General features: G+C 38.2%; 7 protein-coding genes across 8 annotated transcripts; 4 read left to right on the forward strand and 3 right to left on the reverse strand.

Annotated features, from left to right (window-relative positions):
• Nucleotides 1-22,281: 22,281 nt before the first annotated feature.
• Nucleotides 22,282-23,213, reverse strand: LOC110849786. The gene is made up of 2 exons (XM_022097234.2): nucleotides 23,028-23,213; nucleotides 22,282-22,952 (listed from the first exon to the last, which is right to left on the reverse strand). Exons 1-2 carry the CDS (start codon nucleotides 23,076-23,078, stop codon nucleotides 22,548-22,550), a joined length of 456 nt encoding a protein of 151 aa, XP_021952926.1. The 5' UTR covers nucleotides 23,079-23,213; the 3' UTR covers nucleotides 22,282-22,547.
• Nucleotides 23,214-24,222: 1,009 nt separating this feature from the next.
• On the forward strand, nucleotides 24,223-25,131 carry LOC110850033. Its single transcript, XM_022097517.1, has 2 exons — nucleotides 24,223-24,350; nucleotides 24,650-25,131. Exons 1-2 carry the CDS (start codon nucleotides 24,300-24,302, stop codon nucleotides 25,067-25,069), a joined length of 471 nt encoding a protein of 156 aa, XP_021953209.1. The 5' UTR covers nucleotides 24,223-24,299; the 3' UTR covers nucleotides 25,070-25,131.
• A 17,781-nt stretch (nucleotides 25,132-42,912) lies between these two features.
• LOC110850256 lies at nucleotides 42,913-44,229 on the reverse strand. The gene is made up of 4 exons (XM_022097714.2): nucleotides 44,118-44,229; nucleotides 43,892-44,004; nucleotides 43,684-43,816; nucleotides 42,913-43,377 (listed from the first exon to the last, which is right to left on the reverse strand). The coding sequence occupies exons 1-4, from the start codon at nucleotides 44,161-44,163 to the stop codon at nucleotides 43,136-43,138; spliced, it is 534 nt and encodes a 177-aa protein (XP_021953406.1). The 5' UTR covers nucleotides 44,164-44,229; the 3' UTR covers nucleotides 42,913-43,135.
• Nucleotides 44,230-49,505: 5,276 nt separating this feature from the next.
• Nucleotides 49,506-50,739, forward strand: LOC118435919 (cytochrome P450 2U1-like). Its single transcript, XM_035852447.1, has 2 exons — nucleotides 49,506-49,564; nucleotides 50,027-50,739. Exons 1-2 carry the CDS (start codon nucleotides 49,506-49,508, stop codon nucleotides 50,709-50,711), a joined length of 744 nt encoding a protein of 247 aa, XP_035708340.1. The 3' UTR covers nucleotides 50,712-50,739.
• On the reverse strand, nucleotides 50,712-54,825 carry LOC110850258 (methyltransferase-like protein 7A). Its single transcript, XM_022097715.2, has 5 exons — nucleotides 54,600-54,825; nucleotides 54,185-54,236; nucleotides 53,994-54,127; nucleotides 53,678-53,934; nucleotides 50,712-53,304 (listed from the first exon to the last, which is right to left on the reverse strand). Exons 2-5 carry the CDS (start codon nucleotides 54,208-54,210, stop codon nucleotides 53,026-53,028), a joined length of 696 nt encoding a protein of 231 aa, XP_021953407.1. The 5' UTR covers nucleotides 54,211-54,236; nucleotides 54,600-54,825; the 3' UTR covers nucleotides 50,712-53,025.
• A 1,043-nt stretch (nucleotides 54,826-55,868) lies between these two features.
• LOC110850495 (putative diacyglycerol O-acyltransferase MT3172) lies at nucleotides 55,869-68,239 on the forward strand. 2 transcript variants are annotated; one of them, XM_035852373.1, is made up of 6 exons: nucleotides 55,869-56,050; nucleotides 56,819-57,107; nucleotides 57,804-58,135; nucleotides 58,199-58,455; nucleotides 59,053-59,348; nucleotides 68,038-68,239. In XM_035852373.1, exons 1-6 carry the CDS (start codon nucleotides 55,931-55,933, stop codon nucleotides 68,052-68,054), a joined length of 1,311 nt encoding a protein of 436 aa, XP_035708266.1. In that variant the 5' UTR covers nucleotides 55,869-55,930; the 3' UTR covers nucleotides 68,055-68,239. The 2 variants fall into 2 exon arrangements, with proteins under 2 accessions (XP_035708266.1, XP_021953623.2); XM_022097931.2 differs by lacking the exon at nucleotides 68,038-68,239 and adding an exon at nucleotides 59,406-59,732 and having other exon boundaries at nucleotides 55,871-56,050.
• On the forward strand, nucleotides 64,824-66,227 carry LOC118435880. The gene is made up of 2 exons (XM_035852374.1): nucleotides 64,824-65,415; nucleotides 65,500-66,227. Exons 1-2 carry the CDS (start codon nucleotides 64,910-64,912, stop codon nucleotides 65,711-65,713), a joined length of 720 nt encoding a protein of 239 aa, XP_035708267.1. The 5' UTR covers nucleotides 64,824-64,909; the 3' UTR covers nucleotides 65,714-66,227.
• Nucleotides 68,240-71,653: the final 3,414 nt, after the last annotated feature.

Genomic DNA, 71,653 nt, shown 5'->3' on the forward strand with positions numbered 1-71,653 from the left:
CCTTCAATGCAGTCATTTTTTATACATTGGAATTGAGATGAGAACTTTTTGGGGTGTAAAATTTTATCAATAAATTAAATTGAATGAATGCGTTCCAGACTCACACACAGACGGAGAGATAGACGCACAGAGCAGACAGACAGGCAGACGGACAGACTGGGACTACGCTATTATTATATAGAATAATGCCAAATTGTGATAACTTGATTCATTTATTTAGTTGCTGTTCATTTATTATTTCATTTATTATAAGTCTGAAACATAATCTCTATACAAATAATAGACAAGCAAAATGTCGTTTGAAAATAATGACTCTTACTTCTGAAAATATTTTTTTTGGATATACTTATCTAGAGTTTACATGTTAACTTTGGCAGTTGCTTTGCAATTAATAGCATTTGCAACATGGTCCAAGGCCACTACGATAACACTGCAAGAAATTGTGGATTCGGCCACGCAGGTATAAAAAATTTGTCGGCTTTATTGATCCAAATTTTTACCCGTACGATGCATGTTCCGGTATGCATATGTTGAACTTGTCGTTGCGGGTTTGATTGAAATGCTTGTTACTAAACAGTATGCTAGGGATGCCATCGCCCGTGACGAAGCGATAACTGCAGGAAAAATTGGTAGAACTACATAAAAGGAAACTCCTACGTCAAATTTAGCTAGCTTACGGAATATCTCGGGGAACAGAGCAATATTAATCTAATGACTTACGAACGGCTCTTAAGGTGGTTTAAATTACCCAGAATAATTACGGTCAGATCCTATTTCCAATAAATGATATGGTCAATTTCAATTTTCCATGGCCATGATACGGCCAATTTACGGCCTAGGGATGGTGTCGACTCTCAAACAGCTCTAACACAGTGCTGGGCATGACGCGACATGACTCTTGTGATGCTACTTTATAAAGTTATTCTCCTGGGGATAAACACCGTCGAATCAATGGAACCTGCAACAATATAGGAGACCCTACTTGGGGTGGGTCCTACACGGTTATGGCGAGACTCCTCCCACCATGATATAAGGATGGCAAGTTATTGGTTTCGTTTAAGGGGTACACACTGACTGTAGAAGGTAGTAAACCAAATTTGGTTACTCATTTTAGGGTACAATGGACAACGTGGAGGAGATGGTGATAAAGTACCCAGGACGCTGCTCTTGCGAGCACAACGATACATCCAGACCTAATAAAATCGGATACGATGATAACTACTATGTTGCCACAATTGGGCAATTCGTCGACTATGATATATCTCTTGTTCCTGAAGGCGGTTTGTTAATATGCATATACATACGTTTGTATGAAATGTTAATGTTATCACGTTTTAGATATTAATATCTTGGTAAATTGTTTCAGATAAGCGCTGATGCCATGGAGTATCGCATGCTCATTGCTGGCCAATTCAAATTTTTACGAATGATTCCTTGTATACAAAACTTATTGAGCCACAAAATTGTCTGGATTTCACGCGATCGTCAGCTTTCTGTTCTCCAAGTAAATATTTATCATAATTTCAAAAATTGTATTAACTAAATTGGGTGCATTGCTTCAGCTTCAACTTGGGTTCGTGAACAACCCAATATCTTAACGTCGACGCATCAAATGTGTATAGGGCAGAGGATGATCGAAGTTTTCTCATTCGTTCGTTTGAAAAGGTTAAACGTAGAATTTATACTTTTTAATACGCTGCTTAAATTGGAAACTCAAGTAATTGTTTTGTGGTAAACTTCGAGCAAATGCGGGGAACCCAAAATTCCCCATAACAAACGCCGAGATTGAAGCTTTGCTCGGGGTAAAACCCATGCGCATGGGGACATTCCTATGTCACCATCATCATCACCGGGGACCCTGATGGTGACGTCCAATCACAAAAAAACACACCCCCAAGTGGGTGTGCCTTAGGGAACTTTGGGTAATACCTTTATAAAGCATGTCACGCGACGCAAATAATTTATCTGAATCTAAAGGGAACCCCTATTATCACGTCCAATTACAATTATCCAGAACCACACCCCCAAGTGGGAGTGGTTCTCAACGACTTTTTGACGTTCACAAAGGCACATCATATGATGCACGTAGCGTATCCCGTCATACAGCGTATTACGTTGTAGGGTGAGGGTATGTATTCTATGAAGGTTGAGATATCGTCACCTAGCTAAAGATATATAAGCAAGGCAGAACTAATTTTAAATGGGAACACCTTTTACATATATGCGTCGTTTGTTCTACCCACGTTAAAACATGTGTATGCAAACTAAGACTAACAAATAAGTTTGTAAGGTTGTAAGTTTAAGTATTTGTAACCATGTGTATGCAACAAGTTATGTAAATTTGCAATGACCTGGTTTAAACTAAATCTTGAAAATCCTGTTATCCTCTGCACCAGACTTAAATAGTTGAGTTTGGCCCAATTTGTCGTCTGATACTGATCGTTTTTAGTTTTTTTTTGGTCGCTTAAGATTTTGGGGAATTGAAACCCTTTATTTCGCACAATGAGAAAATTATATTCGATACAATTGTTAAATAAAATAAGGTAGCATTTAAAAAGTTAGAAGTCATGTATGAATAAAATAAAAAAGTATTGTTAACCTGTACTATAGGTATAAAAAACCAGTATGCAAAGTGTCCTGCAAATATTTTTCTACTTGTACATATGTAGTTGTATGTGCAGGTCGGCAGACTTTTGATGAAACATACTCAGGAGGGAAACTTACGAGGTTGTCAGTGACCGATCTGCTTGAAATTTTTACCAAAGATAGTTTGACATGAATGAACCTTACCTCTGGAAGGTTTTGACTCCATGGCCACAAACGGCTGAGAAATAAATTTCGAAAGTTTCAAATTTTCTCCTCAAGGGATGCCATTCTATCTGAGCTCACTCTAGTTCTATGGGGAGGATTTGGTAATGCTTATAAGCATTGGAATTTTGAAATTGAGCCAGTCTTGCAAATCTTTACCGATCTTCAAAATTCGAAATGTTTTGGAAACTTGGGGTCATGGACTAGAATATATAATTTCAAATTTTTGAAATTTGACCTCATTCGCCTGTTATCAAGGTCACAAGGTCAAAAATAACCACATTTCCATGGTTCGCAAAAAATGATTGTCACCAAATTTTAATGAAAATTTCGAAATTAAAAAACTTGGGAAGCGTCAAAATATGACCAGTGGTGCTTGTAAAAAATTGTGGGTGGGGTTAGGGGTGTGGAAAAAATAAACCAGGTTTAAATTAGTGAATTTTACCGCATGAGAGTCTAAGAAATATCAAAATTCTACCAGGGACACACCCTCTGACGACGTTTACATTAGCGGATATGATTATTCAATCCCCACCCACAGGGGGTGTGCCCATCAGCGCTTTCGGCGTTAATAACTTCAATTACCTAGTGCGACACCAATAACTTATCGGGATGGAATGGGGACCCTGATGGTGACGTCCAATCACAAAAAAACACACCCCCAAGTGGGTGTGCCTTAGGGAACTTTGGGTAATACCTTTATAAAGCATGTCACGCGACGCAAATAATTTATCTGAATATAAAGGGAACCCCTATTATCACGTCCAATTACAATTATCCAGAACCACACCCCCAAGTGGGAGTGGTTCTCAACGACTTTTTGACGTTCACAAAGGCACATCATATGATGCACGTAGCGTATCCCGTCACAATGATAGGGTCTAGACGGCATTTCAAATATGTAAAGCCACACGCTCGGTGGGTGTGGTTCGCAGCGAATTTTCCCTCTTATCAGATCCATGTCATGTGACATGTCATTTTTCTCAGCTCGATTTGTCGATCTTAACTAAATAGCTTAAACTTACGAACTACGCCCCCCAGTGGGAGTGGTTCTCAAGATACGCAATCTGCCAGATTTCTCTGTAAATAGTCTCACATAGCTCCATGATAGGGGAATCGTTAGATAGGTCTTGGCAAGAGGATTAAGAATATAAATACGTGTTCAACGAGAAATTATTCATTCAATTATTCATTCATTAGCATCTAGTATGGACAACATTCATTCAAATATTCATTCATTTATTCAATCACACATTCATTCAATCACACATTCATTCATTCAAACATTCATTCAAGTATGCATTCGTTTATTCAATTGTTCAAATATTCGTTCATTTATTCGAAAATTACGAAATTGGCTTTTACCATACACACTATTTTCTTAAATCATTTGGTGATTTAGTAGCTTCAAATATATGTACAGGGTTTCGATTGGTAAAAACCAAATTGACCAGAGCAGTGGGAAAAAGTGGGAAGAAGGCACTTTTTACCACCATCTAAACTCAGTGGGAACTGGAAGAAATGGGAGAAACTGTGGTTTGGGGCGATCCGAAACAACTCTTTAAACCTCGACATTTTCAAAATCTAAGAATTCATATTCATATTCAAACGAATTCATATTCGTTTTCTCCATGAAATCCTGAGCAAATAAGTCGGTAATAAGGTTAAAATCGAACAATCTTTAATCGAACAATCTTTGGAATTTTTTTAAATTTTTTGAAATAAATTGAAAATTTTTTGATTGGAAAGGTTTTAAGAATCACCCTTAATTTCTGGTAAAATTTTCTACGCTTTCCTGGAAAGTTGTGATTTTTAAAATATTAATAAATTCAAGGGCATGCACGCAATGAAGTAAGGTTCAGGCTGTACATTTGGCTGTACCAAACAACCAAAAAATCTCCAAAAAGTAACAACTCAAAATTCGTCTGAACAAAAGTGAATAAAATTTCGTCATGCATACGCATAGTGAATGCATCAAAAAGAGAACAATAGACCATATAACGAAAAGTCTGGTTTCGAACAAAATATCGACTTTCCAAATTATGATTCGACCAAAATGTTAGTATTAAGGCAAAAATAAAATCGGCTCCGAACTTTTGTCGGCGGCGGCGTAGGGTCGGCGGCGTCGACCTCTGTTTCGGGAACCCTTTTAGTTGATTTCTTTATTCCCCTTTAAATTTATGTTCTAGTTGGCCCGCGTATGAATATATAGTACGAATATTTTAAGTTCGTACGTTTAAGCTATTTAGTTAAGATCGACAAATCGAGCTGAGAAAAATGACATGTCACATGACATGGATCTGATAAGAGGGAAAATTCGCTGCGAACCACACCCACCGAGCGTGTGGCTTTACATATTTGAAATGCCGTCTAGACCCTATCATTGTGACGGGATACGCTACGTGCATCATATGATGTGCCTTTGTGAACGTCAAAAAGTCGTTGAGAACCACTCCCACTTGGGGGTGTGGTTCTGGATAATTGTAATTGGACGTGATAATAGGGGTTCCCTTTATATTCAGATAAATTATTTGCGTCGCGTGACATGCTTTATAAAGGTATTACCCAAAGTTCCCTAAGGCACACCCACTTGGGGGTGTGTTTTTTTGTGATTGGACGTCACCATCAGGGTCCCCATTCCATCCCGATAAGTTATTGGTGTCGCACTAGGTAATTGAAGTTATTAACGCCGAAAGCGCTGATGGGCACACCCCCTGTGGGTGGGGATTGAATAATCATATCCGCTAATGTAAACGTCGTCAGAGGGTGTGTCCCTGGTAGAATTTTGATATTTCTTAGACTCTCATGCGGTAAAATTCACTAATTTAAACCTGGTTTATTTTTTCCACACCCCTAACCCCACCCACAATTTTTTACAAGCACCACTGGTCATATTTTGACGCTTCCCAAGTTTTTTAATTTCGAAATTTTCATTAAAATTTGGTGACAATCATTTTTTGCGAACCATGGAAATGTGGTTATTTTTGACCTTGTGACCTTGATAACAGGCGAATGAGGTCAAATTTCAAAAATTTGAAATTATATATTCTAGTCCATGACCCCAAGTTTCCAAAACATTTCGAATTTTGAAGATCGGTAAAGATTTGCAAGACTGGCTCAATTTCAAAATTCCAATGCTTATAAGCATTACCAAATCCTCCCCATAGAACTAGAGTGAGCTCAGATAGAATGGCATCCCTTGAGGAGAAAATTTGAAACTTTCGAAATTTATTTCTCAGCCGTTTGTGGCCATGGAGTCAAAACCTTCCAGAGGTAAGGTTCATTCATGTCAAACTATCTTTGGTAAAAATTTCAAGCAGATCGGTCACTGACAACCTCGTAAGTTTCCCTCCTGAGTATGTTTCATCAAAAGTCTGCCGACCTGCACATACAACTACATATGTACAAGTAGAAAAATATTTGCAGGACACTTTGCATACTGGTTTTTTATACCTATAGTACAGGTTAACAATACTTTTTTATTTTATTCATACATGACTTCTAACTTTTTAAATGCTACCTTATTTTATTTAACAATTGTATCGAATATAATTTTCTCATTGTGCGAAATAAAGGGTTTCAATTCCCCAAAATCTTAAGCGACCAAAAAAAAACTAAAAACGATCAGTATCAGACGACAAATTGGGCCAAACTCAACTATTTAAGTCTGGTGCAGAGGATAACAGGATTTTCAAGATTTAGTTTAAACCAGGTCATTGCAAATTTACATAACTTGTTGCATACACATGGTTACAAATACTTAAACTTACAACCTTACAAACTTATTTGTTAGTCTTAGTTTGCATACACATGTTTTAACGTGGGTAGAACAAACGACGCATATATGTAAAAGGTGTTCCCATTTAAAATTAGTTCTGCCTTGCTTATATATCTTTAGCTAGGTGACGATATCTCAACCTTCATAGAATACATACCCTCACCCTACAACGTAAAATTGATCTAAATACCAATGAACATCAGCCTCACCATGGTTGCAAGTGGTATATGGCACCTTGTGAGATTTACTTAATGATATACATCAATCATCTCAATAGGACATGCGATGAGAAATATGTACGAGATATATGAGAAATATTGAGATTTGATATGAAACGTATGGAGCATGCGTAAAAACGTGTAAAAGGTTTAACAATAACAAAAATAAACTTAATATCCTCGTGTGAATACAAAAGTTTTTTGTCGGAATAGTTTGGGAAAAAAGTTTATCAAAAGAACGCCAAACCACGATGTCCGTCCACGGTCTTCATCAATTTTAGCTTGTGATATTAAAATAGCCGAACTTCATACAATTGGATTTGTGCTGAAATTAATGTGGATTAATTTGCGATTATACTGAACTTGATTAATTTATTCCTTTAATAGTTCCGTAATTTATTCAAGAATTGATATGTGTTTCAAACTGTATTACAACCGAACGCCTGGACCGCAATGCGTAATTTAAAAACTGCATCCAAGGAATTTTGGAACCCCTATACCATAAGCTTCATTCCCAAGAAAAATACTTTTTGGGCTTAGCTAGTTCGCTCTCATTACGCCAAAATTTTCACAGAAGGCGAAAAGTCAAAAACATGAATTATGACAGCCAGGAGTAAAATGCTCCAAATCTTCCTAATTGCGGTCCGATTGAAACAAACTGAACAAATTTCAGAAAAATATATTGTAATTAATCAACATCCCCATAAGGTTTGTCTATATTGAAATTAAATTGGAAAGTAACTAGTTTTTAAGCAGTCGAAAACCTTGCAAAATCTGTTTTGTAGTTTTCGGAAAGAAAGTCAGGGCAGCGGCTTCACGTGGGGTCCAGCAACTTATGGTTGGTGGTGCATATAAATACGTCAGGGTCACTGCTTCATCGGAGAAAATTTTTGTTGAAATTGACCTACTGGCTTCTAGAACATGAGTATTTTCCTTATATTTACACTTACAGGAGATACTTTCGAGGTGCCGGTTGAGTCTAGGGTTGACACCTATACCAAAATGAGCACAATGGACGACTTCGACGGTGAACTGAAGGAATTTCCGTGCAAAACTAACTTTTCGTCAAGTTGTGACGACTTTTGTGAAAAGCTAATGACGAGTGGAGTCCATCGAGGGAGAAGCGCTGAACTCCTCCTCCGCACAAGTATATTCGATCATCTGCTGGGATCAAAGAGTAGAATTCTCGGAAGACATGGCTGTAGGTATAAAGCAAATTTATTACAAGCTTTCGAAGCCACACTTGTATCATCATCAGGTAACTTTGTTAGAAATAATATTTTGGAAATTAACAGGCAGAATTGAGATTACATACACTCACAGACAATAATAATGACTAGCTTCAGCTAAACCGGTACCTGGTCCTGACAGTGTTGTCGCGAAACCAAAAGCGCTCTTACACGTGTCTAATGAAATCAAAAATTAGTGTACACGTGTACGAGCATTTTTTCTCAAGATGCCCCAAACTTTTCATATTGCCCCAAACGCTAGGAACACTGATTGTGACGCTACTAGCATTCCGATTTTCTTCAAACTTGGCATGCAATCCCCATTAAAGGTCGGTCAGAGCGTTCCAGAGAATTGACCGTCTACGCTGAAATTTATAATGCCAAGTACCTGAAATTTTTGGTACTTTTTTTAGTTGTTTCAAAATATTTCCAAAATATATGAAACGGTATCGTTCTAGCGTCATATCTCTACAGAAACCCTATATTCTGCGTCGAACGCCGTTGGGTAGAACCTCCTAGCTCAATTATTAAGGGTACTTTGTAGGAACATTGGTTTAGACAAATATTCGTACAAAGTACCCTTAATGCTAAAATTATTCACTTGACCTCCCGACTTATCCTCTTGACCCCGGAAATTAGGTCACGCAGGTCAAATTCGACTTGAATTTAAATTTAAATATTGTTTTACAACTAAATATTTGCAACATATCAAAAATCCGGACTGATCCAAAAGATGGTAATGAATAATTTTAGCATTAAGGGTACTTTGTACGAATATTTGTCTAAACCAATGTTCCTACAAAGTACCCTTAATAATTGAGCTAGGATGTTCTACCCAACGGCGTTCGACGCAGAATATAGGGTTTCTGTAGAGATATGACGCTAGAACGATACCGTTTCATATATTTTGGAAATATTTTGAAAAAACTAAAAAAAAGTACCAAAAATTTCAGGTAGTTGGCCTTATAAATTTCAGCGTAGACGGTCAATTCTCTGGAACGCTCTGACCGACCTTAAATAAGGATTGCATGCCAAGTTTGAAGAAAATCGGAATGCTAGTAGCGTCAAAATCAGTGTTCCTAGCGATTGGGGCAATATGAAAAGTTTGGGGCATCTTGAGAAAAAATGCTCGTACATGTGTACACTAATTTTTGATTTCATTAGACACGCGTAAGAGCGTTTTCTGTTTCGTGACAACACTGTCAGGACCAGGTACCGGTTTAGCTGAAGCTAGTCTAATGTTTAGTTGTCATTGGTTATCGAGCAAGGGTAACATAGGTGATGACCAAATGGGATTTACATTCATACCCCTGTCTTGATTCAGATTATTCGTGGTTTTCTCTATGTAAAGACTTTCCAAGATCAAATTATTAGGGATCAAGGCTGCATGAAGGTGGCCCCATTTGTGTTTATGAAACTTGTTTTTGCAAATTATTTGGAACTTTTTTTCAAATTCATAAACTTGTGCGATACTTTTACAAATTTTTGCCAATTTTTGCCGCGAGCTTAAGGAACCGATTACCTCGCAAAAAATTTGACAGAAGTTCAGCAATCCGATTCATTTTTACATTTCAAATTTATTTCCGTCCAATGCACAATGGGCCAGGATCCATACATTTGGCCATTAAGGCACTATCTAGAATTGGTAACAGACGTATGCCATCGTGTTCTCCATAACCAACTAGTTATCCATGCAAAATATAATGGCCAGTGTTGAAACCATTATAAAGAAAACAAATTAACAAACTTTTCATAATACATTACGGATATAGGGCTTGGACATCTTCTAACTGATCCGCCCGTGTCGGGAGTATATTCTGCTGCGTCCATCAAGCAGAATTTGAACTAGGCCATCCCCAGTTGGATGACTTTAAAATAATTAGTTCGCAGCGCGAGGTGGAATTTCTTTGCTACGACTTTTCATTTCGTTATTGTTAGCACCTTGTGATGAACTGCTGGTTTATATTAACCCATATTTGATGAAATTGTCAAACAAAAGTTATTACATGCAAATATAAAGCCTCCATCAGGGTTTGATTTCCCAAACACTAAGTTTCCACAACGCATGGCAAAATGTTCGCCGGTTCGATTTGGCTGATTTTTTGATATGTTCTAGCCCTGATGGTCCTGAACAATGTTCAAGTTACCTTCAAACCGAAATTCGACCTGCATGACCTTGTTTTAACCCGTCAAAGGTCAGCAGGTCAAGTCCCCACATATGGGGTATCTTTGAAAAGGTCTAGGCAAGAGGATTGTGAATATATATACTTTGCGGGCCCTGGGACCACCCGCTGAGTATTTAGAGACCGACGAATATTTTTGAATTTTAGGTTTCCAGGTATATACAGGTTAACACAGGAGGAGATTGAGAGTTAACATTGCAGTAGATCGACGCAAACTCCATAATAGTCTTCGGTCTCTAAATACTCAGGGGGTGGTCCCAGACCCCACAAAGTATATATATTCTGAATCCTCCAGCCGAGACCTTTCCAATGGTACCCCATGTATGGGGCTACCTGAGACATTCAGGCTTAATTGTATTTTTGGCCAAAATTTATGATACCTGGCCCACTGTGCATGGCCCCATTTGCGCCCGCCACACCCACTCAAAGGGGCGCCAAATGCTAGACTAGCCGCACTAAAATCTTCGCCAAAAATCCAATTTTGCTTGGATTTTCAAAAAAGTTACATATTCTTGATCCCAGATATAGTAAGCATTATGGGAACCCGATCACTTGGGTTTTTGACCTTTAAAGGGTCAAAAAATGATTCTAAAAATCTCAAATTTTGCTAGGATATTACAAATATTACTGTTCACTATATGCGTAAACATAGAATACTTTAATCCATTATCCACTTCGTTTTTAATATTTTTCTTCACATCCTTCATTAGTTCTTTTTGGGAAGACTTTGCAAATTCATTGTTAATTTTCTCCAATCAGAACCCAAATTTTCTTAGAGTATCGACTGTTTCGCGAACCTAAAAGTATTTTTTCTTACATAGGGTCCACATTTTATTTTTTTGATAAAGATGAAGGATGTAGAGGAGGTTTTCATTTTTCAGCATCAAATTGATATTTTTCTCGATTTCTTCCTAGATGGATGTTGCATTGTAGATTTTAGCATAGTCGTGTCAAAAACTTATATGTCATATTTTTTTATACCTCATAATGTGGGGAATTAGATGACCTATCACACATTCACTGAAATCAATTGTTGCGTTCATAAAACCATCATAGACGCAAGGGTCATAAATATGACCAAACTAATCTAACGCCTACTAAACTGGAGATTTCTTCGGAAATTTTGAAAAGCATTTTAGTTTCTCGTTGATTTTCACTAGATTAGGATATTTGGGGTAAGAAAATGTCCTTCCCGGATTTTTGTTCCGGGTTTTAAACAAGTATGACTCGTCGTGAATGCTCAAACCTTTTGGAGAAATTTTGCTGCAAAGCTTGGGACGTGTTGCGTTCACCATTTTTTCTTGACCTTCCGGGTATTTTTCTGAACATTTTGTTAAATACGCTTTGACCTCAATTTATGAGCTTTCATATGATGCAACTACTTTGTATTGGTTTACAACATCTTCGCCACACCGGACACGGACGTTCATGGGAACTTTTCAAGAAACAAATTAATCGTTTTTAACTTTCATGGGGTCATTATGGTGTTTTATTTTCATTCTGCTTTTTTGAGGTTGACATTTTCGGATTCTACATACTTGTTTATGTATGTCTTAATTTTTGCCGGAATATACCACTCTTCCTTGAAAAGTAGTCATGCATTCTCCTTATGTTTGAGAAACGAATTATGATACTTACACAAAACCCATTTTGCGAATTCTTCGCTTTGAAAACGTGTAGGAAATTTGTTTGCCACTGAATATTTATGAAATTTTGAGGATTCGTAGTTCGATATATTTGTAATATTATACCAAAAATTTGGATTCCTAAAACTGTTTTTTGACTAGTCCGTTGCCAAATTTCAAAGTGCTCGGGTTCCCTTAATCTTTACCTTAGTTGCTTTATCATATCTGTATGTAATGTATGTATGTATGAACATCATAAATCACCTGTCACTCAAAATTGGTATATAGCTAAAGATTCCACACCTCATTCGGCGACCAGTATATGTAATTTTGTTGATGAGATCTTTTAATTGATTTTTCCCGAGTTGCGGGCTGATTTTCTTCAATCTTGTTTTGAATTTGAATTTATTTACTTCATTACGTAGCAGAGGGATATCTGGAAATTGTGTGACCGAAAAATCCCGATTTTTACAGATATGCCCTCTTCTCGTTGGTGAAAACCCTGCATACAATTGGCCGGTTTTTATGCATGGAATTTGTTCATATAATTATGCCAAATTATGCACAACTTGCTAAGATTGGATACAAAATTTTTATATAAAATTTTCCACATAAAAAGTTAAAAGTTAATATTTGTAAACATAACAAAATATGTAATAAATTATGCATAGTTTTTTATGTCGAATGCAATATGCGTAAATGCTTTAGAATTATGCAGAATTATGGACGTTTTATATGCATAAAGTGACTATGCATAAAGACCAGCCAATTCTATACATGATCATTTTCACCCAAGCTTCTTACGTGTTTGTAACGCTGATTTCACGATAACTGAATAAATCATTAATAAATTAACATGTGCCAGATGCAAAAGCTTCCCTTGTTCCATCGACTTGTTACAAGAAGTTCATATAAGTAATTTGTAAATTTTACCAAACTTTGCGTTATCAAACAATTAAAACTTGTCCACAAGTTCAAGTTTTCAAGATTTTTGGCAAGTTTCTGACTGGTGTTAAAAAATACAGGAATTCATCATTTGTATGGTTGTTTTTTTAATTTTTTTTATAACATTAGAACTTTTTTAGGTTTTAGCTGACCAGAGGAAATGGACTTGAGGTTTTATTTGCTTATATAATGCATTGTGTCCAAAGGCCATTGCACGCCCAATAATGTTGGGCGTTGGGTTTTGTTATGATAACAAAATGCCCCTTGGTTAGATTATCCCAATTTTTTGATTTGTTGCACATCTCGATTTTCTCAACACAAGTTAAATTAAAGGCAAGGTCAAAATTAACCTCTGTAACCTTCTAGGGTTACGTTCGAGGGCTCAATAAGTTCGAGGGGTCAAGTTGCTTGATTTGCCCCATGAATGAGGTATAGTTGGAAATGTGATATCAAGAGGATTAAGCATATACGTACTTTATATGACAAGTTGTCAGGGACAACATATCCAACCAAGTAATCATGAAAATTATGCTTGTGCTGCTTCTGTATGTATTTATTTAGGTACCGTGTTCGGTGCCCAGCATCGCTCAATATTGAGCATACTTTCATTAAATAAATATGAAGTGACGATATTGAGATATGTGGATCACTAAGGATTTATCAGGCCAATTTAAGAATGTTCATGATTAAAAGTTAATGATTGCGTGTCAACTCTTACAACGCATTGAAATGTGCTCGTTTGTAAATACTTAGTAACTATGTAAGCCCACTTAAGCATCTAATATTGGCCGTGTTTTTCGAAAACCTAACCTAATCCAGGAATTACTAACTTGCCTCTAGTGTTCCGCATGACTCCGATTTTTCCGGATTCGGATTCATTCGAATCAGAATTCGCACGAATCCGAGTCCCACAACCATGGGATTCGGATTCGAATTTTGGAATCCTCCAAATCCTGGAGTCGGATTCTGATTCGTGGTGATTCATCGGATTCGAATCCTAGTCGAATCCCATATTATTAAATTCGGGTTGACGAGAATTTCCTTTCCTCGAATGGATGAGTCAAAAAATTGATATGGATAACCCAATAGGATCTCAAATTGAAAATTGTGCAAGTTTCAATTCCTGCTCTTCCATTTTAGCCTATAAGCAACGTAGTGTATACCAAATTTTAGCATCCTACGACTACGGTTTGGCATCTGACCCAGTCCAAATTTAGCATTGACTTTCCCAACCTTAAGTCGGGTGGGTTGGGTTATGTTTAATCCGACTAACAATGCGATTGTGTGAAGTGTGACTCTCTGATTTGGCTTAAATTTTGAAATTGAGTTGTCCAAGTTACTGCAGCCAACGTTACTTTGGGCAGTTTGTGCGATAGTTGGGATTTGTGAAAGTATTTAAGGTCAAAGTTGAAAAATATGTAATTTTAACCACATGGAGAAAGAAAACTCCACTTCCGAACCTCTCAAATGGAAAAATTCCCCATTTTTCAACTTTCACCTCGAATATTTTGACTAATTCGAACCGTCATAAACTGCCTGAAGAGAAGTTGGTTGAATTGACTTGGGCCACTTAATTTGATAAATTAAGCCAAATCGGTGACCATCTCATTGTGCGTTGGATGCCCATCTCACCTCTGCGGGCAAACACTGGACCGATGATTTTTCCCACCTTCGAATACCCACACAATAAGAATTTGAACTCAAAACGTCCAACCGTTTGCGCTGGGCACATGAATACAAGCCCTGATTCGGTCTATAAATTATCTGAAATAATATCACTTAAATTCTCTCACAAAGTCCGTGAGAAAGTCGCCACCAGTTGTAACGCAGGGTGATTTGAAAATGCTGATTGAAAACTTGCAACTGTCATAAGCATGAAGGATTCGAATCCCATGACGGTCGGATTCGGATTCACACGAATCCGGATTCGCTCGAATCCGAATCCCGCAAACTCTGGATTCGGATTCGAAAGTATTGAATCCCAGAAATAAGGATTCGGAGTCAGATTCGAGAGTCGAATCCGACTCGGAATCCGGATTCGGATTCATGCGGAGCACTGCTTGCCTCTATTTGCGATCTTCCATTAAACTAGAAAATATAGCAAACCATGTTCGTTTAATAAAGTGAGTTTCGTTTCCCCCTCTACATATTTACATTTCAGTGTCTATTGTTTCCACTAAACATTGCCGAAACGAGTAAGAGGCTGCCAACTTTATCAATATTTTACGGAACCTAGGAGAACATATTAAAAAATTGGATACAAAAATGATGCGCATGCAGGTACGTATCAGTCTTTGCTTCATGGTGACGAACGACCCACATGCATAAGACGACTACTCATTCCCATGTTTTTTTTCTCATTCCAGAAAAATGGACCTTACAAAACTGTTCAAGCTCTTTAAATCCTGCATTATCTACTTTGAGAAGGCACGAATATTAAAGCTTCCGTACAAATGGGATAGAAAATCTGACAATGCTCGAGGCCGGAGGTCCAGAACCGAACTCATTTCGATAAGAGGGCGCTGGATGCTGCTTCTCGTGTACAACATCATAATGGTGTTCCGTGTCAAGACTGTGATGGCAAGTCGGATAGAATTTAGAACCAAAATCCAAACGGCCCTGTTCCTGGTTGTCTATACTGGATCAATTATTGTTAAAATGGATTTTACTGATTACAAGGCTATCCCATTGTTTGTGGAGTCAGCAAAAACAATGGGACAAGTACTGGCAAAGTGTAAGTTATATGCGATTTTTGTTATTAGTATAGCGCATTAATATTGGATGACTGCTGAGTGTTGTGCACAACACTACACACAACACAACACCGGTGCGTTAACGCAAAGTAACATTTATATACTTCCAAACCTCTATATATACTTGCGATTGTAAATTCATATGGGGTTTTACAAAATGAAAGAACATTACATTTGATCAGTCAAAGCAGGGATTTATAAATCACACTCACCTTTAATGTATAATGCAACTACTCCTTACGTATTTAATATTGGATGTGTACATACATAACACCGATAATTACGCGGACCAAGTTCCAAGACAGTAACCGCATGCGGCATACGGTTACTGTCTTGGTACTCCTCTTTATTGAAGACAACTCAAGAACACTAGCATCCGGTATGCCAGTGTTCTTGACTTGTCTGTAATAGGTTCACATGTAACCTGCGCGGGGTCGGCTGTTCTATTCCGTTCTGGGGAGAAGTTCTACTCATAAAATACATACAAATGCACAAACTATACTATAGTTATATATTCATTCTCCATTTCCCAATATATTCCCCAATGAAGAAGATTGTCATATTTTCTATTCTTTCACAGATCGAGCCTTTCGGAAACGCAAGATCGACATGCTGACGAACTTTATGCTTTGGCCATTGATTCCTGCCACCTATGTCGCCTTCAGTTTGGCCATACCGATCATAATCACTCTGAATCCGTGCATCCCACCATTTCTGGGTTCAGGATTTGATAAAAACGCGGACAATCCATCCTTTGTACTGGCCACTCCTTCTCATGGTTGAATTCTATTTCGCACTTGAAGTCATGTCGGGTGCCTGCTTCTACGTATTTGGACTCTTGACTGCAGGAATTGCCACTGTCTTAAACAATGTGACGATGCTGAAAAGGTAAATTGTTACAATGATAACACATTCTGCAGTATATTTGATGATACCGTGATTGGATTTCTATTGATCTCGAGCTTCCGTCTAATTTCATCATGCAAAATCTCATAAACTGTACAATTGGGATCAAGATATGTTAATATTTATAACATATAAACATAAACTAAAACTACAACTTATAAATTATGAGTTGTAGCTTTAGTTTATGTTTCGATAATGAAAAAATCAAGAAGTGTTGAGGACCAGATTGGTTATCATGCATTCGGTTTTGGGTATTCAGTTTGTGCTGAAAGTTTTTCACGTACAAGGATTCTTTAAACTTCCTTAGGTATTTTCTTTTTTTTCGGGAAAATCAATGGAACGAAGGATGTATGTGTTTGCATAGATGGTGGTCATTCCCAAAAATGGCTATGAGTAGAGGGAAAAAAGATAGACGATTGGCCAAATGTTAAGAAACTTGGCTGTCTGTGAAAATTTCTAAATTCTGTTTGTATTTATTTTGATCGTTTGCTGGCCAGAACTTAACACAGCTAGAGACTAAGAGTTTATACTGCCTGGTATGGGACAAAACTCAAAACTGTGCTCCCACCGGCTACCTTTTTTGCCTCAACCATAAAGAGGGAGGTATTGACGACATTATGTCCAATTTAATTCCTCCAGTAATACTTATGAAAAAATTATTACACAATTACGAACCTGTTTACTTCATCAACAAATTTGGATATTGAATTTTCTTCCAAAATGTTTACAATTTTATTTTGTAAATGTTGGCATCAAAAATCGCTTCAATATTCGTTCCACTATTTAACATCATCGGGGAATATATGTTCACAAAGGTGACACACATTAATATGCGAACAACTTGAAAATGCTGACTAGTGAACTTACATATACCTAAATTTTTAACAGCCATCGAACTGTCTCGCTCGTTAAACACTCATGAACCCAACTGAAGTTTGTTTATAAAGAATTTCACAACTGGACGCTTGAGTTTACTCGACGTAGAAATACTACCTTACATATGCATATGCATATATTTACATAAGTAGTGATCATTATCAAAATTGGAAGCTAACCGTGGATGTAAAATTCTGACCGCGTATTAAAAATTAAATTTGGATTAAAAATTAAATTAATTAAACACTGTTTGGAGTGTTTCCCCTTACATGGCGCCAATTCTGAGTTTTTAGGTGCCAAATTTAAGTGCCAAGAATAAAATTATCACATATATTTATGATATCCATTCATTTATTTTTAAATGTGGAATTATTCAATCATTTTTAATTCATTTGGTAGTAATTGAATTAATGTGACCAGGTATTGTCGACAGTGCATATGTATTTAAAAGCGTGGGTATGAATTATAACACGACTGATTTTCTTTTGTAGAAAATCAGTCATCAAGATACAGTCGCTATAATAAAGCAGAAATTAGGAATCCCCAACAACCTTAATAAAAAACTAACCGTGTCCTTAGTAAAGATTATTTACTCAGGTCAAACAAATTAATTATTGGACTTTAATTTTCTGCCAAAACTGGGAGTACTTTGTTAAATAATATGATAATTTCAGATTTCTCTAAAATATTGTTCACTGTCAAAAATAATTTATGCTTGGTAATTGCAGGTTGCTTCATGGATATTTAAATGGGAACCATTTGGCTAATCGGGTCAATGACGTGGTTCAAATCTACCGTATGCTTACCATCTTGGAGGTAATGCTGAATGAGTGTGTCCAAAGGCGAATCATGCTCCTCCTCACTTTGGCGGGACCATTGGTGCAAACTTTCTCGATCTATGCCCTCATTGCCTTCCGATTGGAACTTGGAGTACTGGACCTTCTTCTGTTCAGTTTGTTGACGGCGGATGCTTTCACCCTAAATCTGCTCATGTTCCAGGCAGCCGCCATGGTGAACGTGAGGTCGAAGGAGATCGTAGACATGTGGAAGTATTGGAAACCACGTAGCGGACAAAAGAAGGAACGCAGTGTAACGAGATGCTTTAAATCGTTGAGACCTCTGAGGATCAAATTTGGAAACAGTTACGCCGAGGGGACGACCTTCCTGAAAGTGCAGGATCATTGTTTGACCCAAACTGTGTCACTGCTCGTCATCACGAAAGCGTAACGGAGTCCGCATTTGGTAATAACGTGAAAAGTGTGGTACAACTTTTACGACCGCGTACTTCGTATTCCGGAGTACGCGTACCCCGACCTTAATGAACATGATGAATAAATGTTAAAAAAATAATGTTAAAATTTGAAAGCCAGCATGAGTCATTACAGAAAGAGTGAAACTCATGCAGAGTGTAGTCGGATATCCGACTTTCGCGGATTTAACCGAGTCCAATCCAATCCGACCGTGTCGGATTGGATTGGATTGGAAAAATATTTGAGAAAGTCGGATTGGATTGGATTTTTTTAGTACACTATGATGTCGGATTGGATTGGGTCGGATTTTTTAGGACCGGATAAAGTCGGATCGTATCGGATTGGATTTAAAAAAGTAAAAATCCTAGTCCGACTCGACTGCTCTCAGTTTCACATCACCCATTAGTTCTTGCCCTCTCCCTCGTATTGCAAACTAGTATTTAAAGCCCGACTAGCGGGTTCCCAAAGCAAAATTTCTCTCGCGGTCATGCATAGATGTGGACTTGATGTTTTTCGAACAGCCTACCTAACTCTTTTAAGTGCACCTGTACATCGGTTTTTTTAGTTTTAGAAGACACATGCTATCCCCTTAGGGAATTCCCCTATATAAAATCTTTCGAATGACAGCATATTTGAGATGTAATTAAACCTGAAGATATCCGTCACATGTCGATTAGTACCAAATTTCAGATAGCATTGACATACATAAATATATAAGACGCCACTGTCATGGTTAAATTCATTAAAATAAAAATTCCATTAATCCTTAAGCACAAATTAATCAGGATTAATTTATCCTTAATCCCAGGGTTTCGTTTTTCCCGTCCAAAACTATTTTTGCCACGGCAGGTGGGAAGAAGTGGGAAAAACCGGGGAAAAATGGTATGTAACAGTCCAAAATGGGAAAATATGGGGGCTCATGTATTTAGTTATGGTGAAGGGTAAATTTTTTCATCCTCAACATTTTCGGAATTTGACTTCATATTCGTCATCTCCATGAAATTCAGAAAACTATGGTATATAATGCGGCCACTTTTGAATGGTTTTGAACTTTTTCTCCATTTCCCACTGATTTTAGTGGGTGGTAAAAAGAGCCTTTTTCTCACTTTTTCCCGATACCCTGGTCAATTTAGCTTTTACCACTCGAAACCCTGCTTAATCGCGAATTCAAAGACATTGTGAATTAATCCTTAATCCTGACGAAATTCAATTACTTAACTAATCACGGATTAATCTAATCCCGGAAAAATAATAATCCTTTATCTCAGAAAAACATACAATAATCGCGTATCTCTGAATGAGTTGCAATGATAATGCGCTAAAAGGAGCAATTATGAAAATGTGGAACTATGAGCCCGTCTCATGGGTGGTTTAAAACTTAAATAATTTCATAAGATATTATCGAAATTTCCGTATTTCTTGTTACAGTACAGCTCATGTTATAAGGTGAAGACGGGGTTGCGTTCCATTCTTCCTCTGCTGGTCAACCTTTGGGAACAATCTTTGAAGCAATTAATGCCCTCTAGAGGTATAAAATATAACCTAATAATACCTCAAAAATCGATAGGTGGCGCTAGTAGGTAATTTTAATAACAATTGGGCAATATGAGACAACCTTGTATTCAAGCCCATCTAGTTTTAATGGCAAAACACCATCCCCAGTCTGAGTCAACTCCAGGAGGTGTACCAAGGTGACAGGTTAAGTTACGACTGTAGTGGGTGTGCCTAGATCAGAGGTCAAACTCTAGAGGGTGTGCTCAGATCGTAAGGGCAACACTCCTCCATCGTTGGGGGTGTGTGGAGTTGATCTTGTGTTGGTCAACGTTTTTATAACGTTTGAAAATTTGCAGCAAGGAAAACCCTCTAGGGGATAAAACTATAATCCAGTACCTCAAAATGTCGATAGGTGGCGCTAGCGGGAAATCTTAACTACTATTGGGGCACTGTGAGAGACATATAAAATCGACCGCTAAATTCAAAACCGTACCACTTTGCACAATTCTTGGTATGGATAACTTGAAAGGAAACTATGAGGTGATGAAACATGTTGTGTAAATACAGGTCATAAGTCCAATGACAATTCTATGGTGTGCCGACGTGCACTGTGACCATGAGGCTATGGTCACAGGTCACATGAGCACTCCAAGGGATGTGCAAAGGCCAGTGGTCACGCTACAACTCTACGGGTGGGAGGGTTAAGTCTGGTCCAGCGGGAGGTTTATTACGTTGGTCTGATGCTAGCTAACGTTTTGAGAACGTTTGAAGAACGTTTTAGTGATGTTTAAAGAACGTTTTGACAACGTCTAGAGAACATCTTAAGAACGTTTGGAGAACGTTTTAAGAACATTTAGAGAACGTTTTAGCAACGTTTAGAGAACGTTTTAAGAACGTTTAGGGAACATCTTAAGAACGTTTGGAGAACGTTTTAAGAACGTTTAGACAACGTTGTGAGAACGTTTTGACACATACAGCGGAGAACGCCCTCTAGCGGCAACAACAAATGCAACTTGGTACCCTAAAGTGCCGCTAGGTGGCGTTCGCATGTAAGTTAAGTAAATATGGGGCATTGTGATGCATATCATCGAGTGAAGCGCTTGGTTCAAAAGGTAACACACACACACACACACACACAACTCTGCACAATTCTTGTTTAGATAACAAAGTCGCATTTTCTCTTGATTTCCCTCCACAATGGAGTCCACAAGGAAACTGTAGACACACTTTGTAACACTTCTTTTTTCCTTTGCAAGCAGTTTCACTCCACACGAAATTGGAAATAAATTTAATTTTAATTCACACTAATCACTCGTCATACCAAATTTGCTTAAAATGTAAGAAAAAAATCATTTTTAAATTGAGCAAAGGCATTAACTTATAATCACAATTGTAGAATGGATCAGAATGAAGAAGGTGGCAGCGAACTTTCTGGGAACTCGGAATTGTAGCTAGTTATAAATTAACTAAAGAGAAAAGGATGGATGGCAAATTCTTTTGCAAAAACTGAAATAACTCTGAGTTCTGTTTGTCTATGTACAATCGACGTCGATTTATTTTAATTATGCGGTCTACGGGGGCGAACTGATACTTTGAGTGTATGAAATAAGCCAAAATTTATCTTTATTGGTTAATTACTGAGAGTAATTCAAATTTTATCATTCATGATTCGGTTCTATGTAAAATGTATTAATAAATATTCAAATTGATTTAAATATTCATATAATTTAACCTGACTGGTTATGTCATCAGGGTTTTTTATAACATTTTATAACATTGGAAAAATTGATTTCGGATTCGGTTTTTTGGTGTTGGTGTTGCTTTTTGGTCAATTCAATCCGACGAAGTCGGATTGAATTGGATTATTTTAAAATCCGACCACTCGGATCGGATTGTATCGAACAAGTCGGTTTGGCTCGGATTTTTTCGGATCGGTTTTTTTATGATCAAGCCAAGTCGGATTGGATTGGATCGGTTTTTTGAAACCCCCGACCAAGTCGGATTGGATTGGATTTCAAGAAATGTCGATCCGACTACACTCTGAACTCATGCACACTATACGATTAATTTCGTTACATACTATACATATGTTTGATTACGTATATATACGTGATCTGGGAATAATCCGGAGAACATGACAATCTATAAAAATAATTTTACAATTTGTATCCATTTTAGAATTTTTCATGAAAATAAGTCCTTTGCGAATGTCTCACTCCTACTTCAAAATATGTACGGCTTGTCATTAATTTTGCTTCAAATTTAACCGTTAACATGTATTCAAGAATAAATAGACTAGTAAAATTCAATAGGGTACGGCCATATATTACGTCATCATTTTATTGGATGGGCAGTTTAGGTCTTGCTATCTTTCCCGTGGTAAAATTCATTATCCTTTTATGTATACTTAAGTTGGGGGTGTGTTTGCTAAAATCGATAATTTTTGATGACGCAATATTTGCTTGGCCCCTAACTAGTTATTTTAAGCCACCAACAGTTCCACAACGGCAACAGTGACTTGAACGATCGTTTTCCAGTTTTTCTTCACCCAGTCCCAGAAGCCTCGCCTCGATCCAGAAACTTCTTCTCCCAGGATGGCGTCAAGCCGGTAGGCGGCGCCAATCACGACTTCGAGATTTTCTCCTTTTCCCCTCGCGACAATGTCCCAGGCCTCGTTGGCCTCCCGGTTATCGGAAAGTGCGTCCTGAAGTTCAGCGTAGATCCGCTTCGTCTCCTCACCCTCAGTTCTATTCCTGTAGAAAAGTTCGTCTATGTAGGAAGAAATCCTCGCTTCGATCCTCCCCTCTTGGAATACTCGAAGTGTCTCCTTTTCGCCATATTTTGCTATTATGTTTCTCATAGAGTCGCCCAAAGATTGGAACTCAGTCTTATAATTTAAAGGTAGAAAAATAAACCAAAAAGGTAAAAAAAGATTTAGCGGTGAAATGAGATTTGAACTTACATCTTGACCAAGTGTCAGTGCGAAAGAAATGAGCAAGACGAATAGTTTCATTGCGAAGTGGTGATCTCGGTATTCGGAAATTTTGTTGTACTTTGTAATTTGATTATAAATTTATTGAAATTGGGTCGCAGTTAGTGCTGTTTAAGGAAAGGTCTTCTTGGATGTGGGAGCAACCTTTTCAAGTTTCGACGCTTATATGTATGCTTATTGTGCAACCTAATACGTCGTGTAGTCCAGAATTGAGTTAAAAAACATGGGAATTCTAATCCAAGTTAATCCTTAAAATCTGCCCCGACTATTTAACGGCGAGTCATAAGTAACAAATAAATGTGGGTCCCAAAAAGCAATTCTTGGTTAAATGCGGACGGTATTTGTAGCCCTAGCGGATGGTATGGATTAAATTTTGGACGGATTACTGTATACATATGAGGATAAATTGTTAATTGTGAAAAACATATTACGAAATTAATAATTTTGTTTACAATCAATCTGGGTTATCAGGACGTCATATTTATTGCTTTACTGCGTTTCAAGTTAATCCAGTAATCATGTAACCAACTTTCGTAACGAATGGATTCACCGGGTATAAAATATTGCGTCATGCTGACTAACTGAACCCTTTGTGCATTTTATTACCCGCTCTAAAATTCTAGTTTTGAACTGTTTGATCCCGGGTGAATGAGGCCGATCGCGTAATATTTATGAGCTCAATTATCAAATATAGATTAATTTAACAAGCGTTTCTAACAGCTTAAAAAATGTCAAAACTGCCGAAAAATTGGCCTTGCATAAGTTAATTAGGTAATTAGGTACTACTTATTTTATTACCAGATTACGCTTCAAGGCGCAATATATGCGCCCTGAATTTATTTGAAACCCGAGCTTGTGATGCATATTTACGTTTATGATCGTAAGTCGCAAAAGACGGTAATTAGTATATGAACTAATAGCACTGCTCTACGTGGAAGTATTGCTGTAACTGAACTGAAGTAGCGTAATAAATCAGCACATCCAGCGTTTTACTGAGAATTGTTTTTAGCCCAATTATTTATTACGACTCGGAATTAAATTTTCGGCGTACATTTTATTACATCGTCTTAGGATTATGTGCTTACCTCTCTTCTGCGCAACAGTAGGTTGCATAATAAGCTTGGATGCATATAAAAGCTGAAAATTTCTCCAACTTTTCATCACATTAAAGAAAAACTCCGCTTAGGTATGAGTGAGGCTGGATAATTGAGCAGAATTTCCAAATGCCAAATAAAGTGAAAAATGAAAATATTGGCGTTACTCCTTTCCATCACCTTGGCATTCGGACAAGACGTAAGTTTTATCACTTCACCCCAAACCGACCCGGGATTCATGTCTGTTCGCCTGTTTATCTATTTAAACTTGTCGGATCTGGTCAAAATTTTAAATATGCTAATGTAACTTGGATAAAATTTGAAAGCAAATTCGAAATCCCTAGAAAGTTGAAATGCAGAACAGAGTGGTTCGACATGACCTCATTTTAATCCATTTTAATTTTATTTTAGTCATATATATCCTGAACCCAGCCCCGCAAAGCTATACCTGAGGTTTGTAATGTTTGTCTTATCCTTTTTTTAAATATAAATTTGAAGACGGAATACCAATCTTTGGCCGCCTGTACGCGAGACCTGGTCGGAGAGTATGGGGAAAGGGATTCAATTAAAGTCTTCCAGGAGGGGAAGATCGAGGAAAGGATCCCCTCCTACATAGACGAGCTCTACTACACGAACAAAACCGAAGGCGAGGAGACGAAGCAAGCTTATTCCGAGTTACAGAACGAACTTACCATGAATAAGGAGGCTAAAGCGGCCTGGGACATTGTGGCAAGAGGAAAAGGGGAAAACATGGAGGGAGTGATGGACGCCGCTCACCGACTTGATGTTCTACTGGGGGGAGATGAGAGGGAACTAGTTTCCGCTCGGTTCTGGGGCTGGGTGAGAAAGTACTGGAAGAAAATTGTTAAAGCTATTATTATTATTGTGCGAGCAATATTCAAATCATGGTTCAAGTAATTGATTCACTAATTGTACAAATTTGTGTTTGAATAAATTACTAACGGAGAAATTGGAAATGCAGTTAAGATGTATGAATACACAAAATTTTGTAGATTACGAATATCAAGTCATGAGTGAAAGCTCGGGTACTGACAAGGGAAGGTTCCCGACTGCTTATTGTCCAGGGTACCCACTATGAGTTTTAGAATCTACTAGGACCCTAGACGAATGATCCATTCATATTTCCGTGTTAATCGCATATTTGTATATATATTCTGAATCCTCTCGTCAAGACCTTTCGAACGACACCCCACATGACCCGATTAAGACAAATTGGACGGATTTTGCATTTTGACCTAAAAACGGTCACCATGACCTAATTTCGAAAAAAGCGAAAAAGGTCCGTGTTTTGATTGAGCCAAGGTATGTTCATGTGAAAGTTGGAGCATGTAGGTGCAATAGCGGCGGCGCAAAAGTGGGATCTCAATAAAAGCCACCCCCCTCGTACCACGCCCACCGATGTTTTAAACATTCGCGGATAATGATTTTTCGCCATGTTTTAAGGTCCACCACCACATGCTTGAAGGATTTTCAAAAATTCGATTTTCGACATCACCTCCATTAGCATAGCTGGTGGAGTAACCCACAAAGTACCCTTAATCAGTCCAATGAATTGGGTCTATGATTGCCTTTATCCCATTGCTCTGGTCCATTTGGTTTTTACCAATCGAAACCCTGCCTGTCATACTCGATACAGAAATCCGACAAATAAATGCCAACGGATTTTGTATCCAAGGGTCAGTCCACTTCCAACCCTCCTCCATTTGACTGCGTACTTTACGTAAATGTGCATATTTTTCTCTCCTAAACTTTCCTGACTGCCTCAAAATGTCTGCAGAGTCCACCTTCGACGAGAATACGTTAAAACGGCTAACCAACGTCTTAACTGTAGCGATTGCAATCCATGTGATCGTTTCTTTGATAAAAATCGCCTCATTCCTGAAAAAAAAGGTGTCTCCTGGTTCACCCAATTTCTCTTCGCGCCCAACTCTCTCTCGCTCCGGAACTCAAATATCGTTGGGATTGAAGGGCGTAACAGCTGAATTCCTGACAAAGGATTTCAGATTATCAGTAAATTTGATTCTCACCCAAGGACGGCAGGATGTACCGTTTTTTCGTTATCATTGCGGTCTGGAGAGATGTGCCGATTTTTTTTTGTACACCCTCAACCTGTACGAAAACGTCGTCATGGGACGAACACTTAACGCCGAAATTAATCGACGTGAAGGACACGTGGCAGCCCAACCTTTGCACGTATCCTGTCGGCCAATGCAGTGATGGTGTCTCATATTTGACAGCGGAGGGCTAGGTAGGATGTAAATAATATTTTGTTCTTCTCTAAATCAGTCATCGTCTCTTTATTTTTTTCGATAGTTTGTGCATTTTTATTGCCTAACTGAATTTAAAGATAAAGGTTTAAGCAGTGTTTCGTTTCTTGCGAGTGTGCTTCTTTTCTTACACTGCAAAGCAAGAAACTGAAAGAAATATAGGTGGAAGAAAGTGCAAGAAATAAGGCGCCATCTAGCGACCCGCCATATGAAATATAGCGGCGGGGAGGATTTTCTTGCAACTTGCATTTCTTGAGGTTCAAAATAACTGCAAGAAACCAGTTTCTTGCAGTTATTTCATGCAGGTGGTTACTTGCACCGGAAACACTGGGTTTAAGCTTTTCGCGTCGCCAATATTTAGATTTAATGTGTTTGAAACTTTCCATGATATTAGTCGCAAAATTATCTACTATTTTGCAAATCTAACCAGTTTTATATTAAACCGATGCAGATATATCGTAAGGACTACCAAACCGTTGGGCTTTGTCCCAACCTTGCCAGTCAAGTCGGTAATACACAATATTACCAGCTGGACATTATGGAAAAGGCGCATTTCAACAATGAGGTCGTCCTGGAATGGGTGCGCGAATGTCCGATACAGTTTGGCGACCAAGGACTTAGAGAAAAACCCTGAGTCTCCGTGGCGTTGAAAATGAGTGGGTATTAAGCTACGCAACGACCAAGGTCAGCCCAGCTGACTCAGTTGGGCCGAAGATTTTGGAGATGCTGACAAAGCACCGAAAAATCATGACGGCCTCAGGGTGATGTTTCGATTGGACCTGAAGCAAGCATTGGTGGCGTAGTAGGTAAAGTCTCGGAACCACGTGGTTACAAAATGCTAATTCACTCTTAGCAAAACGGGGAGTCCACATGACTTAACCAAATTGTGCTAATGTTTTACACATTGTGTTAAATTTTCCTCACAATGTGTTAAATCCTCACTATATAGTTTTAAGTTTACACATGGTGGGGAAGATTTATCACAATGCACAGTGGGCCAGGTATCATAAATTTTGGCCAAAAATACAAATCAGCCTGAATGTCTCAGGTAGCCCCATCAATGGGGTACCATTAGAAAGATCTCGGCCGGAGGATTCAGAATATATACACTTTGTGGGGTTTGGGACCACCCCTGAGTATTTAGAGACCGAAGAATATTATGGAGTTTACGTCGATCTACTGCTGTGTTAATTCTCAATCTCCTCCTGTGTTAACCTGTACATACCTAGAAAACTAAAACTCAAAAATATTGATCGGTCTCTAAATACTCAGGGGGTGGTCCTAGATCCCACAAAGTATATATATACTGAATCCTCCCGCCAACGGTACCCCATTTATGGGGCTATGTGAGATTTGGCCTTATAACTTTTGCCGTTAGAGCGTAAATATTTGTAAATGGCGAAAAATTAAAATTCGTAACGAATCTGTAAATACAACTCATTCAGATCATTTTTCATCAATAAAGAAGAAAATCCATCCAATATTGTTCAAATACCAGCTATTTGAAAAAAGGTGAAACATGAGTTACGTTGGCACCTTACTCAGTCACCGTCCCCTTAAATGCTATCGCTCTGTTATGGGTGAGGCTGGGGGAAAATTAAACACAATAAAATCAGTTGAATACTTATTGCGAAGGAGACAGTATTACTTAGATATTTTACGGACGGGCGTTAAAACTGTTTAAAACTGTTTGCATATGATATATACAATCTGGCGCACCCTACGACTCCGTAATGTTTGAAATTTCAAAAAGTGGGACGATGTTGGGTGTGTTTCGCAAACAACAAGACTAAAAGAAAACAATGATCGCAAAAAATCAGCCGGAGAAGCCGGTGGCGAGCGGTGGCGCTTATCGAAACTTGTGCCCACTTACTCCAATGCTTTCTCTGAACTTTGGAACCCTGTTACTTTGAAGCTGGAGTTTATCAATTGATGACATTTTGCAACAATGTTAATGGCTTCATACTCCGTTTATCTGGTATAGAATTTACCCTGTGGCTCACACTCAGTTAATGGCCACCAAATCACATGTCCTGGCCCACATTGCAATGTGGGGTAAAATATTAGCATAATTTGGTTAAGTCATGTGGGCTCACCGTTTTGCTAAGAGTGTATAGATGACGGGGAAAGAACTAAATATGTGTACATGACAGCAACTTCACTTTACTCACTGCAACAAATATTGTTTTTTTTAATTATCATGTGGTAGATGTGTGCGTGTTAATCTCACCCTTTAGTAATAAATTGTTACTGCTTTTGAAGTAAATATGTGTATTTGTTGAATATTTAGGAATTGAAATTGTGGGGTAAAACATTTTGGTAGTAGCGAGCTAAAAGGTGTATCAGTAACCGAGTTCCACCCTGACATCGAATTTCTTAACGGTTGGAAATAATTGGACCATTTTTTCCCCGAATTCTTCCTTTACCCATAAATCCATTCCCAACGTGAGGGATTCAACGCCTCTGTGCCGCCGCCACAAGTTTAGATGGGCTGACAGCGAAGACTTATCTTCTCCGTTGCAGAGTGAGAGGGTATTTAATTGTGGAAAGTGGTTCTCATCAAAAAAGTCTTTAATCCAGTACGCATTTCTGGCATGGATGGAGAGCGTGGTCAGTTTGGACATGACGAAGCCAGTCTGAATCTGCGATGCAAACCATAAAAATAGTTGTTATTATCTAGTGACCTGATCAATAACAAGGTTCGAGGTTTGGGCAACTTTCGGAAATTGATGATGAAAGCTTGTGAAACTTAGCAGAACTAGTTTGAAACATAGAAATATATTAACGGTCTGTCTGGGCCGAGTATTCTGGGATTCGAACCTGTGAGCCCAATTTTCATGGGGTTGCTCTTAGTGCTCCGACCGTTTCGTTTCGTTTCGGATTTCGAAGGAAACGGAAACGAAACGGAAACGAGAATTTGGAAACGGAAACGAAACGGAAAAATTATTTTGGAAACGGAAACGATCCGAAACGAAACGGAAACAAACCGGAAACTAAACTAGAAACGGTTGAAACTACAAATATTTTGTTCACCAAAATTGATTTAAGATCAACGCGATTTATTCATGGATTTCATCGAAACATGTTTTTTAGTTGTTTTGCCTGAAAATACTTCCTGCATTAAAAAAACCATGCAAGTAGCTTTCAATTTTTGAAATTTTTTAAGTGCTCCTTAATTCAATAATACATATTATTCAGTTGTTGAAAATGTAATGTACATGAAATTGACATCGCCATTTGGGGTCATCATAAATTGTGTCCTAAGTATGTAGGCATGGTTCATAAACTTGTGTAGTACACTTTATTCTAGGCTTGTGCTTTACGTAGAGTTCAGGCATGGACAAAATACAGTATTTTGTATTTACTTAAAAATAAATTTGGAGAGTATTACAAAATACAAATGTATTTTGAAGAACCTGCAGCTACATACAGTAGCTGCTCGCCAAAATTTTAATTTTCCGAATAAAATTAAAAGTTGAATTTGTTTGTAGCAATATTCATTCATAACGCTACTTGGATTCAATTAATAATATTATTAAACAGTATTTTATCTCTTCAAAAGTATTTCCTATTATGATAACGATTATGTTGTCGATAATTATTAGGCAGATAGTGCAACCATGGACATATAACTTATATCTTAAAATTATGACGTATGAATTAATTTATAATTTATAAGTCATAGAAAGCCCATAAGGCGACTTATACTTATGATTATAAGTCAAGTTATGCGTCATACGTTTAAGGCATAAGTTTTGCATCCATGGTTGAAGTATCTATCTATTAAAGTCCTATGCAAATCATTAAATATACTTAGAGATTTACAATTAATGTGTAATTTAAAAATTTGCATTTTTCCTGTATAAAGTTGTAAGCATTTAGAAGCAATTTGAAAGGTGAAAGATTTTGCTGATTCCAATTTTCATATATTTTTTTAAGTATTTTACATTATTATGCATAATAAGACCATAATGAATCCAAAAATTGTTTAAAAAATTAATTCTAGGATTGCACATACAAACTTTTACAGCAAATTCTGCAATTTTCATTTTAACCGTTTCCCGTTTCGTTTCCGTTTCGTTTCCATCGCTGATCCGAAACGAAACGGAAACGAAACGGTCCAAGGCGTTTCCAAAATTTTGGAAACGGAACTGGAAAGGAAACGGAAACGCGTTTCGTTTCCGTTTCTAATATAATAATCTAACATAATAATTTTGGAATTTTTTAGATTGTCACAATTTGCAAAACATTGACAGATTTTCCCAATTTGCAAAAAATTGCAGATTTTCACAATGTGCAAAAATTGGCAACTTTTCGCATCATTTTTGCACATTCTTGATCAGCATGAAATTACAGACCCATTGACATATAACCCAAGTTGTAGAAACTTCTTCGTTTCATCGATCCAAAGGCTGTGGGCTATGTTAATAGCATTGGCAGTATTGCAGGTTTTGGTGCGGTTCTCGCTAAATATTTCGCGAAAACTTGATTTTGCACCCATGTTCTATGACAAAGTCTCATTGACACTAAATTATCTGTCAATTAAGACTATCCGAAAGGAAATCGAGAGTGGACACTAATTAAGGTTCCTAGTTAGTTAGCAATTATTGACGAACTTCCATCCCTTCCATCAAAAGAGATTTTATTTATCCCCTCGCTCCACAAATTTTGCGCAGTTGACAAATTTGCCAAATTACGCTAAAAATTAGACCCGGTCTAAAATGATTTTCTTTACCTGCTCCACGCGAACACCACCCTCCCCCGACTTGGACAATTCCAGCTCGACTAAGGAATCCTTCACTTCAGCAAGCATCTCCGCCACCCTGGCCAAACTGAGGTCCGGACTATTCCCATTGTACATCGTCCCGAATTTAAACTTGAGAATTTTCAGACTTTTGCACCCCTCCAAATACGGATAGAGGGACGCCTCGACCTCCAGCGTGGTCAGGTTGGGAGCAGCATCAACCCAGACTTTGAGCAGGGGTTGAAATTCGTACCAGCTCGAGGACCGGCTGTATCGATGACCCGAAAGAAGCTTGACTTTCAGAGAGGTCAAGTTAGTTTGAGGCGGGACTTTTTCATACGCGTCGGCTGGAATTTTGTAGGCACTTTTGGGCTGGCATAGGCAGGTGATTTCGACGTGTTGGACCTTTGTGGATCCGAGCTCCCGGATTGCTTCGAGGAAAGGGGGGATAACTTGTTTGTGGGTGGTGGTAAATTTTATTTCTCGGGTTAATTGAGACACGTGGGTCGTGATCGCTTTGGAAATGGCTTCAGCCTTTTTCTTGTTTGATCGGATGGAGGGGTCAAATTTGTCGGAGATTAGGAGACGTCGGGTCAGTTTGTCAGGGACAGGAGGTACTTTGGCCAACTTGGACCTCTTGCAGGTAAAAAGTTTGTTGACGTGGATACGGGCTCGTTTTCCGAGTAACGTGACGCCGACGTCGGCCCACTCGTGACAAACGAGGCGAGAGTTCTTGAGGTCGGGGAGGGGGAGGTTGGCGAAAATGACGTCAAGAATCTGGTAGAAAATTAAAAAAATTTGGATAAAGTAATTATTTATTAGAGATGAGCTCAACCAACAGTTTAGGTTTCCCAACCCACATAGTTTGTGGGTGTGGGTACCAAATTAGTGTCAATCTATCATAAACTTAATTAATCTGAAATTTGCCAAAGGCACGATCTCCCAATGTGCAAGACCTTTGCATATAAAGTGGATAAACTTAACAAACCTTATAGTTTCCAAATTTTCTCTTCTTTTAATGCAAATATCTCTGCCAAACACACATGACTATTGGGTGGACCTTGTGGCAGTGTTAGCCCGTGACTCTGGACTCCAGTACATTGAGTCGATCCCCTAGAGAATCGCGGTGGTGGCTGCGTTAATGCTACCGTGCACACAGTATGTCGAATAAATAAATAAAACTAATAAATGTCAAATTGGTTGCAAAGTTTTACTATTTGACCTGAATGGTGTGGTACACATTGTCATGAGGTCAAAAAAATTAAATTTTCTTATAGGAAATAATTTTAAAAGAAAGTTCGCCACGAATTAAACGACCCCAAAATTTTCGACCTTTTGAGTGTAATCTGACGTCAATTGAATGGGACACATACATGTGACGTCAATTGAATTTTTGGCGAAATTTCTTCTAAACTTACTTCCCATAAGAAAATTTAATTTTTTTGACCTCATGACAATGTGTACCACACCATTCAGGTCAAATAGTAAAACTTTGCAACCAATTTGACATTTATTAGTTTTATTTATTTATTCGACATACTGTGTGCACGGTACCATTAACGCAGCCACCACCGCGATTCTCTAGGGGATCGACTAAATGTACTGGAGTCCAGAGTCACGGGCTAACACTGCCTTGTGCAAGTTTCATACCGATTAAATGTCTGATCGATTGACACTGGTTTGGTCAAAATGTTAGAGCATACGTTATGACACCTGCATTGTATGTAAATACATAGGTAACTTATCAACGGATTTCTGAAAACTTTAGACATAGCGTTGTCACGTATTATTTCTGAGTCTGGAATTAAATTTGGTGAATTTCTAAAATTTGTGTCTTTCGCAATGAACAAAAGTTTAGGATAAAATTACGGATTGCAGAATTTACCAAAACTTGGAGCACCCCTCTCCTTTCTTGACGGAATTGACCCCAGCGTCATATTGTGGCGAATTTCATCACTCAAATCCCCAACGTGTGGCATTTTGAGTAAATGCGTATCTAAAATTAACAATGATAAACAAAAAACACCTATTTTAATTTAAACAAAGACATGCGAGAAGTGATGAAATCGGTAAAAACTTAAAATTAATTATGTAAATATTAATTTACCTAAAAAAACTTTCGAAGGTGCTGACAAAATTTGACTGCGTGGTTTTAACTTTTGTGTTGATTTTACGCTGTAATATGGAACAAAAAATTCGTAATAAGTTTGTATGGTTACTTTGCACACAGATACCTATTTAAGTAAAAAGTTAATTGATTGGGACACGTTTTATTATTTAGTTTTCGATTTTAAGCGTGTTGCATTTGCTGCCGGTGAAATACTTGGTTACTGAATTTGTTACAAAATTATTTCGTCAAACACGAAACATTTAAACCTTGTCGCACTAATTCAACTAGATTCGATCAAAATATTATTCCATCGAGGTGAAAAAATTCAGAGTTTTTTTTCTAAATTTTTGGGACATAAAAAACGTGCCCTTACTTGACGAGGGTTAGGCAACGAAAGAAATATTTGAGGACTGGACATTCTCCAGGGAAAATGAAACATACCAAAATAGCTCTTTAGTGGGCAAGACAGCGTCCCTTTCAAAGGGGGCATCCAATCTTTCTGTTGTTAACAGCTAATTTTTACTCCTTTACGCATTTTTCTCGTATACTTAACCACTGTTCGTATTAACTAAATATTATCTTGAAAAATTGTGAATATCGGATAGATAACCTTACCCATATTAAATCTTGTTAAAAAATGAGAACGTGTGCTTTGCACGCTAGGGGCCGTTCATAAATTATGTAACGCGAGAGGGGGGGGAGGGGTCTCAGAGTTGCGTTACGAAATGTGACGAGGGGGGAGGGGGGGTCTGGGCCCTGCGTTACGTCACTCAAATAAAGGCAGGCTAAAATACGCGATTGAAAAAATAATCCGAGCGGTTTGAAAAATTGTAAACTTGTAAACATTTGCTAGTTTCTTTTCGGCAAATTGCATAAATCTGCCACTGTTTCAAAATTCGAATTTAATTTAAAGTTTTTGGAAAGTCAAATTTTTTCTTATTGCAAAAAACTGCGAAAGCTTTTAACCAATTAAAATTTTGCTTAGGAGGGCAGCTTCACCACTTGCCACTCACAGAATCCGATGCCCTTCGGATATGTTGTAGTACCCCATGAGTGTACTAAAACCCTGAAACGGTTTGACTCCATGGCCACATTTGCGCCCGCCACACCCACTCAAAGGTGCGAAAAACACGGAAAATACCCTGTTTTGGTTCATTAAAAAATCCGCCAAAAATCCAATTTTGATCGGATTTTCAAAAAAATTACATATTCTTCATCTCAGATACTTGCTTTATGATGTCCAATACCAAACTCAACTTTTTTGAAATTTTGATTTTTTAAAGACATACCCATAGTCAGAAAATTTTCGAAAATATCCAAAAAATTAAAAAAAAACATTTTGGTGTCGGATATTACTAAACAACTATCTGGGATCACGAAAATGCTTAAATTGCGGAAATCCGATCAAAATTGGATTTTTGGTGAATTTTTGAAGGTGATGATTTTCGTGTTTTTCGCACCTTTGAGTGGGTGTGGCGGGCGCAAATGTGGCCATGGAGTCAAACCGTTTCAGGGTTTCAGTACACTCATGGGGTACTACAACATATCCAAAGGGCATCGGATTCTGTGAGTGGCAAGTGGTGAAGCTCTCCTCCTTAGTTAAATTATCCTCAAGAAAAACATTTATTTCATTTTTTTTGCAATAAGCTTTTTCCGATAAGAAAAAATTGTCGTTTTACATTTTTCTGCAATGGGTAAAATTTTTATTTTGTTGCAATTTCAAAACAACGACGAAAATTAAATATAGAAAATTTTACAAATTTTGTAACGTGCAAAGCATGGCAAAAATTTGCATCCTTTTTGCATATTCGTGATCATCATGAAATTTTACATGTGTATGTATGTATAACGTATTACAGAGCGTCGTCTTTCTATCTGAGAACGAGTTTGACCTTTAATCTTCGGCCTTATTTCTAATTTGAACTTGAAATTTTGACGATTGGTGGAGAGTATCGTCGAAATTGTTGGTCTAAAATTTCAATTCGCTGGTGTCAACACCGCCAGAGATACCTATAGATATCCGAAAAAAGTTACGAAAAACTCTGTTCCAAAACCACATAAATTTTGCAGTATTTTATATTTTTTAATCTTTAAAAAATACATGTCGTCAACAGAATTTGATGAGTTTGAATTTGCATGAAAATTCTTGACGTGCATCTATAGGTATAGTGGCGTCAAGATAACCTTACCCCACAGAATCTCAATTCCACGCTCGCACAATGACAGGCTGAATCCCGCACAAATCGCCTAAAAACGAGGGTCTGGTTTTTACACTCTGGCGACCGTAATATTTGACCTTTTGAAGTCATATTTGGCATTCCCCAGGGTGGTATTGAAGGATTTTGACCTAGGCCACTTCTGTGACCTTTCATAAATCACCAAACGTTTTGCATAAAATTCGGTTCTTACACTCTGGTGACCGTAATATTTGACCGTTTAAGGTCATACTTAGCACACATGTTCCCACTAACATTCCCCAGGGTGGTTTTGAAGGAATTTCACCTAGGTCACTTCCGTGACTTTCTAGAAATCACCAAACGACAAAATTTGGTTTTTACACTATGGTGACCGTAAAAAACGCCAACTTTGGCGTTTGTTGACTCGTAAAATTTTTTATGAACATGTCTTCGGCACGGCTGGGCATGGAACATGCAAAAATTTCATAAGAAATAAGCTCGTGGAATTTTGAGCGATAATTTGGTCATGTTTTGCTCTGTGCTGAGTGTAAAAACGACATTTTATGTAAAACGTTTGGTGATTTCTAAAAGGTCACGGTAGTGACCTAGGTGAAATTCCTTCAAAATTACCCTTGGGAACGTCCTTGGCAATATATATGCCAAATATGACCTCAAAAGATCGAATATTGCGGTCACCAGGTTGGAAAAACCAAATATTATGCCAAAAGTACGATCATTTTTAAAAGGTCACCGTAGTTACCTAGGTCAGAATCCTTCGAAACCACCCTGGGGAATGTTATTAGGAATAATTATGCCAAATATGACCTCAAACGGTCAAATATTACGGTCGCCAGAGTGTAAAAACCAGACCCTCGTTTTTAGGCGATTTGTGCGGGATTCAGCCTGTCATTGTGCGAGCGTGGAATTGAGATCCGGCGGGGTAAGGTTATCTTGACGCCACTGTAGTTTTCAAAAATAACTCAAAACTCAATAAAAAATGCCAATCCCTTCGCACACCACATCAATTTACGAAAAAAATATGACGTGAAGTTTTTAAAATGGTAAACATTATTTTTTTGGCGTCACAATGGTTGACATTTTTTGCATGATTTTGATTTCAAAGTTGGCCGAGGCATCCTTAATTATAATGTTAACTGCTTTGGGTCCATAAGTTTTCGAATTAAGTTTGTATATTGCATTAGAAACAAAATAAGACACTTGAATTTGGTTGGATCTGATGTCTAACTTATATTTTTTATCTGAAACTCCTGCCAGTGATTTTCTTATTTGGATTCCAACTGTACATGTATGTGTGTATTGGTGGGGTGACGATCCTGCCATTATTAGACTGGACCATCAGCTGCGGAAGCGCTATGGCTTATTGCAGTCTCCCCGTATACACCGCTTACTGTGCAGAGTTATGACTCTCACGATTTACCGATCTAACTTGATCAACAAACCGCCCTGATCTGATTATAAGTTGAATCAGATCGGGCAGAGGCATAGTAACTATTTGCTCTGGTGGCACATCGTGCCTCCCAAAGAGTTCCAACCTAAGGGCACAGTACTTGTCACAGGATCCAAGAAAATGAAATACAGTCTCAGGGCCACGGCCGCACGTGAGGCACGTGGCCTCATCAACTAATCCCATTGTTCTAAGATGCCCATTTAAGGTACAATGCCCGGTTAAGGTTTGTATTACTGATCGCAGATTACTCCGATTTAGGGCTAAAAGCTTACTGCTAAGCCCTGATAAAGGGGCAAAGAGAAAAGCTTTGGAAGTTAAACAACCCTTGCTGCTTTTCCACGATTTGGCATGCTGCAATCTTGCCCAGTTTACAATGCTGGAGATTACAGTGCTTCTGGAAAGAGGAATAGAGGGCTGCGGGCCAAGATACTCAGTAAGAGTGCCTTCCTTGGCCAACAAATCAGCCAACTGTACAGCATACTATAGACATTAAGGCATAATATTTGCTATGTTACGATAAGTTTAGGTTATAAACAACTTTTCTATACGATTATTACATCCATAGCATGTTAGGAAATTTTTGGAACACCCCTCTCAGGCGTCAGGGAAAATGGGAGGGTCATTTATGACACTAGCGAATTGAAATTTTAAACCAGCAATTTGGACGATACTATCTATCAACCTTCAAAACTTCAAGTTGAAATTACAAATAACACCAAAGATATTAAAAGTCAAACTCGTTCTCAGATAGAAGGACGCTCTGTAAATTCTACACGCTTTATTTTGTCGTTTCGATGGTTGTTATCTATGTATAACACGCTAACAAAATTGCAGGTTTTGGTGCAGCTCTCACCAAATATTTCGCAAAAATTTTGTGCTTTTGCACTGCATCTTCTAATCCAAGGATTTATCGAAAGGAAATTGCAAGATGAATGTCTTGCCACGAAAGAGTTTCAAGATTTCGCTTGAAAACCGAGCGTTGTCGCGAACTTGCGGTGCCAATGAGTTGCTGATTTGAGTTGCCTTAAATGTTGTTTCTAAAGAGTTGGCCTTTCAAACAAAAATGCTCAAAAAATTTTCGTTGCCTTCCAAATCGTCGAATTACAACGACATGGAATAAATATTTTTCATAAGATTATTTAAATACCATTACGTCTAGCATACCCCCAATTGGATTCAATTGTGCCAGGTTTGTTCGTTAGATGTTTTTTTGTGACTTTTCTAATTAGACAGTCTTCTAAATACATACACATAACTTCAGACTCATTGGAAACTCGGGGCACTTTGAAAATCTCAGATTTTCTTAACTTTAAAATACAAGAACATAATCTTAAGTTAAATGATCCAAATGATGGATCTTGCATGTAGCCCTAAAGGTTTAGAAATAGTGAGCCTGATGTACCTTTTCAAGATTTTGCCATATTTTCATGAATTAAATGAGAAAGGAAATGACGGTACCACCCAGTAATCACCCTTTCATTTTGTGTACATATTTCTTCCTGTTATGGGAAAAATGAGAATTGCGTTACGTTACGCAGGGGGGAGGGGGGTAGTAGCCTTTCGTTACGCTAGTGTGACAGAGGGGGGGAGGGGTCTGAAAAAAGTCGATTTTTGCGTTACATAATTTATGAACGGCCCCCTATGGCAAATTATATATCCGGAATTATCCGGGTATATTATATACCAGGAATTTGGACTCGAATTTAACGTTAAAAATAGAATTCTGAGTATCCTTCAAGGAAAGGTGCACAGGTACAAAGTCTTCATGTGTCATAGTGGGTATTAAGTGCAACAAATGGCAAATATGCATATACCTACTTTAATTGTTCATTTATTAAAAAATTAAGTTATACGAGATGGAGGTACAGGCCTTAGGTTTTATACACCAAAATTACAAAATAGTGCTGCAAAGCTGAAATCTTGTACACAGTCTGCAAAGTTTCAAGAATTGACATTAACACTGAAGATTAGGCAGTGGAAGTGGAGGAAAAGCACAATTGACTCAAGCAATATTGGAACATCCCCTGTTCTGTCGATTCAGGCGGAAGAAAATCTGCCGAAATGTTTCAAAATCATGAATAACTGGGGACTTGATCTTCAGTTGTGGACATAGTAAGCAAAAAAACCTCTGATAATGGGTGGATGACCGAAGATGTGTTCGCGAAATGGTGCAAAACACTATTCTTACCAACTTTGTGTAATTAAGCAATTTCAGTCGAAAACCTAAAACAACTGACAAGAAGGAAAATCGGCCTGAAAAAAATCCTCGTATGAGTACACGAAACCACCCTAATTTGTAATTTACGTACCTACAACAATATCTGATAATACCGTTATTTGTAATAATAAAGTGCGGCAAAGCACGATACATAAGTAGCGCAATAATGCTGAGAATGCTGAGAATGCTGAGAATTAATTTGCGCTATAAAGCTCAAATTAATTCAATTAATTAATTAAAGTAATTAATTAATTAATTAATTGATTGATTGACTGATTGATTAATTGATTAATTAATTGATTAATGATTGATTAATTAATTAATTGATTGACTGATTGATTAATTAATTAATTGAACACATGCTCTATACTGCGACATGTCGACAACAGAAAAACATGTTTTGCCTAAATTTCATGCATATTGACCGCAAAATGCCTAAATTAGGGAATGGCGACAGAATTTGGCGAAAAAAGTGTCGAAACCTTAATCGCCATATTGCGACATGTCGACAACACCAAAAAACATGATTTGCCCAAATTTCATGCCAATCGCCCAAAAAATGCCTAAATTAGGTCGTAGCGACGCTTTTCGACATGATGTCGACAAAGTGGCCACACCCCCTTAATAGGGTGTCACCCCCTGCCCGTGTAGAACATGTGTTAAAAATTTCAGGTCGCTGCGACAAACCGTTCTCGAGTTTTAGTGCTCACAGACAGACAGACAGACAGACAGACAGACTAACTAACCGATCGCATAAAGTAGCTTGCGCTACTTAATAAACCGGTGATTTAGTCACTGGATCGATATCTGCAAAATTTTGAACGCTGTCACACTTGCCACACGAAAAATCACACTTGCCCCGCTTAGTGCAATATCAGGGGGCAAGTGTGTGCACATACTTAATCTTGCACAACTCACTCAACTTTAAATATTTTTTTAAAAGGCTTGCATACTATTTTGGCTCAAGTAATCTATTATGCAATTATCACAATTTAGAATTTTAGAAATGTTTTGCTCCGAATTTGAGACAATGTAAAGCATGACTTTCACGAAAACCACTCACACTTGCCCCATATGACCCTAGTCATAAATTTATGACTTTTCCGACATGGCTATACATAGGCTTGTCACCTTTATAAGTTGTTTGTTTATAAGTTGTGAAACGTATACAACTGGTAGCGCATTTATACCCAGTCCATGACAAATTTAGAACGAAGCGGTATGGTCTTATGTATATGTTTATTAAGTAGCGCAAGCTACTTTATGCGATCGGTTAGTTAGTCTGTCTGTCCGTCTGTCCGTCAACACTAAAACTCGAGAACGGTTAGTCGCAGCGACTTGAAACTTCTAACACATGTTCATCATGGGGGTGGAGTGACACCCTATTAAGGGGGTGTGGCCACTTTTTCGACATTATGTCGAAAAGCGTCGCCATGCCCTAATTTCGGCATTTTTTGGGCGATTGGCATGAAATTTGGGCAAAACATGTTTTTCGGTGTTGTCGACATGTCGCAGTATAGAGCATGTGGTCAATTAATTAATTAATCAATCATTAGTCAATTAATCAATCTATCAGTCAATCAATCAGTCAATCAATTAATTAATTAATTAATTACTTTAATTAATTAATTAAATTAATTTGAGCTTTATAGCGCAAATTAATTCTCGGCATTCTCAGCATTCTCAGCATTATTGCGCTACTTATGTATCGTGCTTTATTTTCTGGTGATAATCATAACCCAATTTCTAAGAGTGTACCTAGTTTTGTGTAACACCTTAATTTTTCTGGATTTAGGGACGTCCATAAATTAATATATTGATCATTATTCTGCGCAAAGCCATGAAAGAATTTCACCCTTCATGGATGATGAGATTGCCTAACTTTGGTGTCCGGTATTTTACACATAATCGTTTACACGTAATCATTTACATACATATAATTATTTACACATAATCATTTAATTATTATGTGCACATAAATGATTACGTGTACAATACCGGTAATCGACATGATACCATTGATATGTGGAGAATGGGTACGAATTAATTTCGGCATGAGGTTTTCGTTCCCCCAGTGTTTTTTTCTATGTAATTCACACGTTTATGTAATTACGCATAATACACATTTTTATCCAGTTCACCAAAAATTTGGCTCTTTCAAGAAATTTTTTATTGAAAACCATGAAGGTATTGACATTGCATTACGAATTTTGCAACGCCCCGTCGTTCTTTGCTCCACGACTGACGACCCCAGGCTCTGGTCGTGACCTCGTGGACGACTCCCCTTAGTTGTCACACCCCCCCGAATATGCAGGTGATCATGGATGCTGATGCTGTGGATGATGGGGATGCAGATGCGGATGGTCGGAGGACGATGTGATGGTGAATCCCGGAGAGGAACAAGCGGGTTTGCAGTGTGTACTGGTTGGTTCCTTTATTGGGACTGTCTGGATTCTACACTTTACAGATTATTTTATGTGCGGGCCCATGCCGACTCGCACGTATACAGAGAAGCCCCCCGGATACAAACTCCACTCTGAAGGTGGCGGTGGTGGCACCTCGTCACAATTTACATAAAGAGTCAGCTTACAATTAGCTTCGAATACTTTGTCAGTTAAATATTTATTAGTGTTGGCAACTTTTTCATTTTATTTATAAAATTTTAACATTTTAGAAATTTTGTGTGCATGATGAAACGAAATAATATTTTGCTGTGTGGACAAATTGGAAAATTTAAGACACTTTTTTTTGCTACTTATAACATTATAGTTGGCATTTACGCCGCTAGGTGGCGCTTAAGTTAGAAAAATAGCACGAGTAAAAAGCAATAAAACAAGTATAAAAGAGTAAAAAGCAATTAAGCATTACAGCCCATTCTGATTTTTTTTGCTTTTTTACCCGATTACTAATAAATGGTCTAAGCTAGGGGCAAGGTTCGGTTACCGCGGTTGTTCGTTTTTGATTTAATAACAATTACAAATTTGTAGGTGACCGATCCCAACGTAAATGCTTGTGGTCTGTGCGGAGATCCAATAACGCAAGCGATGCCGAGACAGCATGAAATTGGGGGAGCGCACGAGTGCGGTCTGATCGTGAGGAACTACACTGTGGGGCAAACGATCGATGTCAAAATCTATTGGCAAGCGGTGCACGGTGGGTGGCACGAATTCCGCCTGTGTGACTACAGTTGGAAAGGGTACGAGAGCGAGACTTGCTTCCGAGAAGGCCAGCTCAGATTTGCTAAGGGGGACGCCAGGGTGTGGAACAACGGGACGGGTGACGTGCCATTACGACACTTCAAGTACAGTTTCCCCCAGGCTTGACATGTGACAGGTGTGTCCTCCTCTGGGAATGGAGTGCCGACAATGGACAATTCTACAGAAATTGTATGGACATTTCTATCCATTAAATGTTTATTTATCTACGATGTGATCCTGAATATGGTTTCATTAATTGTTGGAATGTTAATAAATTGTTAATAAAATATCAAAATGCTCATACTAACAATGCGAAGGCACGAAGTGTAACACTCAGATTTGGATGAGACCAACATAAATGTGTTTATCAACTAGTTTTAATGCATCAATGTGATAATCATTTCAAAGAATGCACACTTTGGCCAGAGTTATTGACAGGTCAAGTGACGAAAAATGACGAAATTTTCACTGAGGAGGCATTGAACTCCTGCTCCGCTCACCACTCCATCCACTCATCTCTCGCTCTCTCGCATACCTTTCGTTTTAAATTAGGACATTATTTCCTGTCTTATTCCAATTTTTTATTTCGTTAATATCTGTGAATCTGATTTATTGAATTAATGGAGTCTATTAATATACTTTATGTGTGCCAAGCATCAGGTAATAAAGTTAAATCTCCTCCTCGTTTGCTTCTTCGTCGTCACAGTCAAATAAATATTTAACTTTATTACCTGATGCTTGGCACACATGTAAAATATTTTTGAAGCAGCATTTTACTGATTTTACTGCCGTGAGCAGAGTGGTCGCCAGCAGGTCGAGTCGCAAGGAAGATTAATCCAGACACATTTCAATCCCCCGACAAACTGCTGGACGGAGACGCAGTTAATTCTCGGACCATTGTCGGGATCTGTGACTGGAGAATTTTCCGCCCAGTTTATATATCCCTGAAGTGGCGTATTGTTATGTGACCAGGCGAAGCTTCCTTCGGTCTCATTGTCGGATAGACTAAGCCAAAATGGACGGGCTAAGTAATTATGGACAAGTACACTCTCAAAGTTTGTAATAATTTCATAAATCACAATTTCCTAAATAAATTTGGACAATTAAATAATAGGAGTTTGTGGAGGCAGTTACGTTTTTAGGATTCCAGAAACGCTGCGTATCTCTCGGGAGTGGTCAAAATTTCCGGAACAAATTTGTAAATTGTAGTTGGGGGTAGTCTTCACATTTTCCATGTCAACTTTAAAAATTTTGCCCATTCCCAAGAGATATGGAGCCTCACGGAAATCTCAAAAACGTAGCTGTACAAACTGCCTAATAAATTACGTACTGTTGTACGTCGAGTTGACCGAGACACGATTCAAAAAATCGTTCAGCATCACATCAACATCTTCCGATTCGATTATGACAGGTGTAAAGCCGAAATAATGGCAGAAATCGATCGCATCTTGAAACGACATTCCCTGAAAGAAAGAAAAGACAGTGAGCGTTTATTTATAATTAGTAAAGTAAGTTCTTAATTAATTAAGAAATTTTACCGCATTTCCAAGGTTAGTATAAAGCGATGTACCGTTCACCTTCCCCACGTAGTGCAAATCCAGCTCGGACACGTCCACCGGAGTACAGACGGACTGCAAGAGTACCGAGTTTGCTATAATATGGAATCATATTTTAATTATGTTCACTGCAAAAGCATGCCAAATTTTAGCATGCTAATATTTATATTAATTAACATGTAACCATCGCGATAAAAAATTTCGTTACCTAGACACAAAAGGCTCAAGGTGACGACAAGGAGAATTTGATACATTTTAAGTATTTATACCGAAGAATTAAGAATGATGGTACCTTAACTGCGTACAAGATTAATGTTGGGAGAAGAGTGATTATGATTTGGACAAGATACCCAATTTTATTGGCGTAATTATGTAACATTATCTTATCAAAATGACCTTTTTTATACATTCCAATGTAAATACCGTTATCCAGTCGACCTACATAAATTTATGCCTTATAAAGAATTAAACAACCGCGGTAACCGAACCTTGCCCCTAGCTTAGACCATTAATTAGTAATCGGGTAAAAAAGCAAAAAAAAAGCAGAATGGGCTGTAATGCTTAATTACTTTTTACTCTTTTATACTTGTTTTATTGCTTTTTACTCGTGCTATTTTTCTAACCTAAGCGCCACCTAGCAGCGTAAATGCCACCTACAATGTTATAAGTAGCAAAAAAGCAAAAAAAAATAATTCAATACAACAAAAAATCAGCTTTAAAGTAAGTTAAAAGCAAAAAGTTAGCTTTATTTTGCTAGGGAGTTAAAACTTAAATTATTGCTTGAGGTTATTTGTTATCACAAAGTGTCTTAAATTTTCCTATTTGTCCACACAGCAAAATATTATTTCGTTTCAGCATGCATACAAAATTTCTAAAATGTTAAAATTTTATAAATAAAATGAAAAAGTTGCCAACACTAATAAATATTTAATCTTCCTTGCGACTCGACCTGCTGGCGACCACTCTGCTCACGGCAATAAAATCAGTAAAATGCTGCTTCAAAAATATTTTACATGACAAATAGGCAACGCAACCTTGCTTTTTGGACAAAATATTGATATTGATAGGCAAAATAAAATGAAGAAGTCTATTAATATAATTTATGTGTGCCAAGCATCAGGTAATAAAGTTAAATATTTATTTGACTGTGACGACGAAGAAGCAAACGAGGAGGAGATTTAACTTTATTACCTGATGCTTGGCACACATAAAGTATATTAATAGACTCCATTAATTCAATAAATCAGATTCACAGATATTAACGAAATAAAAAATTGGAATAAGACAGGAAATAATGTCCTAATTTAAAACGAAAGGTATGCGAGAGAGCGAGAGATGAGTGGATGGAGTGGTGAGCGGAGCAGGAGTTCAATGCCTCCTCAGTGAAAATTTCGTCATTTTTCGTCACTTGACCTGTCAATAACTCTGGCCAAAGTGTGCATTCTTTGAAATGATAATCACATTGATGCATTAAAACTAGTTGATAAACACATTTATGTTGGTCTCATCCAAATCTGAGTGTTACACTTCATGCCTTCGCATTGTTAGTATGAGCATTTTGATATTTTATTAACAATTTATTAACATTCCAACAATTAATGAAACCATTAATGAAATCATGCTGCCGAAAACCTTTATTAATTATTGAAGTTTTCTGGAGTGAAATGATGAATATTTTTCCAATCATCTCCTCAGGATGGACAAGGAAAAATGGGGCTACCACAATACACTAAAATTGTTCCATAGACAAAATAATAAAACCTTGCTTAGTGGATAGCAGTGTTCCGAGCGATACGATATAGCAACATTTCATATCGAAATCGTATCGTATCGTATCGAATCGGTCGTTTGAAAACTTTTCGATACGATACAGGGCGTCGTATTGTATCGTATCGTATCGATTCGATACGATATCGGCTCCATATCGTATCGTATCGAAAATCGTCGATACGATACGATATATATCTATTTTATAAGTCGAGTTTTAAAAGTTGACATATTTAGGTGAAATAAGTCTAAAAACGACTCATAAACAACAAATACATGTGTTGGAATTTCAAAAATTTATATATGAGTTACCCCATCGGTCCTGATAATAAATCAGAATGTTTATATTTTGAAAATTGTGTGCTAAATTGTAGGAAAATTTCACAGAAATTGACGCAAATTATTTTGGAAAAAATATTCCAACTATTTAGTGTTATAGTGGAACAATTTGATGAAAATAAAAGTGACATTATTACAGTAGATAATGCTAGTAATAGCAATGATTACTTTCAGAGCATATGGAAAATTAAGCTTTTTCATTCAGGTTTTAAACTACCGAGTCGGTAGTACCGAAGTAATATGTATGATTTATTTACTAAACTGTAAATACATTCATGTAACATGTTTCCTGCTTTCCCATCATGCTTTTGATGTGGAATGGTAGAATAAATTAGGTCATGATGAACAAAGTCATTTTATATTTTGACGGATTTCAAGTTTCGATATATATCGAAAATTTCGATACGATACGATACGATATGGGGCTCATATCGAAATCGTCGACTCGATACGATATTTCGTATCGTATCGAAACTTTCGATACGATACGAAGGCCATATCGTTTCGTATCGAAATCGTATCGAACGATACGATACGATATATATCGAAATCGATCGGAACACTGGTGTAGAGTATGTCATTTGCCAATTAGCTTATTCAATAGTCTATATGCATAGAATGCCAAAACACATACGTACACTCTTAAGAAAATCAGTAAACATGGTATTGATATGTGACTTTGCCACCATGGTAATGATTTGGTTAATTAAAAAAATTATTACCAAATGCTACAAAGTTTAATACCACCTAGTAATAAAATGATTACAACATAGTATTATTTCATTGCCGAATCTATACCTGGGTGATACAACTGTTTAATACAAAACCGTTAATTTTTTTCAATACGAAGTTTCTAAGAGTATATCTATTAACAGGTACATAGGTATTTCATACCCGCATGTACATACATATGTACGTATTAAGTTCGCATATATGTTCATGCATATGTACACATGTTGTCTTGTCCATAAAGACCTCTTTGTATAACCCAAATTTACCCATTTCAAATTATATGGTAATATTTCAATTTCGGGAAAAATCCCGGGAATTTTCAGGGCTAAAACCGGGAATCCCGATTCCCGGGATTTAAAAAATCGTCCGGGATTGGGATCCCTAAGCATAATGCGTGATTTTTTAAAGAAATAATCGATTTCCTCAAAACAGGTTTAGCTATGTATAAACGAACTGGAAACTGGAGTGGTTGACGACCCATACTGGGATATAAGCGTATCTCCAGTCCGTTTAGTTTAAAAAGAGAAAATATTTTCACCCATCCTTGTACACTGTTCCATTGGGAGTATCTGATTAATGCGAGACAGTTCGTTTTGAACGCGTTTTAGGTTACCCCAAATCATCTACACCGCGGTGAAAACGAACTGTCTCGCAAGTCGCATGAATCAGTAAAGACAACTGTCAATTAGAAAGGAAAGAGCTTCTTGGGTACCAGAGGGATAAAAATAATACTGTGCGAAGGGATAGGTGCAACTCGTATAAAAAATATTAAATTTAATACTTTACGTTTCATACGGGCCTAAAATCAGATAGGACTTTCACTTAAAGACAGAATTTTCGTATTGTATTCAATCTTCATAATCTTTGTAGTATCACTTTAGTCATTTGTTTAATTAAAAGTCGATTAACATTTATCAGAAAATATGTATCTTATCCCTATAGCTCATCATTAAACCTTTCTACAACTTTTTCAAATGGAGTACAATCGTCATAATTATTTTCGATAAAAAAAGTTCCTTCAAGCCTAAATCGTCGACCAAATGTTTCCTGGCTTTTCTTAGGAATGAATCCGGCAAATGTGGCTTTGTCGACCCGATAGAAAATCCTTTCATTCCATTTGTCCAAAGGGTTACGATAACCAGTGCGTTTTCATTATCCGACATCGTAACGTACGTAGTTCCTAGGAAGACTGAAATACATATAACATTTTAATAAAACATGATACACAATTCTCCCAGAAAAAAAATAAGTGTTGGGGGTATTCACGCCACAATCATAAAAAGCATAACTGTGGTGATTTTTGTTAGATTTTTTAGAACTTATGACCCTTATCACAGTTACGTTATTTATCATGGTGAACACATACCCTTATTATTTACTTCGATTTATTGACTTTGGCGGAATAGTAGTCCAGTCCCAGACACCTTGGCGTAATGGATTTGGATAAATTTTATATTTGCTTAATTTATCCCCAAATCCATAAATTGGTACGATATCGTTTCGTAGACTGTAGTACATGCACGACTTTTGCAAATCGGGTTCACTCATTTTGGAGAACTTGTCACTTCCCAGTAGTTCAAGTGTGGTCCCGAACATTTCTGATTTACTGAGGAGAACTGTGTAAAAAATGGGACACTTCTTGCCTAGAATGTTAAATAAAAATATATAATTGCGATTTAAAGTAAGTTAAGAATTTGAATCCATACACGGATAATTCAGTAGATAAATATTTAGAATCAACATGTTTTATGCAAAAATTTGTGTTGTTGATATAAAGATTCAAATTTATTTAGACAATTATTGTTTTTCAACTCAATTCGTGCGAATTAAAATTTGCAACTTGACTAGGATATAAATATCAGTGCTGCATATTTCCCACCCAAAACACTTTTTCCTAGTGGGAAATGGGAAAAAGTGCCGCCACCTAGAGTATGTCGCATAAGAATTAACGTTTTTCCCAATTGCTCACATTTCCCACTGATTTTGATGGGTTGTAAAAAGTTCCTTGATCCCACTTTTCCCCCACTGTCTTGGGAAATATGGTTTTTACCACTTGCAACACTGATAAATATGTGTATTAAACTAAATTAATCGCCCATAAAATGACAAATTTCCAAAACCAGTATCCTAACTTACCCAGGTCAAAATCTTGTTAAAATCTTGGTCTGGAACTGGTATATTGCATCCCGCTTCCCATACAGATTCAAACGACAGGCTGGATACTAATGTTAATGGCGTGATGACAAATGACAAGGCATTGTTTAAAAATCGCATCTTTTTCAGTGCCAAAAATTGCAATTTATGGAAGGTTTAGCGATTGGTTTAAAAATTTGGATTGTTCAGAGCATGATTTTATAAAGGTTTACTTATTGGCCGTTATGCCTATTTTTGTTAAATTCCTTAACGATAAACATTTCGTTATTATGTTGTTGCCAAAGCCAACAGTAATTACTGATTATCATGCTATGTTAAATAAACTATTTACTTTCCCATGTCGAAGGGAAACAATTACTGACTCGTCGTAGAAAACATGATACATACAGCTTAATGAAGCTTAATTAATCGTACGATTGACTTTTTGAAATTTCGATATGTTATCGTAAACTTTAAACTTTGGAACTTTGCATGCATAAGTATCAACTAATTACCGACTAATCCCGCCTCGCCAAATTTTTAGATCGAAAAAAAATCTCCACGGATAATTGTTTTTCGAAGTTCAAATATTTATTATTTGATAGTACAACTCATTAGAAGAAAAATGAGCTATCGCACGACCATGTGCGCTTTTTCTGACGCCCACAGGAATTTTTCGCCAAGGTCGGTTTTGAGGACTAAAATCTCCACGGTCATGAAAATCGAAAAATCGAAATATACAAAAGTATAGAAGTATATGTATATATGCTTTTGTATATTTCGATTTTTCGATTTTCATGACCGTGGAGATTTTAGTCCTCAAAACCGACCTTGGCGAAAAATTCCTGTGGGCGTCAGAAAAAGCGCACATGGTCGTGCGATAGCTCATTTTTCTTCTAATGAGTTGTACTATCAAATAATAAATATTTGAACTTCGAAAAACAATTATCCGTGGAGATTTTTTTTCGATCTAAAAATTTGGCGAGGCGGGATTAGTCGGTAATTAGTTGATACTTATGCATGCAAAGTTCCAAAGTTTAAAGTTTACGATAACATATATTCAAAATTCCATTACGAGACTAGGAAACAAGAAGGACATAATTATCGAATCGTACAAAAAAGTATTTGACGATTTAACAAATGCAGCATCTCCCAAATCTGGTACATTCATAAACCACGTCATAGATATTTGTTGAGGAAAATTGATTCAATTGCTTTTTCATTAGAACTGTTTTGGGTGCTGGTCGATCTTTTCGTTACTGGGACCGATACAACTAGTCAAACTCTAGTTTGGGCTGTTCTCCTCATGACAAAATACCCCGATGTGAAAGTAAAGTTTTGTTCTGAGATTGACACCATAATCGGTAGAGATAGGTTTCCATTGCTTTCTGATAAAGTTGAAATGTCATACTGCGTATCTTTGATATACGGAGTAATGCGCTACATGAGCCTAGTTCCATTTTCGGTGTTCCATTCGACCACGAAAGATACTGAGCTGGGATCCTACTTCATTCCAATGGATACCATGATCCTGCGTAATCTATGGTATGCCCATCATAATCAAGAATTATGGGATGCTCCTGAAAAATTCAGACCTGAATGTTTCCTTGTGAAGGGAAAGTTTATGGAAAACACTAACTTTCTTGCCTTCTCGTATGGTAAACGTGTCTGTCCAGGAAGAGCTTTTGCGATGGATGAGCTTTTCTTGACGAGTGTCTACCAAGAGTTTGACGTAACCGTGTACAATCCTGATTTTGAACCTTTGGTTGGAATGTTACTTTATCCAAAGTCGCATAATGTTATTTTTAAGAAAAGGCATTTTCCACGGTGATGGAGTTAACTAGTGGGATTTATTTATATGCGGCATCACCAACTTGATTATATAGGAGAAAAATCGTTAAATACTATTTTTTGTAATTAAGTAATACTACAAAATATTTACACATCCTAAAATATTTATGCCTAGACAGCTAAAACCATTTTTCTGGTGTTCTCATAAAGCTGAGTTATCCTATCCAACATTCCGGATTACTTTATCTGTATGTCGAACTTTAGCTAAAGTAAAATATGTAATGATCTACATACAAATTTACATACATGGGCCAATTACATGTAATCCAATTACGTAATTGGATTACAAAAAATGTAATTGGTAATGTAATTTGAACATGCTCTAAAATTGTAATTGGTAATTAGTAATTGGTAATTGAGATTTTCAAATAAATGTAATTGGATTACTCCAAATTACCAATTACATTGGAAAAGTGTACATCGCCAAACAAAAGGGATTTGTGCACTATCGAACAAACATAACCACACTGTTTCGTGCTATTTTGCATTATTTTGCGCTATTTTACGTAAAATTTCCATTTACATCTTACAATTAATTATTTATTGCAAATTTTTGGTGAATTTTATTTGCTGCATAGACAATTCAATTTAGTAAAAACTAAAGTGCGGCAAAGCACGATACATAAGTAGCGCAAAATTGCTGAGAATGCTGGGTCGTGACCTTAGTCGCCATATTGCGACATGTCGACAACACCGAAAAACATGTTTTGCCCAAATTTCATGCAAATCGCCCAAAAAATCGCCAAATACGGTAATGGCGACAAAATTTTTCGAAACCTTAATCGCCATATTGCGACATGTCGTCAACACCAAAAAACATGTTTTCCCCAAACTCCATGCAAATCGCCCAAAAAATGTCGAAATTAGGCCATGGCGACGTTTTTCGACACGATGTCGACAAAGTGGTCACACCCCCCTAATAGGGTGTCACCCCACAGCAGCGAAGAACATGTCAGGTCGCTGCGAAAAACCGCTCTCGAGTTTTAGTTTTGACAAACAGACGGACGGACGGACAGAGTAACTAACCGATCGCATAAAGTGGCTTGCGCTACTTAATAAACGTGCAAATTATATCTATCAAATTCAGTTTGAATTCATCCTACACAATTCCAGAACAAAATTTAAGTATGGCGGAGATTGTAAAAATTCAATATTATTTAATTCGGTTACTTTGAAGCTAAAGAGGAAAGCTTCACCACTTGTCACAGTTGTCACTCACAGAATTCGATGCCCTTTCGATGTTGTAGTATCCCATGAGTGTACTAAGAACCCCAAGTGGTTTGACTCCATGGTCACACTTGCACAGGCCACACCCACTCAAAGGTGCGAAAAACACGAAAATTATCAACTTCAAAAATTCACCAAAAATCCAATTTGGATAAGATTTCCGAAATTTAAGCATTTTTGTGATCCTAGATAGTTGTGTTATAATATCCGACACAAAAATTAATTTTTTGAATTTTTTGAATATTTTCTGATCTTTGAAAAAATCTAAATTTCAAAAAAGTTGAGTTTGGTATTGGATATGATAAAGCAACGACCTAGGATCACGAAAATGCTTTAATTATGAAAACCCAATCAAAATAAGATTTTTGGCGAATTTTTTAATGAACCAAAACAGTGTATTTAGCACCTTTCTAGAATAAAGTAATTGGTAATTTGAAATGTAATCCAATTACTGTAATTGTAATTTGTAACTTGGCCAGTTCAATGTAATTTAATTGGGAAAGTAATCCAATTACCGAATTTCGAGTAATTTGTAATTGGTAATCCAGTTACATGAATCAATGTAATTGGCCCATGTATGCAAATTTATACATTTTATCAATAAAAATCAAAGAATCAAACCTGACCATGTTAATATGTGACACAATAACTCTAAAATTATTTAAGAATATATTCTGCATGGTAGTGTTATTACATAGAATCTCAAAACGTATTCAGGTAGACGAACCCTTTTCGTAAGAAGTTTGGAGTAACAATCAAAATTCATACATAGTTCAATTTTAATCTTCACAAATAATTTACATATGAAATCAACCAATACTTATGAAGGCAACCCAAGAATTTGATACCCTATATGTGCAAAGTTAATGTGAACAATGAGGGTATTCATCACGACTTCGCATGTTAGCATTGCAAAAAAATTTTTTAAATATTTTTGCGAACGACTACTAGCCCTGGAGATGCGAAAGTTAGCAAATCATTTTTCAAGCCAATTTTGTTATGCGAACTTTGATTTTTTACTAACGTTGCTAACGACGCGAAGTCGTGATGAATACCCTCAATGCTGTTTAAGCTGCTGTACTTTTTGTGGCAACGCCTCGCACGTTCCTTGCAACCATGTTACACCCACAAAGCGGCATATACCAAGAAGATCTTTTAAGTTTTAGGTAAAATATTTTTTTCTCCACAAAAGCAAATCCTGCCTTGTCTATCTCCTTGTCGAGATCTCTGTCAATGCGGCATCCGCACCCGAAAGGTTTCCACGCCCACTGGGTTCCGCGCTGCCATCGCGCCTGCCACGAGTCAGGTTCACCAAGGATGTGTTCCATAAAGTAGAATTTGCCGCCCTGAGAGATGATTTTTTAAATAAATATTTACTAATTTCGTCACAATTTCGACAAAAGGGTAATTTAAAGGGGGGGGGAATGCCGTCTCCGTGTCATATTATTGGGGCAATATGGGAGCACTTGAAATAGTTTGGTGAAGGATCATTGCCCGTGCCAAACTTAGTTGGGATAGCAATGCGATAAATGATGTTGGTTTAAAATTGTGACAAAATGTTGACATAGGAAGTTCGGGAGAGGACATTTATACCGTCTGGTGACAAATTAGAATTTCCAGTTAATTATTGTTACCATTCTGTCACAACTTTTAACCTACATGGCACGTCGTGGTGACTTGGCCCGGTAATAATTCTGCGTGTTTGTTTGCATAACTTACTGGTTTCAACACGTTCAAAACAATCTCGTAGTATTTTCCCGCGTCTGGGACGGCACAACCCACCATGGTGCCAAGCACGATGTCAATGCTGTCCGGGGTGACAACATTTCCCAAGTTTTCGACCCCCACGTCATAATAGGCGAGTAAGTTAATGCCTGGAAATTTTTGCAAGGCGGCGATACAGCATTCCTTAAATTGGATGTTGGGTTCGACAAGTATGACGTTGCAGGGGGTGGGGTAATACACGAAATTGGTTCCTGTAAAGTAGAAATTTAAATTGGGCAAGTTCGTGGTGTGGTAAAAGTTTCAAATTTACCGGGTCCGGCCCCAATTTCTAGAATGAGTGGTACCTCTCGGTCGTTACGCAGATTTTGAAATAAGATTAATTTCTCGTCTCGAAGTAATTTCTGGTAACCGGGTTCATAACAGCGGTAAATTCGGACAAATAAGCTGCGGTAAAATTTGCGAGTTAAGGTATAAATTGAGTTTAAAAGTTAAAGTAGTTACCTAGAAATGAAATTGTGGAACGACATGTGAATTTTAGATTGGTTAGAGACACCTATGAAAAAAATAATTTGTAACTAATATAGAAAACCGTCACCGCGTATATATAATCACTATGATGCTCTATCGTGGTAATATTTCATCACCAAAGAGTAAAAAATAATTCTGCGAAAATTAAATTTATCACTAACGGGTATGAAATTTTTGCCAGCATGGTGGCAAATTTGATTTTGGCAGGATTTACTATTACTCTTTGGTGATAAAATTGTAACCACAGTGGTAGAGGAAAGAAAATCATCTTGTTACTCTATCTTGCCCAGGGTCGATTTCAAAGTTTTTGTAATATTGGGATTGAAATGTGCAGAATTTTTGCTATGCCTTTTCTAATTATGCACAAAATTATGCACAGACGTATTACCTGGTATCAGAATATTTGTGTGGAATGCGATAACTCTCTATAAAATTGTAGGATCTAGTTGAAATTTGGCACACACGTGGTATGCGGTAAATGAAAAATTGAGTGTGACATCGAGAGAAGAAAGCTTTCAACTAAATGCACTCAAAGCATTGCACATGCCAAAATACCTTTCTGATCTTCATTAATATTCAAGATAAGTTATAAATTAGAGACAAGAACTTGTTTGCAACTAGTTTTGTGTGATTGTAGATTGAGTAACTACTCACATCCACCACCAGCAAAATGGGGTCTGTGAAGCATGACATGCAACAAATTTTCAAACTTCGCCATAATTTAGAAAAAATTAATAGAAAAATATTTTTCCTACAAAATTTTTTGCTATTTTGCCTCCCTGACCTTTTATTAAGGGGTCAAACCTCTGCGTTATCTTTTTCTAATCTACACGCCAAAAGCAAGAAATTCAAGTTTAAAATATATTTTTGAAATTAAATTAATAAATATTTTAAACGTGAAAGATAACGCAAAGGTTTGACCCCTTAATAAAAGGTCAGGGAGGCAAAATATCAAAAAAATTTGTAGGAAAAATAGTTTTCTATTAATTTTTTCTAAATTATGGCGAAGTTTGAAAATTTTTTGCATGTCGTGCTTCACGGACCCCATTTTGCTTCGCTCCCAAGCTGTTGCGGTGAAGCACAGAGTTGGCATGGGACAGTATCTCTCAGGAGTGGGCAAAATTTCTCGGAACAAATTAGTAAATTGTGGTGGGGGTGGTGTTCATATTTTTTTTGAAAATTGTGCCCATTCCCAAGAGATACGGAGCGTTGCGGAAATCCTTACAACCTAGCTGCACAAACTTCCTATTAAATCAATAAACCAGAAATATCTACATTCCTTCCTAAATGTATGGCGGAGCACAACGTTCTGCATATCATTCTCTCAACCTGTTTTTACGTCATCAAGTCTTCACAGAACTGCCTTTCTCTCAAGTAGATAAATGACTATTGAAAGGTTGCATAATGTATAACTTTGTATATTTTTTGTGGTTACAATCGACGACTCGATTTTAGTGCGACGTCGCAATTAAATTATGCCAAAAGTAAATGTGGTGGACCAACTTTTATCAATTTTCTACAGCCTCTCGGAACACAGTGTGAATTAGATTGGCTTTTTGGTTGGGATTGCTACTTCACATTCACAATGCATCTAAGGAACCTCAATAATCTTTGGTTACAAATGCTCCTTTTTAATTGGAATACCTGTCTGGTAGCAAGCTAGGTTCAGTCGTGGTCAAGATACTCGTAGAGCTTGTAGAGCTGCAACTTATCCTGATAATGAGTAACATAACCACATTCTTAACCGTTGCTGCAATCTGGTTGTTCCTGCCGCTAATAATCTTGGCTTGGCTCCCATTCTACCTGGCTCGCTGTGGCGTGAAAATATTGGCCATGCTGGTAAGTCGTGGGACAATTTAAACCTGTTAGAAAAATGATGACAAGATAAGTATGTTTGATTTGATATTTGAGCGCGTGGCAGGAATTAAAAAAAAATTTCCAGCCAAAATTTCGGGCTTTGAAATCGCTATAAAGTTTCGAATTTTGGCGCGAATTAAAAAACGAAAAAAAGTATGCTTAGAATTAATTCCGCTACAAGATAAAAATTAATTTTCAAAAAATTTTGAAAATATGAGCCTTCAAACAGTCTTTGAATTTCGAAACCTACAATGTCCCTACAAAATTAGAATTTTCAAAATTAAAAAATAATTGTATTGTAGAGGAAGTAAGTAAAAGCATACAAGAATTTTTCGAAAATTCGAAAATTTATAGCGATTTCAAAACCCGAAATTTTGTCTGGATTTTTTTTAAATTCCCGCCACGCGCTCAAATGCGCGTATTATCGGAAACGCAAAAATACGGGTCCGCTTATTTTTGGGGGTGAACAAATTAAAGTTAGTCCCATCAAGATCAGAAATAAGCACATCACGGCATCGCATTGTTAGTACAAAAAATCATCTTCACGTTTTGCAATTAGTAATTCGCGATAAAGTTGGACAAATTTATTGTGGGTCACATTAGCTTCCCATTCCCGCGGTAAAGAGTTTCATAATTCAATAGTTTATGCTATTCTGGTCATATTTCGTTTGTATAAGAGGAACCGTTTCTGAAATTTACACCCGCCTAACTACACCGAATTATTTGGAGTGCGTATTCCTTATTTTGCAGTTACGACGAGACCTCATTTCCATGCTGGCACCGATTGATGGAATATTTTCTCACGATGAAATTCACACCTGTCCACTTAACGCGATCATAGGAAGCGTCGAACTGGAGGGAGACGTTGATCTGGACTTGATCCGGGAGACGATGAGGACCAACGTGCTGGAAGCCAGGACGGAATCGAACAAGTTGTTATATCCGGAACTGGGATGGACTATTGAGCACTGGTTGGGATTTCCTTTTTGGAAGGAAGCCTCCCTATTTCTGCATGACCGGATATGGCTCCATCCCTCTAGTGAGTTAAAATTGTCAAAAAAATGTCCAAAAATGTCTGGCTCCATCCCTCGATGCTGTGTTCCGATTTAGCCGGCCAAATGTACTTTTGGCCACTGGGCGGCTAAAAGTGGTTAAAACCGGCCAAAAGTGGTTAGTGACCAAAAGTGGTCAAAAGTGTCGCCACCTATAGGTCCGCTATCTGAACATATAATAGTTCACCTTGTGCACCACTAAATGGCGACACTTTTTGCCACTTTTGACCACTACCGGCTTACTTTTGGCCGGCTAAAATGGCTGGTTATTACCACTTGAGTTTATGCCACCCGGAACACTGGCAAGACATGTTATGCAAAGTTTTGTTGAGATTTAGTATTGTGAAAAGGTTATTGTGCACATTTTTGGTCCTTCTGTAACCTGCTTGAATGCAAAAGGGCACATGTAAAATTGTGTACTGCAATTGGACAGGGAGGGGCTGCTAGATTTCTGTATTTCTTCCAGATTTTGAAATTCAATAAACAATGACGCTCAGGGATTTTTTTCAAAATTACGGGTGTTGTTTTTACGACGTTTCTGAATATTTGTATTTTTCCCCCGGGGGTGCAACAAAAAATTAAAAACCAGACTAATCGTCGAACCATCTAGTAGAAGGAAAACTTTTCAATTTTTTAACCCTTTTTGCGTATTATTTAAAAGAAACTACTTGCACAATTTTCAGATATGAGGGATCATGAAGTAGCCAATTTTCAGACTCAACTAACTTTCAAACCTTTCAAGATAAATCAACCCTTGTGGGAAGTTGTGATCGTGCGTAAAGCGAGTAGCTCCATATTCGAACTAATGTTCCGATTCCATCACTCCGTTTCCGACGGTGCGGGAATCCTTCATATGTTGGGGAAAATGAGAATACCTCAAGGTCCGGACGCCGTATGGGAAAAACCTAGAAAATCAGAGCACCTGTCGCTACTTCGATACCTTTCGATGCCATACGACTATGTGAAAACCCGCCGGGAAGTTTCCCGAACTGTTGGTCTAGTTCGGAACGAGATGGTGAAAAAAAATAATTTTTAAATATTCAAAAAGTCCGCCATAATTGTCCTTGTGAATTTAAAGCGTTTCGACGACGAATTATCATGTTCCGAAGCTGCTGCTCGCCTTCGTTTCCATTCCAGCGGGTCCATCCCGTTCAGCGTGATTCGTAAGATAGGAGAAAAATATAATGTTGGCGGAGTGGCGGTCATGCATTCGGCAATGTTGGGTGCGGTCCGAATGTCGTGTTTTGCTAAGGGTGGCCCAATTCCGGCAACTGTGGCGGTGGAGACAGCCATCTTACCCCCGTGGGAGAGGGAACGTCCCCTCGGTAACCATGTGTAAGACGCGAATTTTTTAATATTACCATCTCAAACTTTACCTCTTACTATTTGCGAAGTTCGGCATCTTAATGGCTAATATTTAGTTCGCAAAATATTTCGGCTCAACACGAAAGTTTGGGTGTCCAATTCAAAGTCGGGATTTGTATAACTATTCATGAATTAATGGGCCCTTAGTCGACCTATATGATTGATTCAAAATTTTAGTGTCTTTCAACGCTGTCCCTAAATTTGGTGACTACACGTTTATAAATATTTTTTAAGTTGTCGTTTAACAGCCAACCTAAGATATGGCACGACTATCAAAAAGTGTAATATGGGATGCAGTGTTCCATAAAAAAGCAGAGGAAGCGTATTTCATTTTTTCGTGGTGTTTTTGTTTTTTAAGGAAATGCATCTCACTTACCGCTGCTCTTTGTCACCAAGTGGCGATTCTAGTAAGTATGATGCCATAGTTGATAATAATGCAAAAAAAACATTAAACCAATTAAAATGAAATTCACGCCGAATAGTCGACGAATTAATGAAGGGACTAAAATTAGCTTAAAACTATAGCGCTGTCAGTAAACGCGAACCCAATGTGGTGTCGAATTACAGAACGCACGGCATGTACGCTGCCCCCCTGGGGGAACTGGATTCTCGGAAAAGGATCCTTCGCACCCAGCAAGCATTGACAGAGATGAAACGATCAACCTACTCTGTCACCGTGGCCCTCATTGTGCAAGCCCTTGCCAGCCTTCCTCGTCCTATTGTGGCCCAAATTTACAGAAACGACAGCAAAGAGCAAAAAATATTTGTCGGAAATCTCCCTGGTCCTGAATATTTGTCAAACTTTTGCGGATACGTGGCCAAAAATGTGACCGTGAGGGCAGGATTTTATGCCAGATATTCAGGTCGGTTAAAAACCAAGGTTTTCAAAACATTGGGTAAAGTGCGATATTTTTTGCTAGGACTTGGCGTGGGTCTAATTTCTTTCGGGGGTAATTTGAGATTTGGCGTCATTGCGAATGACCACGTTCTCTCGAAACCTGGGCAAGCGGAGGAAATAACGCGATTGTTTTTGGCAGAGTTGGGCAACTTGGTCGAGTGAAATTTGAATTTTGGAAAAGGAACATAGCCATTTTTTCAAATATTGCCTAGTAAAAATGTCACTTCGCGCTATAGCAGAACCAATACTGGTTAAAGGCAGGGCTGTTTAATTACCTATGAAAGTAATTAATTCTTAATTCTTAATTACTCAACATGAAAATAAAGTAATTATGTATCAATTACAAGTACTTATTTTTCCAGTAATTGAATTCAATTACTAATTACAAGTACTTCACCAAAGAGTAATTGATTTTTAAGTACCAATTACTAATTAGTAATTGATTTTAATTACTAATTACTTCCCATAAAATAAATACTATCTCCTAATTACCAATAACCTTTGAGCCATAAAAATTCCTAGGCAAATTGCACTGAACTTTAGCATTTTAATATCCAATGCTTGAAAATTTGAACTTCAAAATGTGTACTTTATACAGTCAGTCGTTTGCCGTTTTGCCCGGAGGACTTTTGTAATCATGTAAAGAAATTGATATACAAATTTCTCAACAGTGCATAAATTTCTAGTGATAATTTTCGTTTTACAGGTAATGAGAAACGAGATTGTTTGAGTACGTTTCCAATTTGTAGTCCATGGAACAATTGCGATCAATAATTGCATTGCAGGTTGCAATATGCAAGCAATGCAATAGCTGGATGGGACCACTGTCCTCAAAAAAAAGATTCTAAACTTCATCCGGTGAACGAGACTTACCCCAAATTTATCTCAAATTTACCCCAAACTATGCTCGATTAAGTAATTGATCAAAGTAATTGAGAATTCAATTACTAATTACTACTTGGTCAAGTAATTAAATACTTCCTATTTTAAGTACTACTAATCCTTCAAGTACTTAAGTATCCAATACTTTTAGAAAATTTCGGAGTAATTGAAATCAAGTATCAATTACTAATTACTTCAATTTCAGTAATTAAGGGAGTAATTAAGTACAACAGCCCTGGTAAAAGGATACGATTCCTCCGAGATGGTTGCAACCTTGTGGAATCCGTTTGACCGAAAATTGTCGAAATTTTGGAAAACGCAGCATTGGAGAAATTGGTTGAAAATGTAGTCCTCGAACTCGTCAAGGGTGTCAGTAAGATTATAATACTACCCGATGCGGCGAGGATGATGATTGATACCCACGTGGCAGAATCGAATGGCGCTATGATCGTTTCAAAACTGAGCTTGACCTTGGGCGCAATCACGACAAAGAGAAAGGGGAGGTAGTGCGTGCCGTGGACGTACCACGCGTTCTTGTGCGGACTTCTGGGACGAAACACATTTTCGTTGAACTGCTTATCCGCCAGCATGTCAAATATCGGGGTGAGGACGATCATCACGTTAACGGTGGGGAGAATTGTTCTCCCCCTCAGGTCACGGGGGTAGATGTAATTGGAGAAATTATACCTTTTGGCTATCACCTCCTTGGTGCACGTGCTTCAAGTGAAGGAATACGATTTGGTGGGGGTCATGCATTGATCGGGGAGAAATGGGGCATTCTTGAAGGGCAGGTGGACACTTTGGGACAATATACTGCCGCGTAAATTCCAGTTGTGCTTCCTCCACAGGGCTGAGAGTTCGGCGAGTTTGGTAAGATTTGGAATCGGGACGTAGCGTGATGGGCGGCAGGGATGACACAGAATCATGACAAGGAAGGGGTTTTCTTACGGTAGGATGAGAAATTTTGAAGTTGGGGCGATATCCGGGGGAAAGTGGGACAATAATGTGGTATAGAAGATGTTGATGAAAATGCAGGTCGGGTCTTCATTAGAGGAGATGCTTCGTCTCAATACGTTTAGAAGTTGGTGAGCTTGAAAGGCTAAATTAAGATATTTTTTGTCTGGCGGAAGTATGAATGTGGCCAGCCGGGTTTCAAATCTAGAATGGAATGGATAAGTTGGTGAGGAGTTGTTGGAAATTACGGAGTTCTCGATGTGATCCAGAACACGGGGAGAGAATGGATTTGATAAAACTATGGCTAAAATATGTTCTAGGTAGGTAGTCATAGCGTGGAAATGAGCGATTTTTCAAGTGGAGTGGGATCCCTTGAAAAAAATTATCTCCGGGAAAGAGGAGAGTACTGGAAATTGTGGTGATTAAAATAAGGATGGAAGTCGCGCTGTTTGTGAATAATTTATCCATTGTGGAAAGAAACAGGTGTGAAAATATGTATGTACGATTGGCACAAGTCAAAGTGACCCTTGCTATTGCTGGGTTTATTTTTTTTTAATTGTTTTTTTCTCTACAAAAGTGATAATATAGGTTTAGACTGTATGTGTACATTCGAGGATGTATTAACCTGTGACCAGAATTGGCGCGGCTGAATCCGACTGTTTTGATTGGCCTAGTTTTATCTCCAAGGAAATTCGATAAAATTTGGGAAAACATCAAGTTTTAGTTTTCTAATGATGGGCAAAATCTTCATTTTGAAGTATGAGCTACCACTCCGCGAGTTTTGATGGCCTGCGAATATTTTTTCCAAGTAGAGGTATAAATTTTGGCCAATTTCCAAAGTATGGCATGTCGCTAATCGGGGAAAGTTGAAAATTGGAGGTCTGTAGACATGCACGTGTCAAGGCTAAAATAAATACATGACACTGAGCATCAATATCGACCCGTGTAATTTTGAAACTACCCGATCAACACCATTGGTATCGAATTGGTATTAAATTCGGCACTAGTTTCATACCGATTTGCCTCTTTTAGCGGTACTAAAATGGTGTCGATTTTTCGTTACTGGTACCGATCCGATACCTTTTCAGTGGGGAATTATCGTTACCATACCAGTGTATGTTCCTAGAATTTGGTGGAAATGCAGGTAACTAAAAATACAGGCAAGGTCGGCAATGAAAAGGTATTGAATCGGTATCTGTAACGAAAAATCGGCACCATCTTAGTTCCGATAAAAGGGGCAAATCGATACGAAACTAGTGCCGAAATTTAATACCAATTCGATACCAATGGTGTTGGTCGGGTAGTTTCAAAATTACACGCGTCGATATTGATGCTCAGTGTCATGTATTTATTTTAGCCTTGACACGTGCATGTCTACATACGTCCAATTTTCAACTTTCCCCCATTAGCGACATGCCATACTTTGGAAATTGGTCAAAATTTATACCTTTAATTGGAACAAATATTCGCAGGCCATCAAAACTCGCAGTGTGGTGGCCCCAACTTCGAAATGAAGATTTGGCCCATCATTAGAAAAACAGAACTTGATGTTTTCCCAACTTTTATAGAATTTCCTTGGAGTTATAACTAAAAAAAACAATTAAAAAAGTAAACCCAGGAATAGCGAGTGTCCCTATGAATTGTGCCAATCGTACATACATATTTTCACACCTGTTTCTTTCCACAATGGATAAATTATTCACAAACAGCGCGACTTCCATCCTTATTTTAATCACCACAACCTCCAGTACTCCCCCCTTTCTCGGAGATAATTTCTTTCAAGGGTTCCCACTCCACTTTATCGCTCATTTCTCCGCTATGACTACCTACCAAAAACATGTTTTTTTGCACATAGTTTCATCAAATCCATTCTCTCCCCGTGTTCTGGATCACATCGAGAACTCCGTAATTTCCAACAACTCCTCACCAACTTATCCATTCCATTCTAGATTTGAAACCCGGCTGGCCACATTCACACTGTGAGCGCAACCCTTCCCTTGCGCGGCCTCTCCTATATGGGGCGATCTTTTTATGCACTTTTTTAAAGTGAACCTGTTTTTTTGGCACTTATTTCTTTAATAAAATTCCGGATGCAAATGTCCGTATGCGTATGTATGTGTATGCAATTCTGTGTCAGGATTTTCAACGCCAAAAAATATGTGTGTTTAAACAACGTAAGTTTGGTGGTCGGTCAATCTCACAAATTCTTACTTTATTCCCACTCAAGCGCCCCAGACAGAATAATCATCTTTCTTCTTTCCCAACCATTTTCTCCCCTTGTTTTTCGTAACAAAGTATTCTATCTTAACCTACATCCTTCCAGCACTCTCAAGCGTCATAATTATTGTCGTCCTACTCGTACTTATTTACATACCACCGCTAACCTACGTGGTCAGCAATTCCCAACATCCGTGAGAAGAGGTGAAGGGTCAAGAATGCAGACTCAGAGCATGAAAACGGATGCTGCCTGGCTACCGAGTTGACATCATCATCTCCTCTGCTGGTCAGGATTTTGTTGTTGAATGCAACTGGAGAACAGATTCTTATGCTCCTTGGCTGCTACTTGGTTGCTGCTCGGTTGCAAAAATGGGTGGTTGCTGGCTTCTGCAGAGACGAAGTGCCAAAGTTTACAAAGCTTATGCGACGAGTATGGATTTGCGAAGTTTACATAATTTACGCATATATTTGCTAAGTTTCCAAATTTACGTGATTTTATGAGGATGCTTACAATACTTCCGCCAGACAAAAAATATCTTGCCTCTATTATTATGCCTCTCAAGCTCACCAACTTTTAAACGTATTGAGGACAATCATCTCCTCTAATGAAGACCCGACCTACATTTTCATCAACATCTTCCATACCACATTATTGTCCCACTTTCCCCCGGATATCGCCCTAACTTCAAAATTTCTGATCCTACCGGAAGCTAAACCCTTCCATGTCATGATTCTATGTCACCCCTGCCGCTCATCACGCTACGTCCCGATTCCAAATCTTACCAAACTCGCCGAACTCTCAGCCCTGTGGAGGAAGCACAACTGGAATTTACGCGGCAGTATATTGTCCCAAAGTGCCCACCTGCCCTTCAAGAATGCCCCATTTCTCCCCATCAATGCATGACCCCCACCAAATCGTATTCCTTCACTTGAAGCACGTGCACCAAGGAGGTGATAGCCAAAAGGTATAATTTCTCCAATTACATCTACCCCCGTGACCTGAGGGGGAGAACACTTCTCCCCACCGTTAACGTGATGATCGTCCTCACCCCGATATTTGACATGCTGGCGGATAAGACGTTCAACCAAAACGTGTTTCGCCCCAGAAGTCCGCACAAGAACGCGTGGTACGTCCACGGCACGCACTACCTCCCCTTTCTCTTTGTCGTGATTGCGCCCAAGGTCAAGCTCAGTTTTGAAACGATCGCAGCGCCATTCGATTCTGCCACGTGGGCATTAATCCTCGTCGCGTCGGGTAGTATGGTCATCCTACTGACGCTCTTGACGACTAGATTTTCAAACAATTTCTCCAATGCTGCGTTTTCCACAATTTCGACAATCTTCGGTCAAACGGATTCCACAGGATTGCAACCATCTCGGAGGAATCGTATCCTTTTACCAGTATTGGTTCTGCTATGGGGCGAAGTGACATTTTTGTTGGGCAACTTTCACCAAGGAGCCGTCTTTTCGTGCATGACGGCCACACTCAGTCCAACCGTGCCGAACGGGTTCTACACCCTGGTAGACGAAACGGACTGGGATTTCGTCACGATGACCGCCGCAGTTGGGGGGAGGGATTATGGCGCAATAGGTTCCATCCTTCAGCACAGTATTTTACCTGATCTTGTCACAAGTGGGAACAAACTGTGGCAAAAATCGTTTCCCAAGTTGCATAGAAGAACAAAATTTCTGTCCGGGAATAAATTTGCGACAGGGTACAACATTTCTCACGGGCTCGACGTACTTTCGACCAACGGAGAACTTGTCAAAGTTAAACCGCCCCTGGTCTTGTTAGATGTTCGGGAGGAAGTCGATCTCCTGGTGGAAGGGGTCGCCTTCTTTGCGAGAGATCTCATCGTCCTGCGAAACCATGGTGAGACGCCGTTCATTTCTCGCGTCCCGTGGATTTCGCGACGCAATTTCTTTCACCCCCTCTTTGCCCACGGATTGGGACGTCTCGTGCAGTCTGGGATTTACGGGTATTGGAATAAATTGGGAGAAGGGGCGGATCAAGTGTCGCAAGCGGGCGAGTTTTTGCGAGGAGCTAATTTCAAGTTATTCAGGACCATGGCGCTGACCAAGGTGGAGAGGGAGGTGGCCTTTTCGGAAGCTAATCCAGTCTCGTGGGACGTCATGAAGGAGGCAGTTTCGCTTTGCGTAATGGGTGGACTGATGGGATTGACTTGTTTTGGGGTGGAATTGTTTAGCAAAATAAGCAAAAAATGTGGGATGGAGCAGCAAGTAAAAGATGAAATGTTGACCAGGTACCTTCCTTAACCTCGTGGGCACCAATTAAATAATTACGCATATTTGTGTAACGATTGGTGTTCCGTTGCGTTTAAATAAGGCACAGTTGTAATTTATAATTTACGGCTGGCAACAAAAGTAGAGATTTAAGAATTTAAAACAAATTGAAACACTGGATCAACTCAATTGAAAACATTCATGGGCGTTTTTACCTTAATCTTGAACTTTTTTTCAATGTTTCGGGTGCAACTAACCACCCGCGTAAAATAACAGCAAGAAAGTGGTTATCTAATAAAAATTTGCGAGTCACACTCACCTCGGGTAACCCTAGTTGAGTTATCCTACCAATAATGGAGTAAAGTCGGATGAGGAGGAAGCGTGTCAAGATTTTTAAACTCATGACAATGGTTAGTGGCCGCGGAATCAATGGGGGGAGGTAATATTGCAGGAAAAGAGGGAAGTTGGGTTAGGTTAGGTTTAGGAGCTAATATGTATAACATATGTAAACAGCAAAAAAACTATTAAATATTTAATTTTACGCATACTCATTTTTACTCAGCGGTCTCGAAAAAATATAAATACTTGATTTTAGTAAATAATGCGATCTTTCGGGACAAGCTGTCTCAATCATCAGGCAGTAATCAGAATTTATCTAATTTTAGTTCCAACCTACTAATAATATTAAAAAAACACAGTTGGTTATGCTGCAAACATCCCAGCATATATTTAGATAGGGAGCACTTTCCACAATTGGGATAAATTATATTACTGGCGGAGGTACATACTATGCAAATTGCATAGTATGTACCTCCGCCAGTAATATAAATAATGCAATTCTACTGCAGGTTACAATTATAGTTACACTATGTTACTCTCGGGTAACATATTGCTAACAACGTTGCTAATTTTTTTTGTTCCCCCTGCTTAAACTTTGGGACATGAATAGCAATCTTATATTAGCCTACCTCCCGAGATAAATTCCACCCAAGGTAGAACTGCACGGTTGGATACAATCTCGTCGAATAGATGTCAACTATAGATGCAAACATGTCGGTATATGTAAAAGACGCAAACCCATCTAGATACGCACTTCTCCCCTTCTTTCCCACAACTGTCGATGGACGCAGGACGGTGGACGATGGACACAAAAAATGGTCGATGGATGCAGGACGATGGGCAATGGAGGCAAAAAATTGACGATGGACCATGGGATGGATGGGATGGACGATGAATACAAAATACGTATTTTGCAAATACCTTTTGTAAAATACAAAATACTTCTTCTAAATCGTTTATTTCTGCAATTATAAAAGCTAATTTCACAAATTATTACACTAAAAATAATTTGTATCATTAATTATCGTATTTATATACAAATTAAGTATTAATTATTAAAAGATGGGGGTATTCGCGTAACTGTCGAAAATAGCGAAAGCGTAGTAAAAATCGTAAATTATCAACACTAGCTGTTTTCTCTTATTTATGATTTTACAATATTAATATGTTAAAGCGAAAAAATTCTTCTTCCTTACTGCGATGGAAAATGTCTACATGACATTTAATTATCAATTCAATCCATCGAAGGTCTATTTACCCCAATCGACATAATGGGCCATGATAGACAAAAGGTGCTCCGGGAGGATACGATGACCACCTAAACATCTCAAGTGAACATCTCAGTTCTTTATTACTATTTAAATCATATTTGTAATGTAAACCTTAACAAGTATTTGAAAATATTGCAAATGTTAATGGCCAAAATTCAAATTTCACTTCACCAAGTTGTCCAACTTTGCCAAAAGCAATCGCGTTATTTCCTCCGCTTGCCCAGGTTTCGCGAGAACGTGGTCATTCGCAATGACGCCAAATCTCAAGTTACCCCCGAAAGAAATTAGGGAAGGTCCATAAATTATGTCACGCAAGAGGGGGAAGGGGGGGTCTAAGGCTCCAATGATATCGTGCCTATGTGACACATGTTAAAGGGGGGGAGGGGGGGTCTAGAAAATCGCGATTTTTGCGTGACATAATTTATGGACCTTCCCTTAGAGCCACGCCAAGTCCTAAGAAAAAAATATCGCACTTTACCTAATGTTTTGAAAACCTTGGCTTATTACCGTGTTCGCCAAAAATCAAAAAAGCATGGACGGCTGTGATGCATAATTGCTTTTTACATGCCTTTTTTGCTGTTTTGCTTTCTTGCTAATGCTTTTTTGTTGTTTTAACAGTCGCCAGCTAGCGGCATACTTCACAACTACCCATATTATAAGTTTCAATATAGCAAAACAGCAAAAAACATCAGATTTTGTTTAGTACTTCAGTTTGTACTCAATTAGTCCAGTTGGATTATATTTCAGTTGGCGGATGTCTGTAACGCATGGATCGCCGGCTTTTGATCCCGGTCGAATGCTTATATATCGCTGCATCTGATTGTTAGAATAGTCGTTGAAGTACTCATGCGTCAAGTATTTTACCTCATACGGTGCCGGTTTTGTCCTAGCTTCGACGCAAACACTTATGTAATCAGTTGGCAAATAAATAGTCCTTTTCTTCAAGTTACATTCTATGGCGCTGTGTACCGAGTCAACCTCCATTTGTGTGTACCCCTTTTCCAAAAATTTTTGTGTGATAATTTTTCCATGTTTAGTTGCGTGATCCAACAATGCGTTCGCCATCATGACGTTTCTGTTTTGATTGGTACATCCATCACTATAAATAATGATTGGGAGATCATCTGTAAACTTCTCTTCGATGTACTTAATTAAGCACGTTGCAAAAACTGACGCCACTAACTCTCCTTCTGACTCGTCCCATAGGCAGCATCTCGCATCGTGACTTTTTAGGTCATAAATGGTGAAGTTATGTACCACAAGCTTGGTCTTGTAATAACATGCACTTGCATTGAGAAGTGGGGCGATTTTGCCGGCCTGGTCGTCCATCACTAATACGTGGCATTTCCCATTGACAGCATTTTGTTTGTCTGCTCCCTTAGCGTCACGTGCGTCGTCCTTATTAGCTCACCCTGCGTAGCAGACGAGCTATTGAATTCCTCTTGTCCGTCTGTCTGTCTGTCTGTCTGTCTGTCTGTCTGTCTGTCTGTCTGTCTGTCTGTCTGTTAACGACTCTTTTGCATCAATTGATGCTAATTATAGCGAGTTATTGGCATTCGTGACCGAATTATTAGCACTACTGATATCGAACAATCGGTGACTTAAAATGATGCCAAACAATTGAGGGAATAGACACAAAACGCACCAAAAATGCAGACGAACCGGAAGAAATAACTACAATTTTTACTTTAAATTTGTCAAGATTTCATGTCAAAATTATGCCTCGTTTTCCCTCGTTTATTTTCCACCATTGGTGCAAAATTATATCACAATTATGTATATCTTTTGTCCGCTTATTATGCACCATTAACGCAAAATTAAGTCCAAATTGTGGATCTGTCCTATTCTGCACCATTGGTGCAAAATAATGTCAAACTAATTCTACAGGGTGAGCTACTTCTAACGTTACAACGGTTTATTTTGTAAATGCATTTTCCAAATTTCGTCACCAATATTTCCAGCTTCATGGGCAGAACACACGTCACATTGATCTTTCTTAGGCTGGTATAGTCCAATATTCATGTCGTCAAAAATCGAATAGAATTTTGGATACGACAATGGTTTCTTGTTACAATTTTTCATATTTGTAGAATATTCCAAGTACAGCTTAGTTTTAGATGTAAACACAGGCTCGAGATATAATTTAGAACTACTTTGACGACAATAATGTGATGGAAGTTTTGGCAACCTGTTCAAGTATTCACGAAGATCTTGGTCTTTATCATCCCCGGTTTTGTTGTAAGGTCCCCTTTGTCTTGGTTTGCGAGCAATTTGCGAGCAATTTGTTGCTTCTTCAACCAGTACCGCAATTGATTGTATTTAATTCCTAATGTATTCAGAAACATATTTCGACACACCTGATGCTTCTCAATCAATCAATCAATCAAATTTATTTCATTCAAACGATGGCCGCAGCCCATATCGCTACATGATAGTTTGTACAGAATAAAGTGTAAATGTACATATGTAAATAGATTTAAATGTAGTCAGAGGAATAGTGGGAAAACCTAGCTATGGTGGAGAGCTAGGAAAACCACTATCACCTCTGGGAATGCCCAGAGGTCCATTCGGGTCTGCTACCAAGACACCAGATAGGCCAATCAATGATAGAGATCATAGGCAGATTCCACAGGAATGTGGAGATATCCAAATGAAGACGGAGCCGTGCAGGCGGAAGCAAGACGAGTGAAGGTTGTTGGGCGGGGCATCCACGGACCACGAAATACCCTAGCGCCCTTTCGGGCTCGGGCTACGTGTCCCCTTCGCGACCATGCATTATGGCCGGAGCCGAGCGACACTACCCACTTGCCCCTTCACCCCTCGCAGCACAACCGGGTCATGGGACCCCCGTAGGCCCGACTACACTGCCCACCGCCATACACGATCCCGTCCTCACTCTTCCATCAACCACCCCCCACGGTCACCACCCCGACATACCAAACAAATGACCTACCTGGGGGAGTCCTCCAAGACGTAGATCCTCCCGTGCACATGGTCCGGTGAATCCATCTTCGCCTGATGGCACAGCTTGTCGTTGCTGGGACGGGTGTGGCAGGGGGTGTCACCAGGCACGCAGGTGGGGGGTGTGAGTGGACGAGGCTCACATGGCGATAAGGCCTTGGGACACACTTTACACGCCCTGGCACACCCGAGACCCAGATTGAAGAGGATCCAGTTGCAGAGCGAGAGAGGGACACGTCATGCACGAGAGGAAGTCAAAGAGGAACTCCACCTGATGCTTCTCACCATCCAATTTTAGATAGAAAATAAAAGTAGTTGATCTAGAGACCCTCCACCTTTTTTTGTCTCCTGTTTTGGGGAAATTGTGTCGACGAGGGATAGAACATAGGCATGCTTCTGACCCCAATCCATTTCTTTCCAAAAACTATCAAAAAGTACTCGGCGACGAGATTCCGAAAATTTTTGACAATGTCGATTCTTATATGTCTTACATTTTGGCGAGTCACACGATGATCCGATTGATCTTGGAGGTTTTTGCTGGCACAAATTTGACGACGAGGGATTGTTCTTTGTACGACGAATTCCGAAGTATGCATCGCCCTTCATTCTTCTCATTTTTTGCTGCTCCACGCTCCAGGTGCTTTTATCTGGTTTTTTTAGTCTTTTCCTTTTCAGAGTCATATCCCCGTGAAACTCGTTTTCTACGCCATCCAAATTTTCAATCTGAAAATATAGAAGAATAATTACTACCCAAGCTTAGTCAGAATTAATTAATTTTATTACTCGCTGGTGGAATGACGGCGTCTCTGCTAATATTGGATCACATGGGTCGGGCGGAATCTAGAATAGTAATACAACTATCATGAGTATTTAATTTCTTACATACAGTAGTAGCTAGCAACCTGGAATCAATAAGTTTAATTCCAACAGATCTAGATAAAAAACATCACGAAATTACGATTTAACTGATTCGAGTCCAATACCTCTGTCCCACCTCCGTAATTTATAAGAGTATCTGTAATTTCATAAACGATATTAATATTTTAATGTTTCTTGAAATAATGAAATAATTACCCAAACCAACCCCCGAGGCTTCGACGACCTCGTCGATTGAAAATATGTCACCACTGTCGGTGTCTTCTTCTTCCTCAGTGGTCCCCTGATAAGACCATTCCGAGGAATCTGATTCGATTTCAGAATCTGACATTGTCTATTATTATGATTTATACATTTAGAAAATGAAAGTAGGAAATTTGCGAATTTCTACGGTCTTAAAAAATATCGTAGATGATTTATTCAAGAATTCCGCCATCGAGACGTCCTATTGAACCCCACAATACTTTTAGTGATATATGGTAGCAAGATTTTATTTTCAATTTGTTAAAAATATGAATTTAATAAA

The sequence above is a fragment of the Folsomia candida genome, unplaced genomic scaffold, assembly GCF_002217175.1.
Source record: "Folsomia candida strain VU population unplaced genomic scaffold, ASM221717v1 Fcan01_Sc005, whole genome shotgun sequence".
Taxonomy (NCBI): domain Eukaryota; kingdom Metazoa; phylum Arthropoda; class Collembola; order Entomobryomorpha; family Isotomidae; genus Folsomia; species Folsomia candida.

Bases quoted from the DNA above. Each gene is read 5' to 3' on its own strand.
- LOC110849786 (XM_022097234.2), bottom strand. From the start codon at position 23,078: ATGAAACTATTCGTCTTGCTCATTTCTTTCGCACTGACACTTGGTCAA. The intron at 22,953-23,027 runs GTAAGTTCAAAT...TTAAATTATAAG, and splicing joins CACTGACACTTGGTCAAGAT to ACTGAGTTCCAATCTTTGGG.
- LOC110850033 (XM_022097517.1), top strand. From the start codon at position 24,300: ATGAAAATATTGGCGTTACTCCTTTCCATCACCTTGGCATTCGGACAA. The intron at 24,351-24,649 runs GTAAGTTTTATC...ATAAATTTGAAG, and splicing joins CCTTGGCATTCGGACAAGAC to ACGGAATACCAATCTTTGGC.
- LOC110850256 (XM_022097714.2), bottom strand. From the start codon at position 44,163: ATGTATCAAATTCTCCTTGTCGTCACCTTGAGCCTTTTGTGTCTAG. The intron at 44,005-44,117 runs GTAACGAAATTT...TCCATATTATAG, and splicing joins CTTGAGCCTTTTGTGTCTAG to CAAACTCGGTACTCTTGCAG. The intron at 43,817-43,891 runs GTAAAATTTCTT...TCTTTCTTTCAG, and splicing joins ATACTAACCTTGGAAATGCG to GGAATGTCGTTTCAAGATGC.
- LOC118435919 (XM_035852447.1), top strand. From the start codon at position 49,506: ATGAGCTATCGCACGACCATGTGCGCTTTTTCTGACGCCCACAGGAAT. The intron at 49,565-50,026 runs GTCGGTTTTGAG...TAACAAATGCAG, and splicing joins CACAGGAATTTTTCGCCAAG to CATCTCCCAAATCTGGTACA.
- LOC110850258 (XM_022097715.2), bottom strand. From the start codon at position 54,210: ATGTCGTTCCACAATTTCATTTCTAG. The intron at 53,935-53,993 runs GTAAATTTGAAA...TCTACTTTACAG, and splicing joins AGAAATTGGGGCCGGACCCG to GAACCAATTTCGTGTATTAC. The intron at 53,305-53,677 runs GTAAGTTATGCA...ATCATCTCTCAG, and splicing joins TTTTGAACGTGTTGAAACCA to GGCGGCAAATTCTACTTTAT.
- LOC110850495 (XM_022097931.2), top strand. From the start codon at position 55,931: ATGAGTAACATAACCACATTCTTAACCGTTGCTGCAATCTGGTTGTTC. The intron at 56,051-56,818 runs GTAAGTCGTGGG...CTTATTTTGCAG, and splicing joins TGAAAATATTGGCCATGCTG to TTACGACGAGACCTCATTTC. The intron at 58,136-58,198 runs GTGAAAAAAAAT...GTGAATTTAAAG, and splicing joins GTCTAGTTCGGAACGAGATG to CGTTTCGACGACGAATTATC.
- LOC118435880 (XM_035852374.1), top strand. From the start codon at position 64,910: ATGACGGCCACACTCAGTCCAACCGTGCCGAACGGGTTCTACACCCTG. The intron at 65,416-65,499 runs GTATTGGAATAA...CAAGTTATTCAG, and splicing joins GTGCAGTCTGGGATTTACGG to GACCATGGCGCTGACCAAGG.